This window comes from Staurois parvus, unplaced genomic scaffold, assembly GCF_062004578.1.
Source record: "Staurois parvus isolate SC_StPar_1 unplaced genomic scaffold, SC_StPar_1.0 ptg000788l, whole genome shotgun sequence".
In the NCBI taxonomy this organism is placed as follows: Eukaryota; Metazoa; Chordata; class Amphibia; order Anura; family Ranidae; genus Staurois; species Staurois parvus.
In genome coordinates this window covers 1-72,089 of record NW_028318584.1, presented here as the reverse complement: position 1 = coordinate 72,089, position 72,089 = coordinate 1, and the positions used below count along the sequence as shown (strand labels likewise).

Genomic DNA, 72,089 nt, shown 5'->3' with positions numbered 1-72,089 from the left:
TTTTCACATAATGCTAATTTCCCTAACATTTCAGATTCATAACAATTCAACACTAAATATGGTGTGGTAGGATAGATAGCAACATAAATATCAGTGTTTCGTCTGTGGAGAATAGATTGATTAGAAAATGCTTATGCACCTGACATCATGCATTTAGATTGACAACATTACATAGCACTATCTAGCTTTTTCAAATGGTTATTCTAGCATAGGGAAAAACTATTCAGTCTCAGGCCACTTAAGAAGACATGTGGCCACTCAATGATGTTGGACGAGAAGCAGTTTAATCTTAGACTGTGTATGGGGTTCTTTACGGTTAGAGTGACAAGGATGTGGAAGTCCCTTCCACAGTTGGTGGTGTCAGGGAGGAGTGTCAATAATTTAAAAAAAACTTTCAGATGGGCATCTTAACAAACACAATATACAGAGATAGGGGACATGGTAGCGACATAATTGCATACACACACCCACACCAACACAGATTGAACTGTGTCAACTTTACCAACTATGTAACATATGGGAAACCCACTAGGCGTTCCAGCAAGTAACTGCTGGAGGTTGACAGCTCCCGCAGCTAATCGCAGCTACTCGCAGCTACTCACAGCTACTCGCATGTAACTGCTCATAGACGCTGTCTGCGTCCAAGGCCAGTCATTTGCAAGTATTCGCTCCATGAGTGATTACATGCAAAAGGTCGTGATTATCTGTGTAAGCTGTCAGCCTCCCATTGTTTTCAATTGGGCTGCCTCCCACAGCTAATTGGTGGGAACCCCCACTAGGTTTCCAGCATGTTACCACTAATGGCCCCATTCATAAGGAAAAAACAAAATTGAAAGAAAAACTGAAACTAGAATTCCCATTCAAATATTTGCTGACCACCTAAAAACATTGTCTCAGCTCTGTGTGTAAAACAGGTACTCTTTAATGCTAGGGAAAAAAAATAATTCCCAAAAAATATTTCTTTACCAAGATATCTCACAGACTGTCTAGCGCAAATATTTTCGCTCCCAATTTACATTTTGAAAAAGACATGAAATAAAGATGATTTCTGCTTTCGGCCACGGGGACAAGTTCCGATGCCCATGTGCTAAGCCATTTGTTAAAGCCTCATAAACGGCATGTTGGTTTTTTAATTAAACACATGGTAAACCAAAGGCTGGATTCAATTTCATTTCTTTTTTTTTTTTCCAATATCACTGTACACAGGGAGACTAAACAGGGGAATCTGAAAAATGTAGTCCTACTAGTTTACTTCACAGCACAAATTAGAACCTTTTTCTGTGTGTTTCTTTTGTAGCTAAAATGAAAATAATGTGCTAAGAAGGAAGGGTTAGGCCTTGCTTAAACTTGTAATTGGGGGGTGGGAAATGCGCAGCTGAATTGCATTTTGCGGCAGTGAGAGGGGGGGCGGCGGTGAGAGGGGGGCCCCCTTCAGCACCCTGTAGAAGTGATAGGGTGGCTGTAGAGCTGCTCAGATCACTTCTACAGGAAAGGCCATCACTGGCTGCAAATTTTGATACCTGGGTCATGGCTGCAGCCATAATCCTGGTATCACCGCTCCCATCTTAGGAAGTATATATACATACAGCAAATGGGTTAATACAAAACTCCCCTTGGGACTAGGAAAAAAAAGAGACATTCAGGATAAGGCAGGCCATAGATGGAGGGAATTTGCTCAATTCCCTCATCAACACAGTCAGTGTTGATAGGGGATTCCCTCCCACCAAGCCATTGTGTTCTCCTGGTGGGGGAAGGGCAGGGGAGCGGGAGATTTGAATTACATTTAAAATCTGGCAGGCTAGCTGTACCCAGGTTATTATTATTATTATACAGGATTTATAAATCACCACCAGTTTGCTCAGCGCTTTACAATATAAAGGGAGACAATACAGCAACAGTACAGTTCAATACAAGAGGGTTAGGAGGTAATAACTGTAGGGGATGGACTGATGGGAGAAATACAAGATATGGTTATTAGCTGAAGGTAGGATAGAGTAGGTGACAGTCGGACAGTCTGAGGTCTCCAGAGAGTAGGGGAGGCTCTGGAGAAGTCCTGGAGACAAGCATGAGAGGAGTAGACAATCCCTTGCTAGAGAGCAGGAGGTCTTTGGAGGAGTGGAGAGGATAGTTTGGGTGATATTTGGAGACAAGATTGGTGATGTAATTTGGGGCAGAGCTGTAAATGACTTTATATGTTATTGTTAATGTTTTGAATTTTATTTTTCTGCAATTGGAAGCCAGTGGATGGATTGGCAGAGAGGGGTGGCAGATATGGAATGGTTGGTAAAGTGTATGAGTCTGGCAGCAGCATTCATGATAGACTGAAGAGGGGATAGCCTGTGATTAGGTAGGCCATTGAGGAGGGAGTTAATAGTCAAAGTGAGAGATAACCAGGGAGTGAATACATTGCTTAGTGGCTTCAATGGTTAAAAAGAGGCATATTTTGGAGATGTTACAGAGGTGAAGTCTACAAGATTTGGACAGTGATTGGATTTGGGGCTGAAAGGACAGATGGGAGTCCAGGATCACACCTAGTACCCTGGCATGAGGGAAGGGACTGATGGTTGTATTATTGATCTTGATGGAGAAGTCAGGGGAGGGGGCATTGGCTGAAGAGAATATTATCAGCTCAGTTTTAGAAATATTGAGTTTGAGGAAGTGGTGTGACATCCATGTTGATATATCAGCTAATAAGTTAGTAATGCAAGAGGAGACTGAAGGGGTGAGGTGAGGAGTAGAGAGATAGATTTCTGTGTCATCAGCATAGAGATGGAACTTGAAGCCACGGAAGTTATTCAAGCGACCAAGGAAGGAGGTATAGATGGAGAAGAGAAGGGGTCCAAGGACAGAACCTTGAGGGACCCTTACAGCAAGAGTAAGTGGAGAGGAGGAGACAGAGTTATAGGTAATACTGAAGGAGCGCTATGATAGGTAGGAGGAGAGCCAGGAGAGAGCAGAGTCTCGAAGGCCAAGAGAGTGGAGTTTTTTGAGGAAGAGGGGATGGTCAACAGTATCAAAATCCGCAGAGAGGTCTAGTAGTAAGAGTATGGAGTAGTGGCCATTGGTTTTAGCAGTTAGTAAATAATTAGTGAGTTTTAGTGTTTTAGAGTGCTGCAAGCGAAAGCTAGACTGTAAGGGGCCAAGTAAGTAAGTAAGACTGTAAGGTGGTTGTCAGTGAGGTAGGAGCTCAAGCCATTGTAGACTAAGCGTTCTAAGAGTTTACATGTTAACGGGAGCAGCAAGATGGGTCTTAAGTTGTTCAGGTTGAAAGGGTCGTCCAGTGAGGGCTTTTTAAGTATGGGAGTGATGTGTGCTTGCTTTAGAGGGGAGGGTAGGGGAAGGTGCCAGTAAAGAGGGAGAGATTGAAGATGTGAAAGAGGGAACATGATTCAGTGGATAGGTGGTAAGACGGGCTTCTGAGAAACCTTTAGTGACCTCTTTGGTAGTAGCAAGGTCAAATAAGGAAAGTGTTGAGGATATTTTTGTATAGGGTATGCTAAGTGGGATAGATATCTGTGCAGTGCAGATGCCCCACAAATTGCATCAACCTTGCTTTTTACATGATTGGCAATCTTGTGTGCAGTGAATGAGTTACTGGGTGGAAGTGGTGGTGAAAAGAGAGAGTTAAAAGTAGAGAAGAGACGACAAGGACCGGTTGACAAGGTAATAATAAAAGTGACAAAGTAGACTTGTTTGGCAGCATGAGTACAACAGGATTAGATAGATCAGTTCATAGTCATACAGTATAGTCAGTATAGTACAGATCTTAGGATTTTTAGTACAGTAAGAGTAGACTTAGGTCGATTACATGTGATTATCAAGGAAATGTATTTTAAGGAGGCAGATTTATATAGGGTAAATGTTTGCTGGGATTTGGTTTAATGCCACAATCACTCCAGTGCATGGATATATCTCTTAAGATTTCTGGTGTTGCCAGTCTACCAGGGTTGTTTGAGCGAACTTGAACTTAGGTACATTCAGCCTGCCCATACATGGTTAAAATCTTGGCCAGTTCTCGTTCGGTTCTATGGCTAGCCTAACACAGCTGTGTTATCTCAAAGAGGCTATCTTGCCCTCCCAGTTCTTATCATGAACTACAGAACAATTAGCCTTTATGATGTAGAGAAGAACGGGAATAGTTGAGTAATTTAGCAAAAGACATCAGGCAGGGCTGACACCAACCAGTCCAACAAAAATGCTGTATTTTGTCAGGTCTTAGGAACTGAGTGCAATTCTGACAGATCAACAGGTTCTTTTTTCTGTACTTCCATTGTCTTTAAAGGAATAAAGCATGGGAAAATGTGCCTGTATTTTTTTTTTTGCCTCTACATACACTTTAACACTATGGGGTCTACTTCTGCTGTCTAAACAGCTGCCTGACCCAACAATAGTGCCTAAAGAAAAGAGAAGTGTATCTGTTACCTACAGCCTCTGATAAGCTCTCATTTATCCAGGGAGATTTGGAAAAGGAAAGCAAACAAGGGATTGTTAAGAACTACACTGCTAATTTGACTTTGCTGTGCTTCATAAAGACCGCTCGGCGCACAAAAACATCAGATGTAGCAGTTTCCCAAGAAGCGTCCATTATATCTGTTAATTATGACTGGTGTCTTATTACTCCACTCTTCTTCCACTTAACCTAAGTAGCAGCGAAGAACAGGAGGACAGGATACACAGAATTGTGGTAGGCGTTTACGTAGGTCGAATGGGTCTCTGGCTGACAGAAGCTATTCTTAAGGACACGTGCTGGATGCATCTTGGCAGGAGATTTACAAAGCTTTTCTGAGAGCTGTTAACTCCTCAGAGAACACACATTCCAGCAAATATCAATATTACTCAGCCACGAAGAATTGCTTGCCCAATTAATAAATCAAACTAAGGCTGGCCATACACGGATCAAATTCCTGCTGAATCCGCTGAAATCTGTTCCATGGATGGTCCTGTTAGAATCACCCCACTTGACAAAAGCCAACTGAAAATAAGGAGTCGGGTGCAATATCCTTGGAAAACAGTGCCTGAGTCCAATCAAAAATTGTCAAGCAACACATGTTCCGGCACTGTATGGGTATCTTGAGAGATGCACCCTGCAGGTGCAGGGTGTCAGAATACAATAGTCAGCACCAGGGGCGGACTGACAACTCATGGGGCCCCCAGGGAAATAGGGGATCATGGGGCCACTGTGTCCTTGCCCACACTCAAAGCACACCCAAAAAAGCCTATAAAAGGTACCAGGGGCATTTCATGGGGCCCCCTACTGACCCCGGGCCCTCGGGCAGTGCCCGAGTGCTCGAATGGTCAGTCCGCCCCTGGTCAGCCCTGTAGGTTCATCCATCCATGGATGGGAAAATCAAGTGATTTCTCCCCAGCCTAAAGCTGATCTCCAGCTTTACCTTCAGTTTAACTAATTCGTTTGGAACAAGCTGGCCCAAGCAAACTATTTTCTTCACTAACAGGTGAGCGCTGTATAAACCGTATGTATAAACTTCCTATCCACCGCCAGAAATGGAGTCGGGTTGAGAGCTGCTCAATCATTTGAAGGAATCTTTGCAATCTATAAATTAATACAAATCCTCCTTCTGATTGGATGAGACAAAGACACAGATGAATGACTTCACAATCTCCACTGCAGCCAGTCAGAGGAAGCTTTGTCTTCATTCAGAGAATACAAAGCTACCTTTAAATGGCTAGACAGTGCTCTGGCTGACTGAATTTTGATCCACACACGGCAGGGGAAGTTCACGTCCAACAGCCCGAATGCAGTGCAGTATACTGTACGTAGCTGAGGCCACATACAGTTTATAAAGCAGGTGTGTTGGTGGATGGCAGGCTGCTTCTCATGTGGCATAAGCGAGTAGCAGAGCTGACTCCCAATGTAGAACTGACCTTCTGGGCAATACAGGACCTTGGCCGACGACTCTCCCTGATGTGTGGGTGGTGGGTGGAGACCGACCCCTGATCCACCCTTGTGGCTGTGTGCTTCACCTCCTCATTTCCATGGGTTCCAGACACTCGGGCATCTTTTTCAGGCCAACAGCCAGTAGAACTCATGCTCACACTCTTTAGAGGAGCATTCTTAACAAATAAGTACCGTGAGGCTGGATGTGATTAATGTTCATTTACCGAAAGCCTCAATCAATCTTGGCTCCAATAGAACACAGTTCAATCATGTAACGTACTCTTGGTCCCAGGCCCTGCCAGTGGCTGCTCTTGTCTCTGCAGTTTGATGGGCCCATGTTCTTCCTGACCCAGGATTGGGGAAATGGAGGGGTAAACCAACTCCATGGCTCTCACTTCTTTCTCCTTGACTAAGATGAGGAACACCAATCCACCCTGCCCTCCCTCAGTAAAGGGGAGAGCAGGAGGAAAGAAGATAGACGTTGCTGCTTTCTTTTCCTTAGAAATCTGACCCACCTCTCCCCTTGGCCCTGACTAGACTCACAGTCTTCTTCCAGGGGAAGGAGGCACCTTAAAGGGGACCTGTTCTACCACCTGAATACAGGTAAACCTCTTAGTGTAGGGAATAGCACGTTTAAGCCTGCTTGGCCCAAACTAGTTAGAGTGAAAATAAAGCTGGTGACCGGCTTTAAAGCAGACCTTCACCCCCCGAGTGACTTTCAGTCCCTGCACTGCTCTCTCCCTCCAAAATATTAAGTTTTTTTTTAGTATTGCTTACTTTTTTTATCTCTCCCCAACTCCCCAATTATCACCATATCTTTTCTCCTACAACCTCCCTGGATATCCCCATCACATATCCCAGGAGGCGGCAGGAGTAGGGGCACAGAGCAGCCTTGGGCAGAGCAGCTTGCTCATGATCACTGAGGAGGACCAAGCTAGTGGCACTGGACCCAAGCTGTGTTACCCGGACTGCAGAAATACAACCATGGATATATTGGCCAAGTTAAAAACAAGCCAAAGGGCTGGGGGGGGTGGGGGGGTGACGTTACTCTCTAAGTCTTGGTTTAGGCCCCGTTCAAATAATGGCAATTTGAAATCGCAGGCAGAATTGCCACAATTCTGCCTAAGAGTCCAAATCATGGCAAAACATGCGACTCACTGTGGGTGCTTTTCATCTTGAATGGCACCCCAAACGCAGTGCAAGTTTGCTGAGATTGTCAAGCAACACATGTTCGGTCACATGCCTGATGAAGGGGTCCTGCGAGACTCTGAAACGGTGCCTTGCTGCAACTATGTGATCGTTCATTAAAACGTTTGGGCCCTATTGGTGATCCTCGGTGTGCTGGTGACATTCTCCCTTGTCAAGCAACAAAGTGCACGGGAATTACAGCAAAACGCAAATTCAAACTTGTTCCTGGGCTCAGGCCAAAATTTAGTCCCTGAGCTTCTTTGGAGCAATAATCCCAACCAGGGCAGCCCATTCAAGTGAATCGGCTGCCCTATGCATTACACGTGTTTCTGCGTGAGGATCACGCTAACATAATCATGACGCATAGTGTGAAAGAGGTATTAGGGTCTGGATTAGGGTCCGGCCTATTGAGCATTGCAACATTTATGGGACATCTATAGGACTTTATCTTCTAAAGCAGTGGTTCTCAAGCTTCCTAATGCCGTGACCCTTTAATACAGTTCCTCTTGTTGTGGTGACCCCCAACCATAAAATTATTTACCCAGTAATTATAATTCATGAGTGTCGTTTTACCTCCAATACTGCTGCTTTCAGCACAGTAGCTGCTTTTAACAGAGTAGCTGCTTTCAACACAGCAGCTGCTTTCTACACAGTAGCTGCTCTTTACACATCAGAAATATGCGTTTTCCAATGGTCTTAGGCGACCCCTGTGAAAGGGTCGTTCGACCCCCAAAGGGTTCGCAACCCCCAGGTTGAGAACCACTGTTCTAAAGCATCTAAATAATTACATTTCTTAGTGTGATGACCCAAAGCAACCAATCAGATTTCACCTTTTAGAGGTTGCTGGAAGCAAATTAGCATAGCAGGTTTAAGATCATTCTGCATTGGGAAGCTTTGACAAATGAGACCCCAAGGTTCTAGAGGCAGATTGTGCCAATTCTTCAACCAAACTAAGTCCCCTGGTTTAGTACTCATGCGTTGCCACATCATATGCGGCATTTTCAGGGCATCTAGAAAGCTTTCGCCGTAAAGAAGGACAGGCCTTATCTTCAAAAGACTCTGAATTAATAAATCGCTTACTGTGATGCCCCAAAGCAGCCAATCAGATTTCACCTTTTAGTAGTCGCCTGAGCAATTTAGCATAGTGTGTTTAAGATAATTCTGCCCTCGGAAGCGAAGACAAATGAGACATCAAGGTTCTAAAGGCAGATTGTGACAATGCTTAATAGAGTCTAATGAAATTGATGCAGCTTTATTTCAATGCCTAACAGAAGTCACCTTTTTATCACTTTATTAGTTCTGTATTCCTGCATATTGTGATTTGTAACCAATTTTTGCTTGGAATGCCTTAAAATACTAATAAAAATGTATTTTTCACCACCCTCACACTACACTGCCCTATGCTGGCGGAGTTGAGTAACCAGTTCTGTTACTGAGTGCCGGTTACTGAATATGCAATGACTTCTGAAGGTTACAGAAGCTGCTTTCTGCTTATCCTGGACCAGTTCTTGTGCCCAAAACAGCCTCTTAAGGCTACGTTCACGCTAGCTTTGTCAGCAGGCATCAGACAGGCATTTGGGAAGCATTTTTAATGTTTCTCAAACACCTATGGAAACAATTGAGTACTGTCCGTGATACTTTTTTTATTTGCACTAACATACAATTTTGAGGACAAGCTTTTGGGGAATGTCCCCTTCTTCAAGGTCTAAGCAGTACTCTACTGAGTACTGCTTAGACCTTGAAGAAGGGGACATTCCCCAAAAGCTTGTCCTCAAAATTGTATGTTAGTGCAAATAAAAAAAGTATCACGGACAGTACTCAATTGTTTCTGTCGCAAATGCACTAATACGGCTACAATCAACTCATACAAACACCTATGAAAATTCTGCACATGGCAGCACACATTGCTGTTCACACTGAAGCGTTAGCGTCACGTAAAACTGACGCCTCGTATCGAGTCAGGAGTTGAAGCCTCCCATTCAAGTCTATGGTGCCGCTCCGCAAACGCCTGCCAGGCATTTGTGGTGCGGTTGTGACATGGTTGCGGAGCGTTAATACCATTTAACATCATTATAGGCATTTGTGGTGACATTTTAACGCTTGGCAAACGCCTATCAACCGCCTCAAATCCGCGCGTGGAGTGTTTGGGGAGCATTTGGGAAGTGTTTGAGGAGCATTAAAAACGCTTCCCAAACACCTAACGCCTGTCAAACACTATAGGGGCGTTTGGCAAGAGTTAGAAATAAAGTCAAGTGTGAACGAGCCCTTAGACTTGATTCACACTGCTGCGACCAGGGGTGGACTGACCATTTGGAAACTCTGGCACTGCCCGAGGGCCCGGGATCAGTAGGGGGCCCCATGAGATGCCCCTGGTACCTTTTTCATAGGCTTTTTTGAGTTTGGCTAAGAACACAGGGGCCCCTTGAACCCCTATTGCCCGGGGGCCCCATGAGTTGTCAGTCCGCCCCTGGCTGCGACCCAAACATTCTGTGACTTCCAGTGCGCCTTTGTATTGCGACTTACTTGCAGCTTCATGCAACTTTGATGTTTATGCGACTTTGACTTTGGTCAATCAACACAATACATAGTGTGACACAGCATAAAATGGACTGGGAGTGGATTATAGGGTTAAAAAAAACCCCTCTGAAGTCGAATCATGTCACAGCCAAAGTTGCATAAATAAGACAAAGATAGGACTCCTTGTGACTTGTGCGATTTTAACATTGCAGTTTATGACACGTAAGTCATACCAGAGACACAAAAAAGTAGTGCAGGAAAAGTGATAGCACCCATTGAAATAAATGTGTTGTGACTTGTCATGCGACTTTCTGTGTCAAAAGCAGCAGTAAATTGCATGACAAGTCACAGCAGTATTGACCAAGGCTAAGAGGGGAAAAAACACAAATACAAAGAACACAAAGTGAAAAACTAAGTCACCCAAGGACACCTAAAAACCCTTCATATAAGGAAAAACGTAGGGTTTTTTGGTTTGTTTTATAAACAAATTTTAACTCCATGGCTCCATATGTGAAGGTAAAGTGTTACTAAGGTGTCCGTTTATGACACAGAGATGATTCTGAGGATCGCAGCTATTCTCTGATCATTCACAGTTTATGACACTCAGGAGATCAGTAGAGAACATGTTCAGCTCTTCACTGGAGATCTGTGTTCTCCCTCCAGATTCTCCAGCCCAGAGCTGGAGAATCGGAGGAACCGCAAACTAAGCAGAGATATTTTACCTCTGCTTAGTAAACTGATTTTTTACTGTAATCTCGCGTTTTCCAGCGTTTGTAGACCATTCTCCCTACGTTCGGAGAACTGATCTACACCCCTTCATAAAAGGCATTCACAGGAGAACTGTGTTCTCTGAGAATTTACGGAGAACTGAGCAGCGATCATTTACCGCTGGTCCATAAACGGACACCTAAACCCACAACAGTAAAATCAGTCTGTATATGCAGTAAAGCATGCTTGTTATACTCACAGTGGAACCTAAAGGGTTAATCCTCTGCAATGTGAAAAAAAGCTATTTGATCCTGACTTCTCTGCTCTTCCTCTTGTTCAAATGTCCACGTCTTATCTCCTGATAAGACAGACTGAACCGTAGCCATTCTGCACATGCGCAGTTTAGTGCGTATTGCTAGAGAGGTTTTTTTTTTTTCTTGGGAGGTCAGGGGTTTTGCATCCTCCTAGAGCAGAAAGAAAACCTCTACAAGCTTTAACATGTGCTCTGCTGGACACTGATAGAAGTCACAAGACTGCTATATACTACTGATGAGAAAAGGTATTTAGCAGTTTATATTTACTAAAATAATTGCATTTCCATGTTCTGTGTACTGTGGGAAACCGGATATATTGAATGCAGGGTCCGGGGAGACCAAATATAGTGAATGCAGGGTCCGGGGAGACCAGATATAGTGAATGCAGGGTCCTGGGAGACCGGATATAGCGAATGCAGGGTCCGGGGAGACCGGATATAGTGAATGCAGGGTCCTGGAAGACCAAATATAGTGAACGCAGGGTTCGGGGAGACCAGATATAGTGAATGCAGGGTCCGGGGAGACCAAATATAGTGAACGCAGGGTGCTGGGAGACCAGATATAGTGAATGCAGGGTCCGGGGAGACCAAATATAGTGAACACAGGGTCCGGGGAGACCAGATATAGTGAATGCAGGGTCCAGGGAGACCAGATATAGTGAACGTAGGGTCCGGGGAGACCAGATATAGTGAATGCAAGGTCCGGGGACACCAGATATAGTGAATGCAGGGTCCGGGGAGACCAAATATAGTGAATGCAGGGTTCTGAGTTTAGTAACACTTTTAGAGTTCCTGCTTCAGGGAGATTAATCAATTTACTGCAAAATTAATTTCACTGAATTCATCCCACTCAATATGGGTGAACCTTTGTTTCACATACCTTTTTTTTCACTGGTGTCTTTTCCGAAAGCAAATAATGTGTTACATTTTATAATGTATAAATTGTATACTTTATTTTGCAAGATACAATTTTTTTATTGCCTATATCCTCTAACTGCCCTTTCTTACAGGTGATGCAAATATTAGTGACTCTGCATATTATACATGCGGACAGCAATCCTGCAGTTGTACATTTCAGACTGTTCTAATGCGGATTTTGTCTGAGCAGATACATAGTCTGGGCCGGAATAATTCCCCGCGATGGCTCTCTGTGCCAGTTTGTGTACTTTTACACAGAAACATTTATGAATTCATAAGACAGCTGACACTAGCTGGCAAAAGAAGACACTTCTCCGATGTGATAAAATGAAAATTCAATTAAAGATGTGTTGAACTGCGTGTCCAATGTTGGCACTGCGCTGATAGAAACACACCCTCTGTGCCACTCTGATGCCGTATGGAAGAATCCGTCCAGTCGCTTGTTTTCACTTTAAAAGGCCTTTCTTACCACTAACACAAAGCAGCACGATTGAGGTTGAGAGCAAATTAAACCTGAAAACAAGATTATTCTTACATGGCTACCCATAAAGGCAGAATACAGTATGTATAGATCGGTGGTGACACTATCATGCACAGAAGGGCATTTGAAGGACTACATCTGTCCTCATGATATAGTGTTGTGTGGGTAGGAAATTGTACATGGATGGAAGGAGAGAGGGAGGGAAGGAAGGATAGGAGGTGGAGAAATGGATGGATGGAGGGATGGAAGAAGAGAGGGAGGGAAGGAAGGATAGGAGGTGGAGAAATGGATGGATGGAGGGATGGAAGGAGAGAGGGAGGGAAGGAAGGATAGGAGGTGGAGAAATGGATGGATGGAAAGAAGGAGGGAGGGAAGGAAAGATAGGAGGTGGAGAAATGGAGGGATGGATGGATGGATGGATGGAAGGAGAGAGGGAGGGAAGGAAGGATAGAAGGTGGAGAAATGGATGGATGGAGGGATGGAAGGAGAGAGGGAGGGAGGGAAGGAAGGATAGGAGGTGGAGAAATGGATGGATGGATGGATGGAGGGATGGAAGGAGAGAGGGAGGGAAGGAAGGATAGGAGGTGGAGAAATGGATGGATGGATGGATGGATGGATGGAGGGATGGAAGGAGAGAGGGAGGGAAGGAAGGATAGGAGGTGGAGAAATGGATGGATGGAAAGAAGGAGGTAGGGAGAGAAAGGATAGGAGGTGGAGAAATGGATGGATGGATGGATGGATGGATGGAAGGAGGGAGGGAGGGAAGGAAGGATAGGAGGTGGAGAAATGGATGGAAGGATGGAAGGAGGGAGGGAAGGAAGGATAGGAGGTGGAGAAATGGATGGATGGAGGGATGGAAGGAGGGAGGGAGGGAAGGATGGATGGAAAGAAGGAGGGAGGGAGAGAAAGGATAGGAGGTGGAGAAATGGATGGATGGAGGGATGGAAGGAGGGAGGGAGGGAAGGAAGGATAGGATTTGGAGAAATGGATGGAGGGATGGAAGGAGAGAGGGAGGGAAGGAAGAATGGGAGGTGGAGAAAGGGATGGAGGGATGGATGGAGGGAAGGAAGGAGGGAGGGAGGGAAGGAAGGATAGGAAGGATAGGAGGTAGAGAAATGGATGGATGGATGGATGGATAGAGGGATGGAAGGAAGAAAGGATAGATGAGTGGATGGATGGTTGGAGGGAGGAAAGGAAGAATAGATGGACGGATGGATGGATGGTTGGAGGGAGGAAAGGAAGAATAGATGGACGGATGGATGGTTGGAGGGAGGAAAGGAAGAATAGATGGACGGATGGATGGATGGTTGGATGGAGGAAAGTAAGAATAGATGGATGGATGAATGTATGGTTGGAGGGAGGGAAAGAAGGATAGATGATGGGAGGGAGGAAGGAAGGAAGGAAGGAAGGAAGGAAGGAAGGAAGGAAGGGAGGGAGGAAGGAAGGAAGGAAGGATAGACTTTGTATTGTAGTGCTGTGCAAACTGTTAGCGCTACATAATCCTGTTTAACCCCTTAGTGACTAAGGGTAGAACAAATCTTAATGCCTGAACATAGTTTTGGAAAATGAACGTGTTTGTAAAAGCGTACATATCATCACAACTACTTTGTGCATCCAAGTGGATTATACCTTGTATTTTCAGGACTTGGGCTATCTTTTGGTGGTAAATGGTAGCAGATATCTCCTGATTTTTTTTTTATTATCAAAGGAAACTGGTCCAAAATAGTAAAACAAATATATATTTTTTTCATTTAGATGTATATTTCTTGCTACTACCATAACCTACTAACAAATAACAACCCAAAATAAATTCTCCTGTTCCTGATAATCACAGTGATACCACATATGTGTATGTTATTTGTTGTTTGTACCCGTAGTAAGGCTCAGAAACAATAGTGCGCATTTTGGGGTTTTTTAACCTACATAAGGCATACTGATACTGACACTGATAGAAAATAATAATAATTTTAAAAATGCTTTTTGAAAGAAAAAACCATGTCCAATATTTACTGACCTTGACCTTTGATTTGACCCTAACATGGACCTAGATATAACCTTGATCTAAGTATTTTTTTCTTTATTTCTTCTTTTATTTTATTATTATTTTTTTGTTTATTTTCTCTCTGCAATGAGAGAGAGACACACACACATTATATCTCTCTCCCAGAAAGAAAAAAAACACAGGGTCGGGGTGCACAGTGGCTGATCACTGTGATAGCCTATAAGAGGTGATCATATCGATCAGATAACCCAGGACTGGGAGTCTCGGGTCCCAATCATTAGTATGGGATCCAGGGCTCCCGGTGACAGCTCGATCTTTGTGCTGGGAGTGCACTATGCGGCACGCTCCCAGCACACAGATAGGTACGCATACATGTGACCCCACGGAAAAAGGCCCAGATCTGTGAGGCTGCATATATGCATATGGTCAGCGGGAAGGGGTTAATAATAATAATGGATGGCTGGATAGATGAATGGATGGAAAGCTGTTGTTTAAATATGATTTCAGTATCTGTGATTGATGTCCTATCGCCATAAGGCATCTGAATTTTGAAGTTCAGCTTAAAATGGACCTTCAATCTCTCAATCAACGTTGACTATTTTTAAGCCTTATGCTAGCCTTGGTAAATAGATAGGAAAGTATATTCATTTTTTTAACATTTCTGCAGTTACTTCCTGGTTTCATGCCTAGTCAAAATATGTCATACATCCCTAGAGTCTTCAGGAGGGGAGGAGGGATTTTCTCATCTAAGCACACCTTCCTGCCTGTGTGCCTGAGCTAAGGGCAGATGGATTCCAGGAAGTGGAATGCTACATGAATGATCTGCCCTTACTCAAGATGGCTAGACAATGCTATAGGGGTGTTTTTCAGTCATTTCTCAGCAAAACAAAGCATGAAGAAATGGGTGAGTTTGCTTTGAATATCAAAAATGAAATAAATAGCGTTTTTGGTTTGTGGTGCTCGGATACAGTGTTCTGCTTTAAAGAATATGTAAACCAAACACTGAAATCTCATATAAGTATGTTAAATGTTAAGGTCCTGTTATAGGTGACAATGCTCTTTTCTGTATCTCAGTTGCTAATGTTCCACATACGCATTTGCTGGACACTACAAGTGGCCTTTTAACCACTTTACTACCACGCTATAGCCGAATGACGGCTGCAGCGCACTAGTCCAGTTCTGGAAGAGTGTCATATGATGTCCTCCCAGAACCCCCCCCCCCCAGCACCCCCAGAGGCACGCATTTGGAGCTGTCTGTGATCACTGTATCCTTTGACACAGCTGAACACATGACATGGTGAAAGGCCAGTGACAGTGGCCTTTTGCCGCGTGATCAGCTGTGTCCAATCACAGCCCACCACTATGTAAATACAGTTGCCGGTTATCGGAAGTACTTTCGTCATGCTGTCACAGAGTGAGGAAAGTACTGCCAGTAACCAGCAACTGACAAAGCAGACATTTGCACTGATAATCAGTGCCCTGATTATCAGTGCAGCCCCAAAAGTGCCCAACAGTGCTGCCCATCAGTGCCCAACAGTGCTGCCATCAGTGCTGCCCATCAGTGCCTAAAAATGCTGCTCAATAGTGCTGCCCATCAGTGCCCAACAGTGCTGCCCAGCAGTACCGCCAATCTATGCTCATCAGTGCTGCCACGTCAGTGCCCTTCAGTGCTACGTATTAGTGCCTTTCAGAGCCGCCTATCAGTGCAACATCATCAGTGCCTCCTCCTCAATGACCACCAGCGCTGCCTCATCAGTGCAGCCTCTCAGTGCTCATCAGTGCTGCCTATCAGTGACCATTAGTGCTCCCTATCATTGCCCATCATTGCTGCCTATCAGTGCCTCCTCATCAATGCCCACCAGTGCCGCCTCATCAGTGATACCTCATCAGTGCTGCTTATAAGTGCAGCCTCATCAGCGGAAATCAGTGAAGGAGAAAAAGTACCTGTTTAAAAAATTGTATAATAGAAACAAAGAAAAACAATTTTTTTTCAACATTTGTGCTCTTTTTTCGTTTATAGCGCAAAAAATAAAACACCCCAGTGGTGATTAAATACCACCATAAGAAAGCGCTATTTGTGTGAAAAAAATTTCATACGGGTACAGAGTAGCATGACCGCGCAATTGTCATTTAAAGTGTGAGAGCGTTGAAAGCTGAAAATTGGCCTGGGCAGGAAGGGGGTGAAAATGCCCGGTAGGCAAGGGGTTAACACACATAACATAGACATGGCCTACTGTTGTCACCATCAAGAAAACCACCCTAAAGAAATGCCATGCAGCCACTACTGGAGTGCTGAGTGTTCTTTACGATATGCAGTGTAAATGTCTCATTTCTGTACATTAATATTTTAAGCCCTTTCCTAATTTCACACTGTGTAATCGTACATTGATACAGCCTTCTTTACTCATTACTATTACATACTTTGCTTTAGCTTGATTCCTGCGGAGAATTTGTTTTTAGTTTGGACAGAATCTGAAAGGGTTAAAGCGACACTAAATTCTGGTTTAAATAAATTCTATGTGCGTATTCATAACTCAGAAGAAAAATTCCTTCTATTGTTCTCAGCCCCCTTCAAATCTTTGAATTCCTTTTTATGTTATCCGACTTCCTGTTATGTGGTGTCTATGTTTGTTCTCCATGATCCCACTGCAGGGGCGGACCATTAGGGAACTCGGACACTGCCCAGAGGGCTGGGGTCAGTAGGGGGCCCGGGGGCCTCATGAGTTGTCAGTCCGCCACTGTGTGTAGGAATGTAGCCATCCTCCCTTGCTCATTACCAAAATGGACTATGGGATTTGTAGTGTGCAGAGTAGTACACATGACCTCTCTGTGTGTATGTGAATGTTGTACCTGCTTGTGTCTGTGTAAGATCTAATTTATGTATAGCTAGCACCAGCAGCAGGCAGAAAGACCCAGGGATTGTGGGATATGTAGTTTCTTCAAAGGAAGTATCAGGTCTCATAGTACAGACAGAGGTCATGCATTAACCATGACACCAAGGAACTATGCATGTCTTATGCAAGTGAAGCGCACAAGATGCAGGTAGTAATGAATATAATACCTTTAAAGAAGTGTGCCTAATGCAACCTCCTGTATATAAGCTCTGCTCTCTTGTTCCACATTGCATTTTTTACAATGCTCTGACCAGCCATAGCTTTATGACCACCCACTTTATATTGAGTAGGTCCCCCTTCTGTTTCCAAAATAGCCCTGACCCATCAAGGCATGGACTCCACAATAGACCTCTGAAGATATGCTGTGGTATCTGGTAACAAGCTGTCAGTAGCAGATTCTTTAAGTCCTGTAAGTTGTGAGGTGGGGCCTCCATGGATCGGTCTTGTTTTTCCAGCACATCACACAGACGCTCAATTGGATTGAGATCTGGAGAATTAGGAGGCCAAGTCAACAGCTTGAACTTGTTGCTGTGCTCCTGAAATCATTCTTACATTGTGGCAGGATGCATTATCCTGCTGAAAGTGGCCATTGACAACAGGGAATGCCGTTTTCATGAAGGGGTATTCTTCTCTCAAGTTTCACCTCTGCACAACATTATGACCACTGACAGGTTAAACGGAGCTCCACTCAAAAGGGGAAGTTCCGCTTTAAGGACTGCTCCCCCGCTCCCCATTAAGGATTGGCACCTTTGGGGTGGGGGGGGGGAGGTGTCCTCCCTCCCTGTAGTCTTTTGGGACACGTGACAGGTCCCAGAAGACTAAAGGACCATTCATGAAGAGCAGCGCTACTCGCACATGCTCAGTGGGTACCTGGCTGTGAAGCCACAAGCTGCACAGCTGGGTGCCCACACTGAAGATGCCGGCCTCCTGGAATACAGGATGGCTGGTGAAACGAGCTGCGGGGGGACACACCACGGGACCGAGGGACAGGTGAATGGCTGTTTTTTTAAGTCAGCAGCTACAGTTTTTGTAGCTGCTGACTTTTATTTTTTGACAGGGTGAGTGGAACACTGCTTTAATTGAATAACATTGATTATATCATTACAATGGCATCTGAAAGTCAGTTGGTCAGCAACAATGTTTAGGTAGGTGGTACGTGTAAATTAACACGCACATGAATGGCAGGATTCAAGGTTCCCCAACAGAACATTGCCCAAAGTATCACACTATCTCCTCCAGCTTGCCTTCTTCCCTTACTGCATCCTGGTGCCATCTCTTCGCCAGGTAAGCAATGCAAACGCTTCCGGCCAGCCACATGATGTAAAAGAAAACCTGGTTCTTCAGACTAGGGCACCTTCTTCCACTGCTTCGTTGTTCAGTTCTGATGATCACTTGCCCATTGTACGTGCTTTTGGCTGTAGTCACGGGTCAGCAATGGCACCCTGACCAGTCTGCTGCTACACAACCATATATACAACAAACTGCAATGCCCATTTGTTCTGCTTTCAACACATCAACTTCATGGACAACATGTTTACTTGCTGCCTAATATATCTCACCCACTTTCAGATTGTAATGAGAGAATCAATGTTAATCACTTAACCTGTCAGTGGTCATAAAGTTGATGATCGGTGTACATGTCTCATTATGCGGAGGTGAATCTTGGGGGAAGAATACAATTTTGTCACAACTGCTGATTACTCATATAAAGAATGATTAACCTTTACTTAGTCTTTTCTTTCATATTGTTAAGGAGAGACTTTACGCCTGAACTGCCTGTGCTTGCTGTTAAAAGTGACTATATTGGAGCTGGAAAGGTTCAACCTAAATGTATTCATATATTGCCATTGAGTAGAAGAATAATCTCTTAAAGGAACAGTGTTGCTTTGTTCTCTTAGCACCTCTAACCAAGGCGAGTATAAAGGGGTCAGAAGTTAGGCTTTAAAAAGATCTGCCACTTTGCCTGAATGGACTCATAAGCACACCCTGAGCAGCAGCTTGATATATGGCCCACTCTATAGTACTTCCCGCCACCGATGCATATTTTGCAGGGGATACAGAGGTGGAGTAATTAGCACTTCAGCAGTGCAATTAAAGTGTTACGAAACCCACAAACAGTAAGATCAGTCCGTATATGCAGTAAAGCATGCTTGATATATTCACTATGGAACCTAAGGGGTTAATCTTCTGCATTGAATGTTTTTCACTCATAAGAACAGAGTGAATCTGTCAGGAGCATGTAGTGCTCCTGCTCCATCACAGCTGCTGGTCTCATTCCAGCATCCTAGTTTCGGTTGTGATACATTCTCCCTGTCTTTCCACTTGCAAGACGATTGATGGGGCGAGTCTCTGGGTGGAGATCAAACCTGATTTAAGCCAGCCAAGCCTACAGTCTCATGCTTGTGATATTACGTTTGTATCACGTACCTCCAGCTTCCTGTTTGTCTGCCCTGTTCCTGCTACCTTGTTGATGACCTCGGATCAGACAGACTACGCTCAAAACTCAAACTGCCCTGAACCAGGACCATCACTAACCATTCCACTTGTCTGCCATCTGCAAGTACCAGTTTACTTTGCTCAGTACGCTCCTCCCCCGGCATACTATAGTGTTTCGTATAAGACCAAGTACCAATAGGCCTGCTTGCCTTATAGGAAAGAGGAAGAACACAAGCTAGATATAGTGCCTGACCACTTGCATGAGGGGTAAGCATGACAGAATCAGGAAGATACCATTTTATAGTCACTAGAGGGAGCTGACAATCATGATAAATATTTATTGTAATCATCAGCTGTATCTAGTGGTCAAATTGTAATATTTTCTTGATTCACTCTATTCTTATGAATGAAAACTATCTGGTCTAGAGAGAAAATAGCCTAAAACAATTTAATTTACCCTCATTCGCACAGACCAAATGTACATGCTGCTTCATAGGACCAATTGTTATTTACATTTTTTAATAAATACACCACTAAGGGTTTGGGTTTAGATACACTTTAATGCATCCAAACAACACTAATAATATGGCACAAGTTTACTTTGAAACTTACAGGCAGAACATTTTTGAAAGTGGAGAAAAAAATGTAGCACTGCCAAAATTTTACAAATTGGCAAAAACATAGCAAGATATTAATGAAGAGCTTACTGTTACATAACTTGGGTCATGACCCAAAGGTTAAGCATCTGTACTCTCTAATAATTGAACTATATTTACATACATATTGACAGTGATGTATGATAAGTGAGTACAGACACAGCGCTGCAGTTCTGATTGGCCTTCCATATAACAGGAAGCCCGTGGTTTCTGGCACACCTTGATGATGTGCCTGTGTGTGCACCGCTATGTATTACAAGCTCAACCCAGCAAGATCACTACAGGAACAGAAGGTGCCTCAGATGGTTTTGGTAATAATTTTGATCCATCAGAGTGGAAGGGGTAAATAAGAAAAAAAAAAAAATGTCATTCAGTTTAGGGGCCTTTAAAAATCTGTCAAACAGCAGCATGACTAAACACGCCAGTCATTTGCAGTGTCCTTTACTCGCATTATGAAAGCACATCAGCCCATAGCCAAATTATTTAGCCGCAAGGCTGATTCTTCATGACAGCCCAAACAAGAGTGATCCAAAATAAAAATCACACAAGTTTGGAAATGGCTGTTTTATGCTCACGAGAGACTGGTGGGGCATGGATTTAAAAGCGCAACCCTCAACATAAGCCTGTTTGTTCTTTGTTTTTTGTTTTTTTAACGGTCATGTCTACAAACCACGTTAATGGAATTAGAGAGAGGACTTGGCTAAAATGTTGTTTCAATTGGCTATTAAAACTTAAGTGCCAAGTTGGATAGCTAATTACAAAAACATCTCTAGCAATAGTGCTAAGCGGCATTAGCTAAAGCAAATGGCAGTCAGTCTGGTCACATTCCCAAAGGAATACAAGATAAGTGAATAAGACCGTATGTAGAGAAACCTCATTGTGCAACTGCTAGTTAGGGCTTCCCAATTCAAGCTGTTCAGTGGGACGATTCAGAATTAAAAGATCAGTAAACGTAGCATACGTTGGTTTATATAAAATAGGTTTTAAAAGGATTAAACAATAAACATGCAAGTATTTCAAAGGGTTATGGGAACCAAAGAGAAGTGAAATACTGGTGGTCCTGTGGGGAAGATAATGTTCTACTGCTGGGCTCTCCAAACTACGGCCCGCTACAAGATTTTATCTGGCCTGCAGTGAGGGTTTGTGGCAGATCCTCAATATACACTGAATGAGGATTAAACTCAACAGATACAGCCTATGGTCTCCACTTCTTATATAGGAGGGATTCTGTAGGGCACCCTGATATAAGAGAGGACTCGGATGGGCAGCTTGATGTAAGGAGACACTAATAGGAATTATATATATATATATATATATATAATATAATGGGGGAAAAGCATACATCCGCATAACACCATAGATCTTCACAATAGCATCCAAAAAAGTATTAAAACAATCAAATCACAGTAAATTGCAATATTTTAGGGCCCCACAGGACCCCTTCAATAGGTATGTAAAGGGGTCCAGTGTGACCCGAAGCATCCAAATTTACTGCTGTGATGAGATTATTAATATAATACAGTATTTATATAACGCCAAAAAGTTTGCTCAGCACTGTACATTATAGTGGGAGACAGTACATGAGACAATACAGTAACGATACAATACACAAGGGGTTCAAGGGCCCTGCTCCTTGGAGCTTACAACCTAGGAGGGAGCGGATAGTGGTACAGGAGGAAATAGCTGTGGGGGATGGAGTGGAGGAGATCGGCTGTTAGGTGAGGGCGGGGTAGGCTTTCTTGAAGAGATGGGTTTTCAGGGTGCGCCTAAAGGTGAGGAGGGTAGGTGACAGTCTGATGGATTGGGGTAGTGAGTTCCAGAGGATGGTGGAAGACCTGGAGAAGTCCTGGAGTCCGGCATGGGAGGAGGAGACCAGGGAGCTAGAGAGTAGGAGGTCTTGTGAGGAGTGAAGGGTACGTGTTGAATGGGATCACTTTGGATGCTATACTTGGTGTGCTAGTGATATATGCTTTGACGTGTTATTACTGGTTTCCACTTGCTTCAAGCCATCCCCAGGTACGTGTCCATTGAGAATATTTTACATAGTTACATAGTCCATCCAGTCCAACCATTAAAAAAAAAAAGTTATAATCCCATAACCACAGTTGATTCAGAGGAAGGCAAGAAAACCCAGCAAAGCATGATACAATTTGCTCCTGTAGGGAAAAAAAATTCCTTCCTGATCCCCGAGAGGCAATCAGATATTCCCTGAATCAACTTTACCTATAAATGTTAGTATCCAGTTATAATCTATGTATCTAAGAAAGAATCCAGGCTTTTTTTTTAAAGGAACAGGAAACTTTTACGTGGATCCTGAAATAAGGGAGGATGCTAATGGGAACCTTGATGTAAGGGGGACTTTGATAGGGACCCTGATGTAAGGTGAGCTCTGATGTAGAGCTTCTACTGAAAAGTTTGGAGACCTCTGTTGTACCACATGTCTAAGCTAATGTCCAGTAACTTCAAAGGAGGAATACTACCAAATGGATGCATGATAAGTGAAGTATGGGACACAGCACTGCAGTTCTAATTCAACTCCCATGTAACAGGAAACCCGTGGTTTCTGGCACACCTCGATAATGTGCTTGCGTGTGCACTGCTCTATATTACAAGCTCAACCCAGCAAGATCACTACAGGACCAGATGGCTTGGTAATAATTTTGATACATCAGAGTGGACAGGGTGTAAAAAAAAATAAATAATAATATGTCATTCGGTTGCTGATGGGAACCTGAAAGGGACCCTGATGTAAGGTAGGCTCTGAAGTGGCCTTTCTACTGAAAAGTTTGGAGACCTCTGTTCTACCGCATTTGTCTAAGCCAGTGGTCGGCAAGCCGCGGCTCTTTACACACTTTAATGCGGCTCTTGTGTGCCGGGCGCCCGCTCCCCTCCCTCCTCTCGGGCGGCAGGGACTCTGCAGCGTGATCCAAAAAAAAAACAGCCAGGGCAGCGCGCTCAAATGCAATGATTGGCCAGTCTCGCTGCCACTCACATCCTGATAGCCAGTGATTGGCTGTCAGGATGTGTGTAGGAGGGGCAGCGTGACGAACGTGAGAGGAGCTAGGCTCCTCTCAGTCCGCCCTGAAGACCGGAACGGCGCGGGAACACGGCGAGAGGAACGCGCGGAGCAAAGGTAAGTGAATTGACACAGGGGGGACTTGGCTTATTACTTGTTACTTACTTACTACTACTATACAGTATGAGGGATGAATTAATATGGGGGATGAATTACTATATGGGGGATGAATTACTATGGGGGATGAATTACTATAGGGGGGATGAATTACTATAGGGGGGATGAATTACTATAGGGGGGATGAATTACTATGGGGGACGAATTACTATATGGGGGATGAATTACTATATGGGGGATGAATTACTATGGGGGATGAATTACTATAAAAACTTATTGAAACTAAAAACAGTGTACCATCCTATGTATTTTCAGTTTTAAAAATGTGGCTCTCAAAATAAATTTCAATCGTGGTTTTGGCGAGATTTGGCCCAGTTGAAAAAAAAGGTTGCCCACCACTGGTCTAAGCTAATGTCCAGTAGCTTCAAATGAGGAATACTGTACTATCAATGGCTGTGGTTACAAAGACTAGGCTACACTGCAAATTTAAAGAATACAAGTATTTCTAAAAAGAATATTAGAGCTTTAGAATTCACCATATTTCCAAATGTTTTTGGAACATCCTATTCCAAAACCATGGAGTTGACAGGATTGGTCTATTCCTTGTGGCTATACTAGTCTTCACTCTTCTGGGAAGTCTTTTACCAAGATTCTGAAGTGTGACTGTGGTAATATGTGCTCATTCCGAGCATTTATGAGATCAGGTAATGATCCTGGACAAGAAGAACCTGGCTTGCAATTGGTATTCTAATTCATCCCAAAGGTACTCAAGGTCTAGCCTCGGGCACAAGACTCATCAAACCATGTATTTATGGAGCTGGCTTTGTCTACCGGTATAAGGTGGCTGTATGTATTGTGTAGCTTTAACAGAACTTTTCATTGGAAACACCTGAACTCAATCATTTGGAGGAGTGTTCACATACCTTTGATCTTACAGAATATAGCAGCAAGCACCATTGCAAATACAATCTCTATCTTACTTTTCTTGTCCCCACCTTGAACACATTTCATAGCCCTGTGCCAGTGTAAATGTTTTTTTTATTAATTATTTATTTTACAGCCCATTTGCACTGCACAATGTATGGAATAGTATGTCTGCCTGCAGAATTGTTAGAAAGGAAAGCATGTTTTCCATGTTAGTCTGCAAACAAGTTGTTCTCACCACTGTTCAGTGCAGACGCACCATTTACACAGATTTTGGATTGCGATTATAGATAAAATAGGGAAGCAGAACAGAAAAACTGGTCACTAAGTGCCCACTTCGCATATTATGTTGTGTTAACAAAATGGTGTGAACATGCATTCTAACCACTTGACCCCCTTCATAACCAGACCTTTTTGCTATTCAGCACTATGCTACTTTAAAGTGTAACTCCGCCCAAGAGCTCCTGGTAAAGAAATGCGAGCTTTTGGGGAGCAGGGACCCGATTTTGCCAGATACCCCCTCCCACCGCCTAGGCAATTGGAGGCTAAAGTTCTCTTCCCCACAGTCTTCTGGGACACGTGACAGGTCCCAAAAGACTGCGAAAAACAAATTAGGGTTTGCACGGGCCCCAAGGGCCACACAAAAAATGCTAAAGGGCCGCAGGTTAAGGGCTCATGTACACGGGGCATTTGGAAAACTCTTCTGAACGAAGGAAACTGACTGCTGGAAAACATAGGTAAAAAAGAGTTAGTTTAGCCACGTTTGCATACCCCGCTTAGAAGCGTTTTTTAAAAGATAACCTCAGGAGACCTTCCCAAATGCCCAGAATGCACTGAAAAATAGTAAAAAAAAAAAAAAAAAAAATAATAACTATTTCAGACATTTTGAGAGAAATAGAGAGAGCAGAAGCAGAGAGAGCGGTATGTGTGGAGATGACCTGTCTTTTCTGGTTGTATTCACTATGGATCTCATCATGAGCATAATGCGGCACGTTCTGCCATTTTTTCCATCAAATAAAACCTGAAACTAACTGCGCTGGTGTACCGGGTCCATTTAAGTACATGGAAAACGCTTTGCATGCATTTCTGATGAAAAAAGGACAGCATCTGGACATGGAACAGTTAAAAACCGCTTATAAACGCAGTTAACCACATTTACAAGCATTTGAAATGCCGGTAAAATCTACTCCTGAAGGAAAGTTTGGTGTGTTCAAAAAACCGACTATAAACTCAACTGCCTGTAAATGACGATGTGTACATGGAAACATAGGAAAACATTAGGGAGAGTTCAGGGGCTCCTGAAAAAACTGCAAAAAAGCTCCTGAACATCCGTTTATCAGCTGCAGTGTATAAGAGCCCTAAGCGCCAAGGATCTAAGGTCTCTACCTCACATGCATACACACATAAAAGTGCCTATTTAGCCAGGATCTGATTAACCAACATGTCTGTAGAACATGGGGGAAAATCTAAGTACCCGGGGGAAAATCACACCAGCACACAGAGAACATGCAATCTCCATGCAGGCCGTGTTCAAACCAAGGACCCCAGTACTGCAAGGTATAAGTGCTAACTACTAAACCACCATGCTTATATTATATTTACATTGAACACATCAGAACCTTCATTGGTGACGACCTTGTTTGAAAAATATTTGTTTCCCGCTTGTCATGCTGATCCAATAGCTTCAGCGCTCTCTAGGTAACTGAATGGGAACACGTATGCAGATTAGCAGCTCCAAGTCCATGTTTTCTTGATCTGCATGTTTGTTCTAGGTAAGCATTAAAGTCAGACAGCCTTTTTGAAAACGAGGTCATCAACGGCAGACATTGAATTTCTCTTTATAGAGGTTTTGTTTTAAGTACAGCAGACCTTTAAATGCACATTTAGTAGACACTAACATGTTTTCTTCTGTAACCCTGAATCACAACAAAGCAGGCTGACCTAAGAGCAGATGTAAAAGAATATTTTATACTTACCTTTACAGGGAATGGTCAATGAAATTATCATTTTTCTAGAACTACCAACCCGAATAAACCACAGCGCTCAGCAGGGAGCACACTATCCAACTTACCAGGGACAGACTCCAATAAAAAACCCAAAGTGCTAACACTTTGCTACTTTAAAGAGGTATAATCTCCATTTTGCCAAAAATTTGAAAATACACCCAATTTAATAAAATAAAAAAATGTGCATTTTATTATGTTTTTGTATTCAATCCTGCAGAGTATTGCAACGTGGATGTAATGCACAGGCTTCTGCATGGTTTACATCCCTGTCCCCGCTCCATACAGAGGTAAGGACCTTCTGCTATGAGGCTGTTGGAAGCAATATATAGGTGATAAGTGTGGTGATGTCACAGCACAATCTGAAAATACCTTTGCCACTGTTGCATTTGGGATTTCTAATCTTCCTAGTCATAGACTTTTGTAAATGGAGGACACCACTGTGCAGGTGAAGCCATGCAAAGCCACACTAAATTAAAAGAAAAAAAAAGAAAAAAAAAAGACTTCAGGATTAAGTCCAAGTTCACACCTATGTATTTCTGCTGCGTTTTGAAGAAAAGCACTACACAGTCATGCCATTAGTACAGTGTCAGTGCTTTTTATTAGCACTGATCACTGCATTGGTGTCACTGGTATGTCAGTGACACTAAGTCAGTTCCCCCCCAGTGTCAGAATGCCCGCCGCAGTCCCATAGTCTCACTATAAGTCGCTGATCTCCCCCAATTACTAGAAAAAAACAAACCCCAGTATGTATACCGCCATTTGTAAACGCTATAACATTCACAGTAAACCAATTAATTTACATGAATTGGGATTTTTTTTCTTAGCAAAGACATGGAGCAGAATACATTTTGGCCTAAATTTAGACGAAATTTGATTTAATTTTTGTACTGGACATGTTTAATAGCAAAAAGTCATAAATAGTTTGTTTTTTCTTAAAACTGTCAGTCTTTTTTTTATAGAGCAAAAAAAAAAAAAACCGCACAGGCGATCGTAAATTTTATTGGGTGCAGCATTGCATGACCGCGCAATTGTCATGTAAAGTAATTCAGAGCCATGATGCAAATAATGGCCTGGTCAGGAAGGGGGGGGGAATCCTCTGGAGGGCAAGTGGTTAAATCCTATGGAACTTGTCACACTGGTCAGTTTTGGGTCCACTGTGATTTTCAAAGTCCTGCAATCTGCATTTTGGTGAAAACACCCTTCCCCATTGAAATCAATGGAAAACACATCAAAGAACATGGAAAAAACAGAACTGTGGTTGTGTTTTGGTGTGTTTGTTACGTCTTTTTTCACAGGTGCAAAATGCAGAAAAAACTGCAGTAAAAATGGAGCAAAAAACACATAAGCATTTTACCAATTTTGCAGTGTGAAAGTAGCCTTACTGGTCAGATGACCAGATGAAAATAGAAGTCTAAAAAAGAAAATGAATGCAGCCATCACATCTAAGAATTGATAAGCTGCAATAAAATACAGTTGCAAGAAAGTATGTGAACCCCTTGGGATTACGTTGCGTTTTGCATGAATTGGGCATAAAATGTGCTCTGAACGTCATCTAAGTCACAACAATAGAAGAACACAGTCTGCTGAACATAATACTACACAAACATTAGATGTTGCCATGGTTTAATTGCACATAACATGTAAACATTCACAGTGCAGGGAGGAAAAAGTATGTGAGGCCCTAGCTTAATGACTTCTCCCAGAGCTAATTGGAGCCAGGAGTGAGCCAACCTTGACTCCAATCAGTGTGATGATATTGGATGTGTTGCTGACAGCTGTCCTGCCCTTAAAAAACACACACCTGTTTTGGGTTTACTGGTTTCAAGAAGCACTGTCTGATGTGAACCATGCCTTGCAGAAAAGAGCTCTCAGAAGACCTACGATCAAGAATTGTTGACTTGCATGAAGCTGGAAAGGGTTACAAAAGTATCTCCAAAAGCCTTGATGTTCATGTGTCCACGGTAAGACAGACTGTCTACAAATGGAGAAAGTTTAGCACTGTTGCTACTCTCCCTAGGCGCGGTCGTCCTGTAAAAATGACTGCAAGAACACAGCGCAGAATGCTGCATGAGGTAAAGAAGAATCCCAGAGTGTCAGCTAAAGACCTACAGAAATCTCTGGCACATGCTAACATTTTTGTTGACACATCTACAATAAGGAAAACATTAAACAAGAATGGAGTACATGGGAGGACACCACGGAGGAAGCCATTGCTGTCCAAAAAGAATATTGCAGCACGTTTGAAGTTTGCAAAAGAGAACCTGGATGTTCCACAGCACTACTGGCACACCAACATCAAAACCTCATCCCCACTGTAAAACATGGCGGAGGGAGCATCATGGTTTGGGGCTGCTTTGCTGCCTCAGGGCCTGGACAGATTGTTGTCATTGATGGGAAAATGAATTCCAGAGTTTATCAAGACATTTTGCAGGAAAACGTACGACCATCTGTCCGCCAACTGAAGCTCCGCAGAGGATAGGTGATGCAACAGGACAATGACCCAAAGCACACAAGTAATTCAACAAAACAATGGCTGCAACAGCACAGAATACGCCTTCTGGAGTGGCCCAGTCAGAGTCCTGACCTCAACCCAATTGAAATGCTGTGGCATGACCTTAAGAGAGCGATTCACACCAGACAACCCAAGAATATTGCTACACTGAAACAGTTTTGTGAGGAGGAATGGTCCAAAATGACTCCAGATCGTTGTGCAGGTCTGATCTGCAACTACAGGAAATGTTTGGTTGAGGCTATTGCTGCCAAAAGAGGGTCAACCAGTTATTAAGTCCAAAGGTTCACATACTTTTTCCTCCCTGCACTGTGAATGTTTACATGTTATGTGCAATTAAACCATGGCAACATCTAATGTTTGTGTAGTATTATGTTCAGCAGACTGTGTTATTCTATTGTTGTGACTTAGATGACGTTCAGAGCACATTTTATGCCCAATTCATGCAAAACGCAACGTAATCCCAAGGGGTTCACATACTTTTTCTTGCAACTGTAAATGTCTGTTTTCGGGTTTAATACCTGTTTAACGATTTTTTCCTATTCTGTCCCTGTTGGAAAGGCGTGAGGTTGGAATCTTCCCAATGGGAATGCTGATCAATAAAAATTTAAGAGGCTGTAATGCCTCCCCACTTGAAGTAAACTTTAAGTGTCACATTCTTCACAGGTACCCATGCACTTGCAAAAGCTATATTGAGCTTGTTCTGCAAAAGTAACATTGTCAAAAAATATAGTATGTGCTGAAACCTTTCACTCTATGTACCCTTCATGCCTAAAATTCAGATCCATTATGCTATTAATTTACGCTGCTTAAGTGGAATCAGCAATGTCAAAGGATATTTCAACCTAGAAGATGTCTCTGCCTCCACCTTTGCTGCTCATATGAAAATGGAATGCAAAGTTGGAATTTCAGTTTTCATCAGGACACTAAAGACCCATGATGTATGTTTTTATACAGGACACAGCATTGCAGTTCTCATTGCTCAGGTTTAATATGTATCTATCCTGTAAGGCTGGCCATACACTATACAATTTTCTGTCCAATTTCCTTTAGATTTACCTTCAACTATGTAGTGCAAGGGCCTGCCTATTGGGATACAATTAAAAGTGTTGTTTAACCCCTTCACGCTGGATCGTCCCGGCGTGAAGAGGAGTTCCTGCGCCGGGAGGTGGGTGGGACGGAGCGGGGCTTAGTGTCATGTGGCCGCCGTGGTCACGGCCTGGCCGGTCACATGATCGGGAAAGGTCCTGATCGAAAGAGCAGACTGGGACCTTTCCGTGAGTACTGCACATGTGTGCTGGGAGTGCACACAGCACGTGCTCTCAGCGCGTTTTTTGTTACATGAACGCAAATGTGCGGCTGCTCGGCGTCTAGGACCAGACGCTGGACATTTGCGTGTGGCCGGCGTGAAGGGGTTAAGCTTGACCTCAAATTATATGGTTTTTGGTAAATCTAAAGCAAAATTCTCAAGAAAATTGTATAATGTATGGCCAGCCTTAGGCTAGGATCACATCTGTGCAGGTGGTTTGGGACCGCACCCACAGCCACCCTCAGAAAAAAAGCACAATGCTGCTTAGGAGATGCATGAGAATGCCAATAATCCCAATGCCCCCCCCCCCCCCCTCCACACACACGCACTGGGAATCGCACTGCACTATGAGGTTTCCCTGCAGCCATGTTTTCTGAAAAGGAGCAGAGACCCTTTCCCTGTTTTCAGTGGGTACAGCAGCCTGTTTTGGTGGAGCAAAGCCAATCTTAGTAAAAGCATACTGTGTATATATACATATATAAATCTTTTTTTGAAAACTGGAGTACCATTGTAATACCCAAAGCAGACAAATACGGTCTAGAAGTTTAATTATCGATCAGCCGAACATTAGAACAGAGAAGACTTGATCCTAGCTGCTTGTACAGTGCAGTGTTGATTACAGCATCCCAGATACTGCAGACATGATGACATTTTCACATATTACTCTCTCTAGGGTTTACAGAGTATGTCGGAAACATGAAGGCATCATCCTGGCAAAACTGCTGAAATAAAACCAATTGCACATAGAGAGAGTTTGATTTAATTCTAAATGAACTGATTCACTCATGTAGAGAAAACAGTAATGATGTCTGATTGCTGCGCAGAACTACTTACATAATAAGCAGATAGAGATGTAGTTACAAGAGATAAATACACAGTGAAGGAAATAAGTATTTGATCTCTTACTGATTTTGAATGTTTGCCCACTCACAAAGAAACGATCAGTCTAAAAATCGAATGGTAGGTGTACTGTAACACTGAGAGACAGAATAGCAACACAAAATTCAAAAGAAATGCATGTCTAACAAATGATGACTGATTTGCATGTTCATGAGGGAAATAAGTATTTGATGCCCTTCACAAAACATGACTTAGTACTTGGTGGCAAATCCCTTGTTGGCAATCACCAAGGTCGGATGTTTCCTGTAGTTGGCCACCAGGTTTGCACACATCTCAGGAGGGATTTTGGCCCACTCCTCTTGGCAGATCCTCTCCAAGTCATTAAGGTTTGGTGACTGACGTTTGGCAACTTGAACTTTCAGCTCCTCCACAGGTTTTCAATCGGATTAAGGTCTGAAGACTGGCTTGGCCACTCCAGGACCTTAATGTGCTTCTTCTTGAGCCACTCCTTTGTTGCCTCGGCCGTGTGTTTTGGGTCACTGTCATGCTGGAACACCCATCCACGACCAATTTTCAATGCCCTGGTTGAGGGAAGAAGATTCTCACCCAAGATTTGATGGTACATTGCCCCGTCTATCGTCCCTTTGATGAGGTGCAGTTGACCTGTCCCCTTAGCAGAAAAACACCCCCAAAGCAGAATGTTTCCACCACGTTTGATAGTTGGGATGGTGTTCTCGGGGTCACAGGCAGCATTCCTCCTCCTCCAAACACGGCGAGTTGAGGCCAAAGAGCTCAATTTTGGTCTCATCTGACCACAACACTTTCAACCAGTCCTCCTCTGCATCATTCAGATGTTCAGTGGCAAACTTCAGACGGGCCTGGACATGTGATTTCTGGAGCAGAGGGACCTTGCGGGCACTGCAAGATTTCAGTCCTTGTCGGCGTAGTGTGTTACCAATTGTTTTCTTGGTGACTGTGGTCCCAGCTGCCTGGAGATCATTGACAAGATCCTCACGTGTAGTTCTGGGATGATTCCTCACTGTTCTCATGATCATTGACACTCCACGAGGTGAGATCTTGCATGGTGCACCAGACCTAGGGAGACTGACAGTTGTTTTGTGCTTCTTCCATTTGCAAATGATTGCACCAACTGTTGTCACCTTCTCACCAAGCTGCTTGCCGATCGTTTGGTAGCCCAGTCCAGCCTTTGTAGATCTACAATCTTGTCCCTGACATCCTTGGACAGCTGTTTGGCCTTTGCCATGGTGGAGAGTTTGGAATCTGATTGTTTGATTGCTCCTGTGGACAGGTGTCTTTTATACAGGTAACAAAATGAGATTAGCAGCACTCCCTTTAAGAGACTGCTTCTAATCTCAGCTTGTTACCTGTATGAGAGACACCTGGTAGCCAGAAATCCTGCCGAATGATAGGGGATCAAATACTTATTTCCCTCATGAACATGCAAATCCGTGTATAATTTGTTAGACACGCATTTCTTTTCAATTTTTTGTTGCTATTCTGTCTCTCAGTGTTACAATACACCGAACATTCAATGTTTAGACTGAGCATTTCTTTGTGAGTGGGCAAACATTCAAAATCAGCAGGGGATCAAATACTTATTTCCTTCACTGTGTGTATGTACAGAGTGTATGTATGTGTATATATATATATATATATATATATATATATATATATATATATATATATATATATATATATTTTTTTTTTTTTTTTTTAAATGTTTACTATGCAATAGAGGTACATAGAGAGAGAAAAATTTATAAAAACTGCAGATGTTACAGTTAAAACTAATGCATATGCACGCGAAAAAAAAATTGTATCGTCTTTCCTAGAAGAATGGAAGACTTGTTAAGGGATTTCCAATTAGTCCTAAGCAGGGACATAAGAAGCACACATTTCACTTTCCTAAACGTACATCGTATGAGAGGTTGTGTGGGAGTATGGGGACTCGGCTTCATTATCGATATCCTCATTAAGCGATCAGAGGAAGCGCAGACTAGTCCCCCTGTGAAGATTTATCATATACAGTGGCCACTTTGAAACGCAGGTAGTAGAATCTTTAACATTCCCTAGTCAAGTATCTCCCTGCTGTGCCTGTAAATGTCAGTCCAGTTTTTTCACGGCTGTGCGCACTGATTAGAAACAGCAGGGGATCTTGGGAGTATGACTACAATACCAGTAAGGACACTCGTCTTTGCAGCACTACTCAAGTGATTCTTGGAATGTATTACCCTGCTGTTTTCTAATATTTACACACAACTGGAGTCATCAAGAGCTGTAAATGCAGTCTAAAGGCAGCTCTCCTGCAATGTGCCAAGAATGGGCACAGGAATACCGGGATGGTCTACAGGAAATGCACGAATGTGCACTCCTTCCGGGCTCTCAGAAATTACATTACATAAAATCTGCGCATTTTCATTTTGGGAGACTCTACAGATGGTAATGTAGTGAACAAGCTACATTACAACATAGTGGCTTTGTATTTTTCTATGTCCCGTAATCATTTATTTTATTTACATAAATATACTGAATATATATTTCAATTTTGCTTGTGGCCAGCAGGTGGCAAAGTTGCAAATTTTGCTTAGAGGCTTTTTTTTTCTCCTTTTAGGGTTCATGTACACTGCAGCTGATAAACTGACGTTTAGGAGCTTTTCTGCGTTTTTTTTTTTTCAGCAGCCCCTGATCTCTCCTTAATGTTTTCCTATGTGTCCATGTACACTGTCGTTTACAGGCAGTTGATTAACAATCTTTTTTTGAATGCACCAAACTTGCGTTCAGTAGATTTTATCAACGTTTCAAACACCAAACGCTTGTAAATGCGGCTAACCGCATTTATAAGCGTTTGCGTTTAGAAGAGTTTTTAACCGTTTCATATCTAGATGCTGTCCAGAGCCTTTTTTCCCCTCATCAGAAATGCATGGAAAGCGTTTTCCATGTACTCTGGATAGAGACAAATACACCCTATAGAGGGATATGCTTTGTTCACATTTCATGTCTGAGGTTTACAACCACTTTAAATATATAATGTCCATGAAAACAGTTTCCCTTTACAGGAGACTTATGTCTTCTACCAAGTTTTAAAATGACCGCATAATAGGTATGGTTACCTAAACGAAGGTATGATTTGATATCATAAATTTCATACCAAAAAGCAGTATTTGTAGTTCTCTGCAGCCCTGAATTTATCCACAGCTTACCTACGATGTGAAGTTCTGAAAGTCAACATGACCCCCTAGTAATCATTTTTTGTGTGTAAGATGACACCGCTATCTAAGACACCAGCTGATGACCACTTTGAGATCAATATAGAAAACAAGGTGCTTTTCATGACCTGTCTGCCCACCAGCATGAAAGACAGTAAGTAAAAAGCAAGTTGTGTTTATCAGCCGGAAACCAATTAATTTTTTTTTTTTTTTTTTTTTTTAGGATAAATCAAGTCTTATCTTTTACAGAGAAGGGTAATAATTAATTTTGGAAAGTATGGAAACCCCAATTGATGGTTTTTATCCATCTATGTTGTCATTTGCATTTGTCTTGCTGGCCACTGTCACCAGGGTGGAAAGTGATAGGAAATCCAAAATTCTACTGCTAACACCAGAATAGCAATAAAGGGGAAATCTTCAATGGTGACACTTGTTCTGATGATTAGTGTAGAAGAGGATTTCCACTAACTTTGGAGATATTTCCTCCCACTTCCTGTATTTTCCAAGACAGGAGGTAAAGCAAAATCTCCCTACAGAGACAAAGACCAATAGCAAATTTCAAGTTTTGGCTTTATACTTTTGGTAGGCAGCAGCTGTGCAGACATCCAAAAAACAAAATGTTGGCAATAAGGTGTAACAAAAATGTATTTTCTTTTATTATATGTAGAGTAAAATATTCCAGAGCAACCAATACTAACGCGTTTCAGTCAAGAAAATACCTTATTCATAGCCGTTGTGCAGAGAGGTCATCAGACAACACATATCATCCTTGGTTCACACATGGGTTTACAAGCATACAGTGGATATAAAAAGTCTACACACCCCTGTTAAAATGTCAAGTTTCTGTGATGTAAAAAAATGGGACACAGATAAATCATTTCAAAACGTTTTCCACCTTAAATCTGACCTATAAACTGTACAACTCAGTTGAACAAACTGAAATCTTTTAGGTGGAGGGAAATAAACTAAAATAATATGGTTGCATAAGCATGCACACCCTTAAACTAATACTTTGTTGGAGCGCCTTTTGGTTTGATTTCAGCACTCAGACTTTGTGGGGATGAGTCGATCAGCATGGCACATCCTGACTTGCCAATATTTGCCCACTCTTCCTTGCAAAAACACTCCAAATCTGTCAGACTGCGAGGGCATCTCCTGTGCACAGCCCTCTTCAGATAACGCCACAGATTTTCAATCGGATTCAGGGCTGGGCCATTCCAAAACTTTAATCTTCTGCTGGTGAAGCCATTCCTTTGATGATCGGGGTGTATGCTTTGGGTCGTTGTCATGCTGAAAGATGAAGTTCCTCTTCATGTTCAGCTTTCTAGCAGAAGCCTGAAGGTTTTGTACCAATATTGACTGGTATTTGGAACTGTTCATAATTCCCTCTACCTTGACTAAGGCCCCAGTTCCAGCTGAAGAAAAGCCCCAAAGCATTATGCTGCCACCACCATGCTTCACTGTGGATATGGTGTTCTTCTAGTGATGTACAGTGTTGTTTTTGCGTCAAAACATATCTTTTGGAATTATGGCCAAAAGGTTCAACCTTGGTTTCATCAGACCAGAACACATTTTCCCACATGCTTTTGGTAGACTTCAGATGTGTTTTGTAAAATTTAGCCAGGCTTGGATGCTTTTCTTCGTAAGAAAAGGCTTCCGTCTTGCCACTCTACCCCATAGCCCAGACATATGAAGAATACGGGAGATTGTTGTCACATGGACCACACAGCCAGTACTTGCCAGATATTCCTGCAGCTCCTTTAATGTTGCTGTAGGCTTCTTGGCAGCCTCCCAGTTCATGTTTTCTTCCCATCTTTTCATGAATTTTGGAGGGACGTCCTGTTCTTGGTGACACTCTTGCGCCATATTTTCTCCACTTGATGACGGTCTTCACTGGGTTCCATGATATATCGAATGCCTTGGAAATTCTTTTGTACCCTTCTCCTGATTGATACCTTTTAACAATGAGATCCCTCTGATGCTTTTAAAAGCTTTCTGCGGACAATGGCTTTTGCTGTACGATGCGACTAAGAAAATGTCAGGAAAGACCTAATAGAACAGCCGAAGTTTATGTGGGGTTAATCAGAGGCACTTTAAAGGTCAGGTGTGTACTATTTAACATGATTTTGAATGTGATTGCTTAATTCTGAACGCAGCTATATCCCCAGTTATAAGAGGGTGTGCACACTTATGCAACCGCATTTTAGTGTTTATGTTTACTTCCCCCCCAAAAAAAGATGTTTGTTTTTCAATTGAGTTGTACAGTTTATAGGTCACATTAAAAAGGTGGAAAAAGTTCTGAAATTATTTATCTTTGTCTCTTTTTTTACATCACAGAAACCAGACATTTTAACAGGGGTGTGTAGACTTTTTACATCCACTGTATATTCAGTCAAAAGTTGCATCTCATCAACCTCTATCCAAAAACAGAGATGTCAATGAATGATATATTTGATTACTTCATTTAATACAAAAAACACAAAGTATTCATTAAAATGTTTATTCTGAAAAGATATTAAATCAATACTTTCTCCATACAAACATAAAAAACATGTAAAAAAACACAATACTATTTCTTTTGACCTCGTCCCCGTCCCTTTGCGGGTGGTTCTGAAGGATTTGCAACAGCCTTTGCAGGGCGACCTGTTCAAAATACATACATTTCATAAGATAATTTAGGGACAAAATTGAAAAACAAGAATTTCAGAAGCCTAGATGAGAAACTAATGTAAGATCAGCTCTTCCCCAAGTTTACCTACACATATTGCATACATTGGCCTTCCCTACTGAAGTGCAACATTATAAGACAAAGTTCACCTTTTTAGGAGATCAGCCTATGCAGAGAAAAGTCCCTCCATGTAGGTTAAAAAACACACAGGGGTTTATGATCATCTTCCAGTTTTTTGCTGTCAAAGCTTAATTGAAGAAGCTGAAGTTAGAGGCTGATTGGCTGCCATGCACAGCTGCATTAGGATTTGCACTCTCCAGTTTTAGTAAATAAACCCCACTGCGCGGTTTGGTAAAATGTTGTTTAAGCCCCGGTTCACACCGGTGCAACTTGTCATGTGGTTTGACAGTTTCAAATCGCATGACAAGTCGCACCTTATTATGAACAATGGAGCCATTCAAATTGGTGTGACTCCAATGCGGTCGCACCAATTTTGAAAATAGTTCCTGCACTATTTTTGGCGATTTCAGGTGCGCCTTGCATTGACATCTGTGCATGAAGTCGCACAGATGTCAGGCATGCCACATACTAAATTGCACAGGGTCCGTGGCTTTCAAGTGAAGTACCACAATATCAATGTTGCGTTTGGTGTGAACCGGGGCTATGTGCAGACTAGGGGGAGAGGCAGGGTGATGCTATCATGATCTTCAAAACAGAGAATTCCTTGTATTTACTGAACAAAATACAAAAGGGGGAAATTAACTAAAATGGGTGCACTCAGAATTTGGTGCAGCTGTGCATATTATCCAATCAGCTTCTAACTTCAGCTTGTTTAGGCTTTGAAAAGAAAAAAAAAAAAAACCTGGAAGCGGATTGGTTTCTATGCACAGCTGCACCAGATTTTGCATCATGCAGCTTTGGTAAATAACCCCCTAGGCATTCTGAGAATGGCGGAAGTGCTTAGTGAGCGAATTTCTGTGATTATTATGCACAAGGGAAGATGCCTGGCACAGAAACCAGAAGATCATTGCTATCACTGTAGCTGGCACAGACTACTACAAAGATTTGCAACTTCCACAGTGACTGCTTAGGTATCCAAGGTGTAACACCTTACTAAATAAGCAGCTCCAGCAACCCCCTCCCTCCTCCGAGCCCCTGCTGTGACAGTGGGCTGGGGATCTTCTCCCTGTTTCCACTATTGCAATTTTCAGAAACGTGGCCGCATCATTCATTCACAGAGTTGTGTTGTTTAAAGAACTACCATCAGCCATTGCGACCGACGGTTTGTAGTTCTCAATGAATTACCAGGGCACTGGTGAGCGCTCTAGTAGTTCATAGATTATTCCTATAATTCAGTAACTGCCAGCTAGCACGAGGTACTGGCAGACACTTACACTGACCGTTTACAGGCTCCCGATAATAAAAATAATAAATGCACATTATTATTTTTTTTTTTAAAGGTGAACTTATCCTTTAACCCACTGTAAGCTCTAAACACAGCCATCTTGGTGCTTACAATGGGTAATCCCCCTCTTTGCTACCACAGGTGACCAAGGGAGTAAATGGAGGTGTTAAACAGTGTGGGATTGAGGCATTAAGGTAAATATCTATGCTTTTCTCGGGCACAATACAGGCTCACTTTAATCCCTCTAAACTCTTTACTATACTAGGTACCCAAAGAACGTATATGTATACATAAAGAGAAAACCTTATGAAACTATCCCACCACACCAAGTATAAGAATTATGATGACTATTGAAATTACCAACATTGTCTGAAACCCATCCTTTCTTGCAATGTATAGAAGATTTATTGTTGCCAAAAAAATTACCTCTGGGCTTTTTCTTCTGCACCTCTACCAGTGAATTCTCCTCTTCTTCATCCTCTTCAGATGGCTTGGCTAACTTTCTCTGCTAAAGAGAAAACTCTCCTCTAGTAAGCTGCTATAAACAGAATTAAGGTCTTACAATTCTATTGCGTTCACATCAAACATAGGGGTGGGAGGCTCAAAAGGAACAAAAACAAAAAAACAAAAACAAAAACAAAAAAAACAAAAAAAAAAAAACGTAAAACATTATAGGAAAAAGGATTTTAACTGAACCCTTTTAACATGAGCTAAGCATTTGTTTAGGATCCCTGTTGAACGATTTCCAAAAATATTTCTTATGAATGAGAAAACAAAATTATAACATAAAATGCTTGCATTGCCTACCAGGTCAACCACCCTATTAGACACAGGGACTGAATAAAACAGGATTTTTTCCTCCTTATAAAAGCCTTTTCTTGGGATTCCATTGGAGGGGCACAAGAAGTCATTCACCTTTGGGTTATATTACTGTCTAAAGAAGAATGGACAGCTGTAGGCCAGTACAGGATAATCTCTTCTTACTCTAGAATACCTCAGTTTTGTAGAAAAGCAGTACCAAAAACATGAGATCCCCTACACAAAAATCTAAAACTTGAGAGACCAATTGTTTCTGAAACAGAATGGAAAGAGCTGAAACTTGACCTTTGATGGTGCTGAGAGCCAAACACTATACACCTCTGGTGTACAGAACACTATCCTGAGAGTTAATATAGTTGATTAAGGAAATCTGCCTGCCAATAGTCCAAGCCTGTAATGTCAATGGCTGACAAGACGAAAATGTGATATTCTGCTGTGCCTCTCATGCAGCATCAAGACTTCTGGTTCCTTCCTGATGGTTGATGTAAACCACCACTGTGGTGTTAGCCATCTGAATCCAGACTGGATGGCCCCCCATGATGAAGGGAGAGATGAATCCCAATGTTTATTTGAAGATGCGATTCCTCCAAAAATAATCCCATGTACCAGCAAGGTGCCCCAGACTCCCATCCACCTTCCTCTCAGCAAGCTTCCCCGATGAAAGAAGGCAATGACAGATGTGGTGGATTCCATTTAGAATGTGAACCCAAAACTTAAACATTCAAGGGTTCCAGGACCAAGATTGGGAGGGGGTTATTATGCACTTTGGGTTTTAGAACCGTGAACAGGTTGGAAGTAAAACCACCGGGATTTTTTTAGGGTGGTCTCAATAGTGAAGCTGGTGGAGCGGAGAAACAGAGGGAAAATTCTTGTCAGCGAGAGAGAGAAATGACTTCAGTTTGCTCCATAGACTTTTTCCTTATGAAGTAACATCCTTGAAGACACCATCAAGCACTGGCATTGTCCATCGAAGGGCATGTGGATCACTTTACCAGTCCATTCCACGATCCAGTACTTTAGCCAAAGTGCCCTACACATATGCATTGCCAGGAGACTTGCGGATTCCAGTAGGCCATCACAGCTGAAATTCAACACCACAGCCATCGGCTCCGTGTATTCCACAAGCAGAAAAGGTAGGTTTCCTAAGGAATTTCACCCAGTGATAAATGGTCTGGCAAAGTAAAGTCACAACCAGAAGTGGGTACAAAGCAGGATCTGGAAGAGAACAGTTATCGAAAGCACCTCCAACTGCTTATCAGTGGAGTCCTTAAAAGCAGGTGTATACTATATCAGAATCAAAGTTGCCTTGTTAAGGTGAGATACAGCTGGGTCCACATAAGGCAGCCTACTTTTCAATAAAATCTGCAACAAACGGATAGAAGGCTGGAAAGCATTTAGGGGGGAGTGCACAGCCTGCAATATGTTTCCAATCTCTGTATAAAGACAGCTGTAAAAGCCTTAGGGGCCTATCTGGCCCAAGGCTGGAAGAAGCACTGGAAAAATGGGCTGATCTTCTGGTTTCAAAGTGGCACGCACTGCATTAAAAAGAACTGAAATGTTTTTCTTTAACTTGGAAGTAATAGCAGTAGACTACAACTTCTCAGGGTTAAGCTCACAGGGATTTAAGCTATGCAGAATCAGACAGTTTCTGCAGCTGGTTTAGAAGCCGCCCAGGTTGCAGGTAAATCAAATCTGCAGAAGAGGAAGCTCGCTTATGGTTTCTGCAATCAGAGTTAGCAAATTACTTAAGATCCTACATGACTATGAAAAAACAACCCTCAAGAGGGCAGAGGACCCAGCCTCACAACAGGACTTCTAAGACAGAATCAACAGCAAAGGACAACATGATCCCAGGCTGCAGCCACCAGAAGCACAGGGGGTATGCTGGAAGCAGTTGTTGATCCTTTAGCAGGAAGTGAGCTGGAAGTATCCAATACAGCAGGACTGACTTCTTTCTTCCCATGTCTGGAATATGATAGGTTGTGACCACAAAGCAGATACACAATCTCAAGGGGAAGGTCTCGAGTACTCACAAACTTCAACAACTCCTAGCAGGTGAGGGTTAAGGACCAGAAGTTTGAGTGGCCGGAGGGGACCAAAGTCACTGTAGGTGGGACATAAGAAGAGGCCAAGTGCCCTGAGGCTTTTTGCAACAGGAGCAGCAGCAGGGAGATGCTTCACTATGTCAGGAAAGTGCACAAATCCCCACACATTTCACCTATGTCAACACTCAGTCCCAAGTCAACACTCAGTCCCAAATCCCCACACATTTCACCACCAAGTGCTCTTTCCATGGCAGAGGTAATGCCAGGTACTCTGGAACACATTCTCCAGCTTCTGGCAGATTCTCGAAAGCGCCCCAATGGGAACCCAGTGCCAGAAGGTCAGTTCCAGGCTAGCCCTGCAATGTCCAGTCCTGCAGGGTTCAGCTACAGTGCAAAAGTCAGGCTGAGGATAATTTGCTACTTACTGTAATGGAAACATTCAGTAGCAATGTGGATAACAGTTCTGATTGAAGAAAAAAAAAAAACCACCACAAACAGCAGCACTGATAAAAAGACATCCATCATCCTAGGACACAAGAAAAATAGCAAAGGTATACCTGGCAGTAGGAGAGGTTATCCTGGGCTGGCCCACCAATTTTGTTTGCCAGCATCCATTCTGCCTCTAGGCACTAGGAAGCACTATAACCCCCAAAGGTAAAAACTTCCTGTGTCCCTCAATGAACAAGAAAGAAAACGGATCATTCCACATAATAGGAAGTTGCTTTCATAATACGTATAAAGGATAAACATATTTGTGAACGAATCCCAAAATACTACAATCAATATTTACGAATATCCTTGCACGTAATCTTATCCCATGAACAAAAGCAAGGTTTCTTTCAACCAAATCTCTAGACATCTTAACATTTAAGTAGGTAGAAAATTCAAATATTCCTTCAAACCCACCTCTCCGACTGCCTATCCACGGTGTTCTTTACCCCATTCATCATCTATTATATCTATTGTTTTCACATCAATTTTCCTGAAAGCTCATTAAGGCAAGACCCTTTTCCTATTCTGTGTCACATTTCTGTACATGTTTTGTTTGGTGTTCCTAACCTTCACCCCATTATTTGATGTACACAGCGGCATAATAGGCATTTTATAGAAAAATATAATAAGATATGGTCTTTTTAATTTCCTTTTTTATATTTTTAGTGAGAGCTCTAGTGTACATTAATTGCAGGCACAATCAATAATTAGCATGCACATAATTCAGAGTTCATACCCCCCCAGGTATATTTACAGGTCTGCTCTTCCTTGACAATGCTCTTGTCGGACAATTATATGAAATTACAATTGTACTTCCCTACGGTCTGGAGCTTTGATGCTAAGAATGCAGCTGTATGGCTACAATGCTGATGGGGATAAAAGGTGAGGGGGTGGATAGTGCAATCCATTTCTCATTGAAGGAGCACCGCTTTCAGATTACCATCTAAACCCTGCTGGGCTGAACAGATTGGTTTGATAATTACATACAATAACGGCAATGGGCAGGTAACCCTCAGCTGGCACAGAACAGCTCCCCCGTGGGAACTCCCATATGCAAACTGCATTGATGGAGTGCATTAGGTACATCTTCTCTGCCGCTGCACAGGCCTGATTATCGCCAGCTAGGACTTCAAGGTTAGCATGTCAGCAGATTTGTGATGCATTAGGCAGGAATACACACAGACACTTTTCATTCGGACTAGAAATACAGACAGCAGATCTCATTACTGGACTGCTTATGCTGCCGTTATGCACAGGCAGAATGGAAACCTAGAAATTATAATGTTTTTAGGCTATTTCGACAAGATTTTATAGAATGCTTAAAATGAAAGGTTTATTTCTGCGTTACTCATTACAATTTCAAGACAATCATAGGATAACTGATGCAGTAAAACTGAGAAATTCGAAAAGCTCATGCAAATCTACTCAAAAAGCAATGACTACTTTCAATAAAAAGTTTTAGGCATGTGATAAAAACTTCATATAAATATAGTATATACATTTGTAACTGTCATGGTACAATGAGGGATGGTGGGGTGTGGACTACGCAAAGGATATCACAGGTAATGATGATACATAAGCAAAAGTGCCTATTTCTACTTCACGCAATAGCCAGGAAGGCATTTTCCCAATAAGGTGAAAGATCTGGCAACCCAGCAGCCAACAGTATAAAAATCTGGCCATAGGGGATTCCTTTTTTTTTTCTTTTTTTTTTTTTTTTTTATCAGTCTGCGGAAAAAAAAAAAAAGAAAAAAAAAAAAAGAAGAAGATTCCTCCACCCACACAAGCAAAGTGGATGGAAGAATCCTTCCAAGTAGTACTCTCCACTGTCAGAATACACAGATCAGAGGCTGTAGCTGGCTGAGCAATAAAAATATCCCAACGAGCCCATCTGGCTTCTGTTAAACAGGCACATCCATATGAAACAAAATTTGTCCGGTCCCTGCTGACTCGGCCAAATTTGGATCCATCTATGGTCAGCTCAACTCCTATTACCACCATGACTCAGTTTTGTAGCACAGCAGTACAGAGAGCATGATTATAGACATAAGAGTGGAACCAAGAAAATAAGTTTAAAAAAAAAAAAAAAATCCTATCAGTTAACCTAACCCCCATACCACCGACCATATGCAAATATGCAGCCTTACTGAAAAGGGCTTTTTTTCTGTGGGGCCACATGTGAGTATCTGTCTTTGTGCTGGGACCGTGCCGTACAGCCCACTCCCAGCACAGAGACCAGGCTCTCACTGGGAGTCCCGGGTTCCATTCTAATGACCAGTTCCAAATCCTGAGATTGCTGTGATAGCCTCTGATTAGTTATCATGGTGATCAGTCACTGTGCAGACTGCCCCTGCGTTTTCTCTCTGCAAGGGGAAAGAGATGCAATGTAGCTTTCCCTCCATTCAATCTCTCCTTGCAGGGAGAAAGAGGTAATCAAAAAAGTGTGTGGGCGTCATTCTGGTACCGTTTTTTTCAGCTGGCGGGCGGATTTCATGTAAAAGCAATCCTAGTGGCCAATTAGCTGCTGAATTGCTTTTAGGAGCAGTGGGAAGTTACATTTTTACCCCCCCTACTGACTTCCACAGTTTTCTTGGGCTCTCCTGTCCCACAGGGAAATCCGAGAATGCAACCAGCTGAGCCGCTGGCTATCCATAGAGCTGTTCAGAGACCAGAATGGCTCAAATCATCTCTATAGTGTAAGAGACCAGAAGCTATGAGCATTTCATCACTTCAGTTTTGCAGAATATAAACAGCGCCATTTGTAAATTGGGAAAGTATCTGATCACACCAATCTTGATGAGATTAGATAATGTAAGGCCAGAGGAGATAGACCCCAGATTTCTCAAAAAAGAAAATATGACAATTCCCATTGAAGTTATAGGGGATATTTGCATTCCCTGTGATAGCATTAAAAGTGATAAAAAAAAAAAATAATATGAAAGGGATAGTGTAAAAATAATTAAAAATATCAAAATAACTTAAAAAAATAAGCACCCGCGCACAAGCATTGTCCCCATGCACGTATGTAAACAGTGGTTGCACCATGCACGTGCGGTATCGCCACGAAAGTCAGATCCTGTGTAAATATAAACTGGTGTCCTGTAAAAGCTTTAAAAAGCATTGCCTATCGATAATAAAAATGTATGTACTTTGTTGCCATTGCACGGGCATGCGTAATTTTAAAGCATGTCATGTTTGGTATCCATTTACTCAGCGTAACATCATCTTTTATATTTTATCACACAATTGAGCAATACATTGTGTTTTTTGCATTAAAATTCTAAAAAGTGTACTTTTCCCCAAAAGATTTGCGTTTGAAAAATCACTGCGCAAATACTGTATGACGTAAAAAATTTCAACAGCCCGTTTTATGCTCTATGGCCTCTGCGTTAAAAAATATATAATGTTTGGGGGTTCAAAGTAATTTTCTAGCAAAAAAGCACAGTTTTTTCATGTGAACAAAAAGGGTCAGAAAAGACGGTCTTCAAGAGTGGGTGATGTGTGTCATAAGCTTCTATTGATGGCTCTGAAATGCCAGGATAGTATAAGCCCCCCCCCCCCCCTCAAATTACCCCTTTTTGAAAAGTAGACACTCCAAGATATTTGCTAAGAGGCATGGTGACTGTTTTGCAGATCTTATTTGTTGCCATATTTTTGGAAAAACAAAGAAAAAACAAAAAAGTATTCTTTTTTTTTTTTTCAAAACCCTGTAACAAAACTGATATCTGTAAGATACTCACCATGCCTCTTATCAATTCCTTGGGGTCTATGTTCCAAAAAGGGGTAATTTAAGGGGTTTGTACTATCCTGGCATTTTAGAGCCTCCAAAACTGATGAGTAGCGGGGAAGCGATGAGGATATTTGCCATTTGAAAGCCTGGAGTTGGTCAGTGGATTTTGGGCTCCTGTATGTAATTAGGCTGCCAAAAAGTCTCTCACATGTGGTATCCCCATACTCGGAAGAAGTAGGAGAATGTGTTTTGGGGTGTTATTCCACAAATACCCATGGCATGCATGAGCAATATATCATTAAATAACAACTATGTGTAAGAAAAATTAAAAAAAAAAAAAGTCATTCAAAAAATGTGTAGCAAAAAATAAAATGTTCCATGGACTCAACATGCCTCTACAAAACCCTTTGGGTGTCTACTTTCCAAAAAGTGGTCATGGGGGGGGGGGGATTTGGATTGCCCTGGCATTTTAGCACCTCAAGAAATGGGATAGGCAATCAGAAAGCAAATGCTACGTAAATTCCAATATATGCCTCTAAGGCTGTCTACTTTCAGAATAGCGGTCATTTGGGGGATATTTGTACTGTCCTGGCTGTTTGGGGCCTCAAATGAGATCAGCCGTCAGTACATCAGGATTTATCGATTTTTAGATATATACCATAGTTTGTAGACACTATAACTTTCACACAAACCAATTAATATACATGTATTGAGATTTTTTTTTTTTTTTACCAAAGTCGTGTAGCAGAATACATTTTAGCCTAAATTTATGACTGAGTTTATTGGATAATTTTTTATAACCAAAAGTGAAAAATATTTTTTTTTTCCCCAAACTTTGGAGGTAATTTTGTTTATAGAGCAAAAATTAAATACCACCAAAAGAAAGCTCTGATTGTGTGAAAAAAAGGACATCAATTTCTTTTGGGTAAAGCATTGCAAGACCGCGATAACCAGCTGAAATAGCGCAGTACCGAACAGCAAAAAATGGCCTGGTCAGGAAGGGGAGTAAATCCTCTGGAGGGCAAGTGGTTAAAATATTAGTGTGTTTTAGGTAGGATAAAAGAAGTAAATGCGCACTGTTGTTTCTGGGCTGTACTACGGGTACATACAAATTACATAAACGTGGTATCACTGCAATTGTCAGAAGCAGAATTTTTTTTGGGTTGTTCTTTGGTAGTAGGTTATGACAGTAGCAAAAAATATACAGCGAAATTTAAAAAATATTTTTTTTTTTACTATTTTGGGCCAGTTTTTCTTTGAGAATAAAAAAAATAATATCCAGAGAGATCGGTTACTATTTATCACCAAAAAAGGTCCAATTTGTCCTTATAAAAAACAAGGTATTATCCACTTTGATGCAGAAAGTAGTTGCAATGATATGTACAGTTTTATAGACACGTCAAAGTTGCAAAATTGTGTTCAGGCATCAACATTTGTTTTACCCCAGTCATTTAGGGGTTAAAAATCTGTCTTGGAGTACAGTACAAGATTCTTTAGTCTTTGATTTTACTGTTGTGGGTTTAGTAACACTTTAGTCTGTATATGCAGTAAAGCATGCTTGTTATACTCACTGTGGACCCTAAGGGGTTAATCCTCTGCATTGTGTAAAAAGGCAGCTTAATCCTTACTTCTTTCAGTGCTCCGCTCTCATCTCCTGATAAGACATATCATGTGGAGACACTCTGCACATGCTAAGTTTGGTGTGTATTGCTAGAGAAGTTTTTTTTTTTTTCTTGGGAGAGTGCAGGTGATCAGCACAGGGTCAGACAGAGGTCAGGGGTTCTGCATCCTCCTAGAGCAAAAAGAAAACCCCTCCTACAAGCTTTAACCAGTGCTCTGCTGAACACTGATAGAAGTCACAAGACTAAACTAATTGCTGATAAGAAAAGGTATTTAGCAGTTTATATTTACTAAAATAATTGTATTTCCATATTCTGTGTGCTGTGGGAGACCAGATATAGTGAAAGCAGGGTCCTGGGTTTATTAACACTTTAAATATGGGATGTATGCAGCCAATTTCAGGTGATGGGACACTGTCAAAAAAAAAAAAAAAAGAAAGCTGGAGGAACATCCTTCTATATAATACTTACCACTCCCAGCTAGCCTTCACTTTTCAGCAAACAATAGGGAGATCATAGGAACAGAGGGGGAGGGGCAAGTGTGCTGTACGCTAAGAAACGGATTTTACCACCAAATCAAAATTGTAATTTTAGTAGTGCTACCCTTGCCCTTGGGTCTATTCTAAATATGTGATTACATGAGGGTCTTGGGACTGATTTTAGACTCCTTTGAGGCAAGGAAGCCCGCCTTATTTCACTCCAGACTTATGCAACTCAACATTCTGGCAGTATGGGACAAACAGACTCAAAATTCAGTACACCCCATGCATCTGACCTGCAAGACCAGACTCTCCCTGGAGTGGTGGATTTCCAGTCTGGCACTGAAGTCACAGAAACCCTTACTCCCAAAAATGTGCTACGTTCTCACACAAGAGTGATCAAGGCAAGCACCTTGGTAAAAACGGGGGGGGGGGGGGGGCAAAATGCTGACAGCACTAATAAGGAGAAAAGATCTGGACATAAGCATTGCAAATGTCTATTGAAGCCAGAAAATCCTCCAGAGGGAGGAAGGCAATGACCAACCTGGCTGATTTCATGTAGAACTTTCAAACCCAAAGAAACAGGTTGGGAGTCTTCAGATCTAGAAAGGACCACACTATTTTTTTTTTTATTAAGCCAGGAACTGAACAGATTTGAGTAGAAACCATGAAAATTGTCCTTTCTTTGGACTGGGGCACAGATCTTCTGCAAAAAGGAGCTGCTAGGCAGCAGCATGAATATCCACCAGTCTCTGTGGCGAGTGGAAAATTTGTAAGCATCAAGTGGGGAGGTGGCAAAGCCAGACTCTAGAAATGACACTCTGGACTCGCATCAGATTTACAGGAACAAGAACTCCAACAAATGTGTCCCCATTCTGACAAGAAGGGACACCCCTTCATTGGCTTGGAGCAAGACAGAGAATCACATCTTTGGATGAAAGTGTGTGCTTCTGTTTGGAGCTGGAAGCTTGTAACATGTTACACCCTGAATATGGATGTAACATGTTACAAAAAGGTGAACTTATCCTTTAAACCGTTTTATTTTTGCTGGAAATGCTGATATAACCAAGTTTTAGACCACTGCCTCCTGTTTGTATATACTCTGCATACGGTTTGCAAAGAAGTAGTGTAAAATACCTTTTATTTTTACTTTTTTTTGGAGTGGTCATGTGATCTCATAGCTTGGACTCCTCTCTGAGAAGAAGTGGTTGCTTCAGCTAGTGGGAGGGATTTCCAACAGGGGCGCAATGAAGCAAGCAGGTGATGTCACGGGTCTGTGAATTTAGACCCATCGTGCAGCCCCTCATGGACACAGGAGAGCCCAGAGCTTAGTGATCTTGTGACTATTGAGGGAAAAAAAAACAAGCTATGTGTATGAGCAAGGTGAGGCAATGTATTACACACTAAGATGCTGCTAATGTCACTGGAAATTGACCAAATATGAAGTCCATCCATATTTTTGTTTTTTTCCTTTTAATAAAAAAGGGAAAAAAAGGAAAGCTATCATCCGTGAAAAACATTTCATGGCAGGATAAATTGAGTCATTTTAGTGAACAAATGAATAAAAGGGTTTATAAACTAGTGTAAAATTGGTGGGGATTGGGGTGTAATCAATCAGAATGATAAATCTTTAGATTTTAGCTTACAAAAAAAAAAAGAAAAAATCTTGAGATGATCAGATAAAAACAGAGCAACATCAAAACAAACAACAAAAAAAAGCCAAAAAAGCAGGTACGTATTTATTCTTCCCTCCAAAAAAGTGAGGTTCCTGAAATTTGCAATCAGTTTACAAACAGGAACCACCACCCACAGTAACAAACATTTCTTATTTGATTAATGATCAGCTGAGCACGCTTAAAAGACTTGAGGAATTCTGAGGGGCCAGAGATGGCAATGCATGAAGGAACCTCAGTCGCAACCGAACAATCACATGCTGCTATTGCTGGCACAAATCCAATCATGTGGCACACTGAGAGATGGGAATGTCTGCATTGTTTCAAGAACCTACATGTAAGTGCATTGTAAATTGCAGAAGCGGGTTTTCATTGGTGACACCCACTGCCCCAAATACAATACACTGTACAACATACGACATAAATGGAATCATAACATGGCCTTGCTAATGTTCTAGGAAGAAAAACATCTACAACAAATCTAAAATTGAGGTCTTGTGATTTTCAGCCTTTAATTTCAACGTCATTCAGCATGTTTTCATATTTTTTGCATTTGCAAAAAGGAGAAGGATCTGTGTGACCTCCAGTCAATTGTAGTTCACTGTTGAAGGAGGTAAACAACACAGTAAATTTCGCTTAGTACAAGCTACTTTGTATATCAGACCTTGATCATGACAAAGGAATAAAATGGGATCAGGGTATACAGGAAGGTAAAAAAAGGACCTGGGGGGCCTCTTTATCAAACTAGGGAAGCTCACAGTTTCTAAACAGTCCCTACACTTCCCAACTAGCCACCAAATGAGATGGACAACCTAACTGATCAACAGGAAAGCACAAGGGACAGGAGGAACCAGGCCAGAGCATTAGTATGCAAGCTCCATATTTCATCATAGAACCCTGGATTTTACATATCTTGCGGCATGCCAATATTATTCTAGAATGCCTGGAGGCCGTTCTGAGGACCTGGGGCCACAAATAAAGTGAGCCTAAATTTTTTCACATATTGCCTTTAACCCCTTCATGGTCAGGGTTAAAACAGACCTTGAAAAGATACCAAAAGGTTCTTTTTTTGTAAAACAACAAACATGTCTATACTTACCTGCTGTGTGTAGTGGTTTTGCACAGAGTAGCCTGGATCCTCTTCTCGGGTCCCCCGCAGGTTCTCCTGGCTCCTCCTCTGTCAGGTGCCCCCACAACAAGCGGCTTGCTATGGGGGCACCTGCTGCTCCGTGTGTCCATTCACACGCGGAGCCACGGCTTGACCCCCCCTCCCCACTGGCGGACCGGCTGGGATTGACAGCAGCGGGAACCAATGGCTCTCGCTTGCTGTCTCAGCCAATGAGGAGGCAAAGACCTGGAACAGTCGAGGCTGTCATTTACATCGCTGATTCGCGATGAACCACAAGTATTGAGGGGGTTAGGGGAGCTGCTGCACACAGGTTTTTTTATCTTCATGCATAGAATGCATGAAGGAGAAAAAAAAAAAAAAACCTTCAACCTTTACAACCACTTTAACATCCAAACCAAATTCTGAAACTTTGACATGTGTATAGTTAGTATAACTGTACATAACATCGCAACTTAGTGTATCCAGGTGAATACCGTGTTCTTTCTGGACAGTTGGGCTTTTATTTGGTGGATATCTCCTAATTTTTATTATCAAAGGAAAACTGGCCCAAAGTAGTTAAAAAAAAAAACAAAAAAAAAACAACCTTTTAAAAATGTAGCCGTATATATTTTACTGGCGCTTTTTATTTGATAGTTATTTTAGAAGTGTATTACAAACATTTTACAGCTTCAGGCGGTTTGTTTAGCCAATAGAAAGCACTAGGGGAAGGAGAGGGGAAGAAAATAAGGGTGGAGAGCCGCTGTTTGAGCAGAAAACACGAGACAAAACGCTCAATAGAAACACCTAAAAATGTGTGACTTGAAGTCTATGAGGCCACAAATGCTTGTAATCTGCCAAAAAAAAAAAAAAGCTCATGTACATTTTTGAGCAACGGTCATTTTGCTTCAGGCGACAGAATACTCTTATGTGAACGGGGCCATTGAAATTAATGGGATTTGGCTAATTGAGCATTTTTAGAGCTGTAAGCTTCAAGCAGAAAATCGCTCAGGTGGGAATGCAGCCTAAAGGAAATCTGGGTAGGAAACCACTGATGAAATATAATTTAAGATTTGTTTGTGAGTTCCCTGGGAGTGCAGGAATCTCTGAGATGGGCTATTTTTTACAATAATTGGGCATAGCTTTTTAAGTTGAGCTTTGCTATCCTCATAGGTTCTTTTGAAGGAGGAGTTTTCTTTCTGCTCTAGGAGCATGCAGAACCCCTGACCTCTGGACAATGCTGATTGGCCCTGTGCTGCTCACATGCACTCTACCCAAAAAAAAAAAAAAAACCCTTCTCTAGCAATACACACCAAACTGAACATGTGCAGAGTGTCTATACATGATATGTCTTAACAGGAGATAAGAGGGGGCCACTGGAAGAAGGGAGGATCAGAGAAGTCAGGATCAAATAGCTTTTTTGCACAATGCAGAGGATTACCCCTTAGGCTCCACAGTGAGTATAACAAGCATCCTTTACTGCATATACAGACTTATTTTACTGTTGAGGCTTTAGTAACACTAAGTAAGGGGGAAAAAACAGCTGCAGAAAAGATGTCCATCCTCTTAGGACACTAGAAAAAAACTGAGGCATGCTTGCTAGTAGTAGAAGTGGTTATCCTGGGCTGCCCAAAAGCTTTTAATTGCCAGTGTCCAACCCTTCTGTAGGTAGCAGTACAACCCAAAGGTTGAAGACTGAGTCCCTCAATGGCCAAAAAAAAAAAAAATACTGGTTTGCATATATATGTAGAGCTATGCCAATTATGACATCCTATATTATCTGTACACATTCAATAGACATACCTTTCGATCCTTTGCAGGGACATGTCCATTCTGGGTACCAGGGAAGTCCAGCTTCCCATCATCCTTGCTACCCAATGCCTTTAGGCCTTGTGAAAGAATGTCTCTTAACTTCTGATATGGAGGTTTAGAGTCATAGCCCAGATGAGCAATTTCCATCATGTACTTTGATATTTCACCTATTGAAAGCAAGAAGAGTACAGTAAGTAATACACTTCTATTTGAATTGTTTTGTGCGGGAGTACAGTTTTCTGCTGCTGTCATCTCCTATGAGAATGGAGCGGAGGTTTGGCTTACCGACGCTGTGCATCTAAGGAAGCACACAGTCTAGCTTGGCAGTGCACTGATGCCCCCATAGCACATGGCTTACTAAGGAGGCACCCGGAAAAAGAAGCAGCCAGCAGCAGACTGCCAAAGAAAAGGTAGGGGACCACTGTGCATCGCACAAAACAAGCCTTTAATATCATTTTAAAGAGATTCCATTTCTAGAAACATAGTAAAAATATGCTGCTTGTATAAACTGTGGGCGTCTAGAGGTGACTGCACATACTTGGCAGCAGCTTTAAAAAATCTCCCAGATAAGGCCAAATACTGGGCCACTCTGATAGGCAAAGCTTTGAATGCAGGGTATTCTGAGAGCTTGTGGGCAAGTCCAGCCGCCTCACATTCCTTTTGGCTCATCACCATATGATGGGCTTTCCCACTGGCTAGAAGAGGCTGGCAAATGTAGCTTTTAGAAAGAAGTGTTGATGCTTTGCTTGTCAGACCAGTCTGACATTTGCCTAGATTTAAGCATGTTGAAGTATCTTGGGGGGAAAAAAAAGAAATGAAGTGCTTTCACTCAGCATTTAGTGTAAAGCAAAGAAGCCCGCGATCATACAGCCCATACCCATCTAACACAAGATATTTCAATTTAAGATTCCGTATGTTAATTGTGATTCAACCTGGTTTCTTTTTCCCAGGGAAGCAGGTGTCCATAAGTGTTGGGATTTCATCAGAATACCTGAAAAAAGAAAAAGAAAAAAAAAAAGTTAATATTTGTGTTTGCACTTTTAAAATGACAGACATTCTTCAAAAGAACCTATGAGGATAGCAAAGCTCAACTTAAAAAGCTATGCCCAATTATTGTAAAAAAAAGTAGCCCATCTCAGAGATTCCTGAGCTCCCAGGGAACTCACAAACAAATCTTAAATTATATTCCATCAGTGGTTTCCTACCCAGATTTCCTTTAGGCTGCATTCACACCTGAGCGATTTTCTGCTTGAAGCTTACAGCTTTAAAAATGCTCAATTAGCCAAATCCCATTAATTTCAATGGGCCCCGTTCACATATGAGTATTCTGTCGCCTGAAGCAAAATGACCGTTGCTCAAAAATGTACATGAGCTTTTTTTTTTGGCAGATTACAAGCATTTTTTTGCCCCATAGACTTCCAAGTCACACATTTTTAGGCGTTTCTATTGAGCGTTTTGTCTTGTGTTTTCTGCTCAAACAGCAGCTCTCCACCCCTATTTTCTTCCCCTCTCCTTCCCCTAGTGCTTTCTATTGGCTAAACAAACCGCCTGAAGCTGTAAAACGTTTGTAACACACTTCTAAAAAACTCTCAAATAAAAAACACCAGTAAATCTCTATGCTCTGGTGTGAATGCAGCCTTATTAATTTTACATGCCTGGTGACTGCTAAGGTGTCTTAGTAGAAACAAAGTCCAGAGATGCAGGTATTCTACCACAAACATATAGAGATGGTTCACTCAGAAATATTGAGGGAACAATTTTAGGTTTCAAACTTTTCTTTTGATGCATATGTGCAAAACAGTCCAAGGAAAATGTATTTACACTTATTAAATATCAGACATCTAAGCCTGGCCAAAGACCCATTATCTCCTGCGCTCAAAGACTCAGATCAAACGGGCGTTAGTAACAAGCAGCGTGTTGTGTGTTCATCCGCTGGTGATCAGAGGTTGTGCAGCTCTATCATGAAGCTGGGGAAGCTTGATAAAACTGTAGAAGATGAAAGAAAGAGCGCACAAACCTTGCGCATTACCTCAATAAATAGTGACTAATTTTATTATTAAGGAAATATACTCAAAGTGATGGTATAACAGGCATAAGTAACCATAATCCAAACAGGATTACAGGTAAATCCAAAGGGGGGGGGGGTGAAGGTTAACGCGTTTCGAAGGGTGCTCCCTCCTTCATCAGAGCTGGGTTGAGCAGATAGAGACTTCAGTATGGCAGAGTTCCCATGGCAAGGAGATTCTCAGCCACTGAGTGTCAGTATTACAGCAGTTCACTACTGACACTCAGTGGCTGAAAATCTCCTTGCCATGGGAACTCTGCCATACTGACGTCTCCATCTGCTCAACCCAGCTCTGATGAAGGAGGGAGCACCCTTCAAAACGCATTAGCCTTCATCCCCCCTCCCTTTTGGATTTACCTGTAACCCTCTTTGGATTATTGTTACTTATGCCTGTTATACCATCACTTTGTGAGTATATTTCCTTAATAAAATTAGTTACTATTTATTGAGGTAATGTGCAAGGTTTGTGCGCTCTCTCTTTCATCTTCTTCTACAATCTAAGCCTGGCCTCCTTACAAAAAAAAAAAAACCACCCACACCCACCCACACACACCCACCCACACACACACACACACACACACACACACACACACACACACACACACACACACACACACACACACACACACACACACACACACACACACACACACACACACCTCTAAAGGTAGTAGGTCCTAAGTGAAAAACCACTGTGAGATACCTCTGAAAGAAGTCACCTTCTAAATTGCAAACCCCCCCCCCCCCCCCCTCCCGATGCACACTAGCTGAAGAACAGTCACATTTACAGTATATAGGTTTATATTCATAAACAGCTCAGAAGCCAAGAGAATGGCAGCATGCAGTGGTAGCTTTTCACAGAGATTTTTTTCCTTTTCACAGATACCCTTTAAGTTTTTTCATGGAGTTCAGCTTTGTTGGTTTGGGTTAAAGTTTCCCCTGTAGTGGGGATCCCCCAAGCATGACAAGGGTTAAATTCCTGGCCTTTTCTCAATCTAGGTGATCATATAAAAACAGTTTTACTTACCTTATCACTCTTTCCTGCAGGCAACGACTGGTCCCCTGAAGCCACTTTTCTGCGCCACTCTGTTGGTCGCAAGCACTCTGACATCACATACAATGCAAGATAACCAGTCCTGCATTGTAACGGTCCTCCCACAACATTAAAGTAGAACTATAGGCAACATCCCCCCCCCCCCATTTTGGATAGAGCAAAGGAGAGTTATAACCTCTTCTAGACTTTTTTACCATTTGTGTCCCATTGCAGAGATTTCCCTTCGCTTCCTGCCCCATAGCCAAACCACGGAGTGAGAAGAAATCTCCGCAAATTAAAAGGGAATTCTTTGGGGACCAGGTCACGAGAACTAGTGGGTCCCATTGGAAGATTTCCCCTTTATTATGTTTCTGGGGACAACTCAAAATTTGGGATTTTCTTTTACTTTCAATGATAATGGTAAACAGGGCAAATAAACAGGGCAAATCCTTGACGAGGGCACAGACAGCAATAAAAACCTCACAGGTATTCTAATCCCTCTCAACTCCATCCACAAAAAAAAAAAAAAAAGTTTTTAATTATGCTTTAAAGTGTTTGAGAGAAGAGGAGAGCACTGGCTGCCAGTGGGAGTGAGGGATAAAGTGAGTAGACAAAAATGACCACTTAACCCTGGCAGTGCAGGGAGCACAACTGCAAGGGTCACTTTACATTTTTATCAGTTCGGTATTAAAAGGACAAGCTCACTTTAAAAATAAATACATTCACATTTTTTTGCAGGTAAAAAAAAAAGTGCATTTACCATCATATTTTCAGGAGCCTGGAAAGCATTGCACCTGCAATCAGCAAGACTCCTACATACTGTCAGTTTAAGCTGTCTGTCCATACATTGTACAGACAGGCAGTTACACAATGACAGGAAAAATCAATGAACTACCAGAGCGCTCAACAGCACTGTGGTAGTTCATTGAGAACTACAAGGTGATGACAGCCGCAAAGGATGTAGGTACTTGTAGTTTTCCCATTCACAGAACTTGGTGAATGCACTGCGTGGGCAGGGTGCTGCACAGACAAAGTTTTTTTCTAAATTGTGACAAATGGAGATGGGGAGGGGGTTGGGGATGGCAGGGGTCGGTGCTACAGCAACAGGTTACATCCTCAATAAGGGTATAACATGTAACGAAAGGTGAACTTGTTCTTTAACCAGGTTTTACACTTGCAACAAACAATATAGACAGGCATACCTTATTTTTGAGCTGGTAACATAATTTGGGTCCTTTAAGTTGTCTTCCCAAGGCAGCTTGCCACAGAGCCACTGAATCATACAATAACCCAAAATTTCTAAATCGCCTCTTCTTGAAGGACCTGTTGAAATATTTAACATGGCTCTCAAAAAGGAAACTAGAATGTTTTAAAGATGTTTAGATCAATAGAAGATCAATGTAGTAGGTCCCCTTCACACTATTCATTGTGTTCACACACATTTGTTAATGCAATGCATCATACATTAATGCAACTAATTAATTTGGAAAGAGCTGGCAGTGCACCTTAGTGGGCACAAAAATGGACCTGCTGGTTTTTTAATTCAATGCAGCACATGGCATGTGTGATTAAGCGTGGGTGTGTTTCCTGGTAATGTAATAAGGCGTTGTGGAGCCGTTACAATCCACCACAGATCAAGTGTTAAAAAAGGGAATTTTGACTTACAAGTGAATTCCATATCTTGGCAGAATATTCATACACCATAGGTTATAGGCGTGTACCTTCAGGTGATTGGACATCTACAGTGGGCATTAACCACTGGTTAATAGAATCCTTTCCAACTGGGAACCAATTAAGTGAGCATTCAGGGGGGAGTCCAGGATCCATCAGGGTGCTTCCAATTCCCATACAGCAATACCTTTAAAAGAGCAGGTGTAATAGGAAGGTCTCTGTAACTGTAGGAGCTCTGAAAGACCCAAGACTAGAGATAGCAGGTTGATCCTTCAGATGCAGAGTAGTATGTACCCCATCAATAAGGGCCAAAACAGTCTAAAAAATCTGGGACAATATAGCAGCAGGATGCAATTCATCAAAGATAGTCTACTCAGGAAGAGATTGTGCTGACCCAGAATCAAATTCAGTAATGGTCACTACAATTGGTGTCCTGGTTTCCTGAGGCTGTGGGCTGATCAACAAAAGAGACTGCAGAGAAAGAAAAGGGTGCACACTTAAAACCAACAAGGAAATGAGCGAGTGCGGCACAATTTCATGTCCAACTGCGGTAGAGACCCCAGTTGATAAGTCAAGAGGACTCGACCCCCAGCCAGCATAATTAAAGGGTAACAAATCCAGATGTCGGTAGCTTCAGAAGTATAGAACAAATGCCCCAGGAACCATTAGAGGATTGTGAGCCATGGTCACCTGTTGCAGAACTGTCCCCTAGATGTATAGTTACAGATTTGTTGCAACCCCGTCATTAAGGCAACTAAGATCAAGGTACGAGGCCAGGTCTCAGGTACCCACAAAACCCAGATAACAGTCAGCCAGGAAATGTTGGATGACCAGAGGTGACTAAAATCACTGTAGATGGGCAGTAGGAACAGGCAGAAGTTCAGAGTTTCACATGGCTCTTTGCAAAGCACGGAGGTGGTAGGAAAGTGCATGGAGGATATGCCACCCCACCTAGCAGATGACGTCAGTGCTCAGTCCCTCAGCGTTATCCCCTTCTGCAATAGAAACTGGCTGAGAACAGAAATTTTAAAAAGGCACCTAGCTTTTCCAACAAGCGGCCTCTTCATAGACATGGCAAGCACTGAGGCAATGCCAACAGTGTGGACCTGAAAATCGCTCAGTGGCTAACCTGTTACCAGAACAGGGTCTGGAAAGTGTTCTATGCGGAACAGAGTTCCTGAAGGTCATTTTCAGACTAGCCCCACCACATCTAATCCAGCGGGGTCTGGTCATGTCACACCAAAAGCTAGACTAAGGGTAGGCAATCATATATGAGGAATTAGCTGGGATTGGTCCAAACTCAGAAGAAAGCGGTCAGTGTTGGCCTAATCAGCTGCAGCTGGGAGACATTGCTCGCCCCGCAGCTGCTAGTGCACAAAAGGGGAAAAGATGCTTCTGACATCATTGATCTACTAGTTACATGGCGATATTAGGTCACTGATGTCACAAGCATCCTCTCCTGATTGTGTAGTTGCAGCTCTGGTCAGGGAATGTCCTGGCTGAAGCTGACTGAGCCAGCACCGGCAGCTTCCTTCCATGTTCAGACAAAACCCAAGCCCACCCCTACAAGTGATGTAGAAAAATGACACTAGCTAAAAGCTGTATACAGTATTGGTGGGTGTACCTTCATATGTGCCACATCCCTTGAATACAACCCTTTAAGAATACAAAATTGAAATGGGATCATTATTGCATTATATTACACATATATAAGGTAGAGATTTTTCTTAAAAAAATAAACATCTTTATTGCACAATATTAGCATAAAAGAGCAAACGCCTTGTACCCCAATTTTACACAGCAAGTACAATGCTCTCAATGATAAAGACAGACTTGTAACGTAGCTCCATTCACCCGACGCGTTTCAGAGATAAAACACTTTCCTCAGATATACAGATAAATAATCTCTAGAACATAATAAGCATCTTTAACAATGGTCCAAAACATTGCATATTTATACAAAGTCTGAACAACTTACTATTCAGAGAGCATTTTAACCACTAGCCTACAAGGCACTTACACCCCCTTCCTGCCCAGGCCAATTTCCAGCTTTCAGCGCGGTCACACTTTGAATGACAATTTTCATACTTTTGGCTCTGTATGCCACCAGAATAAATTAAAACAAAACAACCCAAATGAATTGAAGTGCAGACTTTCAGCTTTAATTCAAGGGGTTGAACATAAATATCAAGTACAAATTTTAGGAACGGCAACCATTTTTATACACAGTCCCTCCATTTTCAGGGGCTCAAATGTAACTGGACAAATGAATATAATTGGGCTTTGAAAAATCTGTATGTAAATGGATAGAAAACTGGCTCAAAGATGGTATTCAGAGAGTAGTGGTTAATGATTCATACTCTGAATGGTCTAGGGTTGTCAGTGGTGTACCCCAAGGTTCAGTGTTGGGACCCTTACTTTTTAATATATTTATAAACGATATAGGGTCTGGGATTATAAATACCATTTCAGTCTTTGCAGATGACACCAAGCTGTGCAGTGGAATAACGTCCTTACAGGATGTCTCCAATTTACAAGCCGCCCTCAATGCAAGCTTAATAATGGCATGCAATGCCAAGCACCAGCTTCTAAAGCGAGCAAAATCCTGTCTTGTATTAAAAGAGGTATAGACTCCAGAGAGAGAGAGATCATTCCCCCGGTACAAATCATTAGTAAGACCTCATCTGGAATATGCAGTTCAGTTTTGGGCACCAATTCACAAAAAGAACATTGGGGAACTGGAGAAAGTACAGAGAAGGGCAACCAAACCGATAAGAGGCATGGAGGAGATCAGCTATGAGGAACGACTAGAGGAACTGAATTTATTCTCTCTTGAGAAAAGAAGATTAAGGGGGGATATGACCTCCATGTATAATACATAAGGGGGGGATATGACCTCCATGTATAATACATAAGGGGGGGATATGATCACCATGTATAATACATAAGGGGGGGATATGATCACCATGTATAATACATAAGGGGGGATATGACCTCCATGTATAATACATAAGGGGGGGGATATGATCACCATGTATAATACATAAGGGGGGGGGATATGATCACCATGTATAATACATAAGGGGGGGGGATATGATCACCATGTATAATACATAAGGGGGGGGGATATGATCACCATGTATAATACATAAGGGGGGGGGATATGATCACCATGTATAATACATAAGGGGGGGGGATATGATCACCATGTATAATACATAAGGGGGGGATATGATCTCCATGTATAATACATAAGGGGGGATATGATCTCCATGTATAATACATAAGGGGGGATATGATCTCCATGTATAATACATAAGGGGGGATATGATCTCCATGTATAATACATAAGGGGGGATATGATCTCCATGTATAATACATAAGGGGGGATATGATCACCATGTATAATACATAAGGGGGGATATGATCTCCATGTATAATACATAAGGGGGACATGATCACCATGTATAATACATAAGGGGGGATATGATCTCCATGTATAATACATAAGGGACGGTATGATCTCCATGTATAATACATAAGGGGGGATATGATCACCATGTATAATACATAAGGGGGGATATGATCACCATGTATAATACATAAGGGGGGATATGATCACCATGTATAATACATAAGGGGGGATATGATCACCATGTATAATACATAAGGGGGGATATGATCACCATGTATAATACATAAGGGGGGATATGATCTCCATGTATAAATACATCAGTGGTTCATATAGTGAACTCGGTGTAGAGTTATTCACCCTGAGGTCATCACAGAGGACAAAGGGGCACTCTTTACGTCTGGAGGAAAAGAAATTTAATCTCAAAAACATGGAAAGGTTTCTTCACAGTGAAAGCTGTGAAAATGTGGAATAGACTCCCTCAAGAGTTGGTTCTGCCCAGCACAGTGGATTGCTTTAAAAAAGGCCTGGATTCATTCTCAGATACACAGAATATAACTGGTTACTTTTTATAGGTAAAGTTGATCCAGGGAATATCCGAATGTCTCTCGGGGGATCACGAAGGAATTGTTTTCCCTGCAGGAGCAAATGGGATCATACTTTGCTGGATTTTTTGCCTTCCTCTGGATCAACTGTGGGTATAGAATTATAACTTTTTGAAGTCTGGAACCCATGGACATTACCAAAGTCTGAGTTTTCTCCTTTCTGGTGCTTTGCCAGGTTCTAACTGCAGCTGTCTTCGGTTTTTCTTTGTTTGTGGGTCTTTCTGCCTTTAGTTTTGCCTTCAGCAAGTGAAATGCATGCTCAATTGGGTTGAGATCAGGTGACTGACTCGGCCATTGCAGAATATTCCACTTCTTTCCCTTCAAAAGATCCTGGGTTGCTTTTGCAGTGTGTTTTGGTTCATTGTCCATCTGTACTGTGAAGTGCCGTCCAATCAACTTTGCTGCATTTGGCTGAATCGGAGCTGACCGTATATCTCTAAACACTGCAGGATTCATCCGGCTGCTTTTGTCACATCATTAATAAACACCAATGACCCAGTGCCACTGGAAGCCATGCATGTCCATGCCATCACGCTGCCTCCACCATGTTTTACAGATGACGTTGTGTGCTTTGGATCATGAGCTGTTCCAAGCCTTCTCACTTTTTTCTTCCTGTCATTCTGGTACAGATTAATCTTAGTTTCATCAGTCCAAAGAAAGCTTTTCCAGAACTAGTCTGGCTTCTTTAGATGTTTTTTTTTTTTTTTTTTTTTTTTACAAAGTCTAATGTGGCTTTTCTATTCTTCAGCCTTATGAATGGTTTGCACCTTGTGGTGAACCCTCTGTATTTGCTCTTGTGAAGTCTTCTTGATTGTAGACTTTGACAATGATACGCCCACCTCCTAGAGAGTGTCCTTCACTTGTCTGGATGTTGTGAATGGGTTTTTCTTTACCATAGAGAAGATCCTGCGATCATCCACTACTGTTGTCTTCTGTAGATCTCCATGACTTTTTATGTTGCTGAGTTCACCAGTGCAATCTTCTTTCCTCAGAATGTACCAAACTTTTGATTTGGCCACTCCTAACGTTTCTGTAATCTCTCTGATGGATTGGTTTCATTTTTGAAGCCTTACAATGGCCTGTTTCACTTGCATGGACAGCTCCTTTGAACGCATGATGTAGGTTCGCAGCAATACATTACAAATGCAAATACCACACTTAGAATCAACTCCAGACCTGCTTAATTGATGAAGAAATAACTAAGGCATACCCCACATCTTGCCATGAGCAGCTTTTGATTCAATTGTCCAATTACTTTTGGTCCTTTGAAAAAGGGGGGATTGGCTACTCTTAGGAGCTCTAACTCCTAAACCCTTCTTCCAATTTGGATGTACATATCCTCAAATTAAACCCAAGAGTGTGCACTTTCAGCCCATATCCATTACATAACTAAAGCTTGAATATGTTTTGGTACATACCTGAAAAAAACTAAAATTGTTCCTGTGCCCAAATATATATGGACCTAACTGTAATGTATAGGTTTGGTGTCAGTGGTAGAGCTACAGAAACACAGGCTTCTAAAGAAAGGGAAAAGAGATGCGGCAATAATAAAAAACAACAGCAAAAAAAAAAAAAAAAAAAAAACTATATAAAAAAAACAACATGTTGCAGATTACTCAATGTAGCAAAAATAATCAACATATTGAGTCAGTTGGCAAAACAAGAGATTAAGCCCCCCGATTGTTATTTTGGGTTATTTTTCCATACCTCCTGACACAAAACCTTAAGACCTGGAGGTTGTGTAGCTTTAGAAGGTGGATCCATTTTAGTTCCCTTTGTAAATGTTTGTTCTTGAATTAGGGTGAATTTGATCAAGAATCAAAAATTTGACTTTTGGAAATATACCACCATGGACGGTAGTCACATGACGTCCAAGGGCAGGTCAGCGTTACATATCTACATACATCTGATGTATCTGTATGCACATTTCCAAAATTTCAATTTTGTTTTGCTGACAAAAAACCCCCCACATAGTAACATACACCGCCAAATGTCCTACAGTTCGCATAATGTTTTGATTGAAAGCGTAGGCACCATATTTGCAATAATTGCATAACCCACATATAAAAAGGTATCCTTCTATTTGCAAGGAACCCCACATGCCTCTCCCTTATACACACTCTGAAATATATAATCCCTAATGGAGGTAGCATGCCTAAATGTAAACAATGGGTTGGCAGGAACAGATTTGTCCACCATGGGATCCATGCTGAGCATGTGCCAATGCTTTTTAACAATTTTTTGGACTTGTTGGTTCAAGAATTGTTATAAAATTCTTAATGGGTCTCTGTCTCCTTTACTTTTGTTATTATATAAGAGTTGGTTTCTGTTTTGCATCATTACTAGTTTATATGTTTTTTTTCAAAGCAGTGCGAGAATAACCCCTCTCTAGCAGTCTCTGTTGGAGTTTTTTAGCTTCCATCACAAAGGTAACATCATCAGAGCAATTTCGCTTTACTCTAAGATATTGCCCATATGGGATCGATTGTATTAAAGCCTTCGGGTAGAAGCTTGAAGCATGACATTCCCAGCAGTGGGTTTGCGATATAGACTGCTGCAGAGGGCTCCACATTTCCCCTTATAAATCTCAGCATCAAAAAAATGTGACTGATTTGCTATGTGTCATGGTGAATGTAAGACTTAAATCGCAAATTAAATTTTTTTTGCTGTGGTGTATGTTGTGGTTTTTGCTATTTCCGCATCTCTTCTCTTTCCCCCTTCTTTAGAAGCCTGTGTTGCTTTCCTCCAGGTTATGGGTTGCGCTAGTTGGCTGCCCTGCACGCGCAGGCCCCCGGAATGTGTCTGCCTCAGGGGCCAATGAGTGTCTGGAGCTTAGAAGGTCCAACTGGCAGCTGGCCCAGACAACAACTGATCTAGGTGCAGGAAATTAGGATAACTTCTGCCCCTACTTAATTTGATGATCTACAGCCCTTGTGCACTTCTTTTTGAATATTTACCTGCCAGTATGGATTGCGGACATCTTCTGTATGGGGTGAGTGACAGGGGAACCTATATGGGGTATAGTACATTTAGGAGCTCATTCTTTTGTTCATTGATGGAGTTAGTAGTCCTTGTAGGACTGGTCACATTATTACAATGTATTAGCAACGATTGTGGCTCTACCACTGACACCGAACAAAACACATATTATACAACTTGGCTTACCTCCATATTAATTTTCTTACATTATCTCCAGGTTTCGTCATGTTTTGGAAATTTGTACTATCAACCTAAATGCATGGGCGGGTACGACTAGGATTATACAATTAGAAACATTTACTTCACTTGAATATACATCTTCAAGCCATTTATAACGAATACAAATATTTTCTGTCAGTCTCTATTTATTATATTGTATTGGCAGGGGTCGACTACTATAGGCCTCAGTGGCCACCAGGGCACCCCACAGCAGCTCCCTTTGGGAGTTTTTGTAAAGGGATCTTCAGGGCTAGGAACGACCAGCTGTTTTGTTTTTATCTCAATGGCTTCTACTTGGTTTAAAATGCTCTCTGAATAGTAAGTGGTTTACAGAGTTTGTATATTATGTTAATTTGTATATATACACAATGTTTTGGACCAATGTTAAATGATACTTATGTTATAGAGATTATATATCTGTTTACCTGAGGAAAGAGTGTTTTATCTCTGAACCGCGTTGCATGAATGGAGCTACGTTACAAGTCTATCATTGAGAGCATTGGATTTGCTGTAAAAAGAGATGTTAATTTTCTTCAAGAAAAACCTCTACTTTATATATGTGTAATATAGTGCTGATAAAAATCCCATTTGGGGTTTTGTATTCTTAACTAGCTAAAAGCTGAGGCATGGTGGCAGCAGGAGTCGTCATCCTGGACTGGCCTACATTTTTTTTTGTTTGTCAGTGTCCAATCATTCTGTAGGTGGCAATATAACCCAAAAAGGTAAGACATCCTGTGTCCCTCAATGAAAGGTATCTTCCCACATCAATCATTCTAGCATTGACTGTATACTGCAGAACTAAACCACATTTACAGAAAATTACTAATCACGTGAACGGTTTAGACTGTTTTTCTTCAGTCAATTAATGCCATGAAAAATAAAACTATTTTCTTCATCTGTCTGGAGACTCATTTCTACGAATTTTAGGGATGTCACATTCATGAACGGTGCCAGGGAAATTTGCATACTGTATGTAGGAGGCCTAACAAGTTGTTTGGACAGAAATACAAATTACTTCGGCAATAACAGCACCCCCTTAGTACAGTAAATGAACAGCTGAGCCAAACACTTCAATATGATGTTTGTGAAGAACTACTTATCCATGCTTCTGAAGTTATAAAGGGAAAGAGTCACACTTACTCAATATTTGTAGTCTCCTTTACATTTTTGTATGTACCATTCTAAGCTAATAATAAAAACGTGGGCATTGCCTTGTTCTAGGTGCAAGCTGTGAGAATTTAGCTGAGACTGTATTTATCTGTACGGCACATATACATGGATACACACTTATGCATTACACGCGTATATGCAGAAAATATATGCGCATCTACTTGTACAATCAAAGAAAAACAAGCCATAGTTTGGCACAGATGATCGCATAGGTTTGGCTAGCTAAAGGAAACAAGATGGAGAAATCCATCAGCCCAAAACGTATATGTATATAACAACTACTGAGTAAAATACTGGATTATAACTGCTATATTGGGTTTTTACAGGTAATCAGCACCTTTATTTTTTTCTCCACAATAAAATGCAGACCAAGCTGTAGAGTAAATATGACAAGAATAGGGACACATCAACACTGGCATGGGGGCTTCAGCAGATGCAGGGACAGCAATTTAAAGTAACCGTGACGTCAAATTTTTTTTTTTTTTTTTAAAAAGCCACTTGGGGGGAGGAATATTATTAGCCCAGGGGGCAGTGACTCCAATCTTTGTTCTCTTGAAGAGCTATACCATCTTTTTTCAATCTTTATTATTCAATACACCTTCGAGGTAAGGTGCCTGTACCCTCTGCTATGCCTGCCATTACAACTGACATACTGGCCAGCGGGTGGACCTCCCAGCACAGAGCAGGGGAGACAAGTATCTGTCCAATGTGGCTTTTCCAGAGAGTGAAGACCAAAGTGACTGCCCACTGGACTGTTAGGTAGGACTTTTAGCACAACTGAATGAAGGCAATATGTAAAATTAAAGATTTATATAAACTATTTTCTATTTCTCAAAGCCGCATGTTTTTCTATAGGTTTACATGCCCAGATAGTTGTCCAGCAAAAAAGTGGGGTTGGGACAAACGAAAGTGTGTATAATGGTCTCTTTTTCTTCACATGGTTTAATTCGTAATAAAAAAAAAAATAAATAAATAAATAAAAAGCAGATGAGCAGTTTTGAGTACTCCTGCATTTTCAGGCTGAGGTCAGCAATAACCTTGCAAGCATTTCTTTCATACCATTTCTTTTATTTTACAGTTACACCAGAGATCAACAGTACATAAAACATACTTACTGACTCCTTTGTGAGCATCAACACTTGTAAATTCTATTGTGCCATTGTGACACTTCCTAGGATCCTCTTTATACTCCTTGTGAACACCATCTGGGCAGTATCTATAGGCAAGGCCATAATCCACCAGGTACACCTACAAAGATCAGGCAAAGTTTTGATTATGTGACATCTGACACTAGAGAGAGGAACAGAGCACACCAAAAGAGTAGGAGTTACAGGCAATTAGTGCTTTTAGAACTGTGATTTATTTATTTTTTTCAGTGCATGTCTCTGATTGCCGTTTTTTTATTTTAACCACTTGCTTACCTGGTACTTTTACCCCTTTTCTGCCCATGCCAATTTTCAGCTTTCAGCGCTGTTGCACTTTAAATGCCAATAGCGCGGTCATGCAACACTACCTATATGAATTTTTTATCATTTTTTTCAGACAAATAGAGATTTCTTTTGGTGGTATTTAATCACACTAGTTTTTTTTAGTTTTTTTATTTTTTGCACTATAAAATGAAAAAAAAAAAACTCCGAAAAAAAAGAAAGTTTTTCGTCTCTTGATATAAAATTTTGCAACTAAATCTTTCTACACAAATTTAGGCCAAAATGTATTTGGTTACATTTCTTTGGTGAAAATAACCCAAATCAGTGTTTATTTAGTTGGTAGGAAAGTTATAGAGTCCACAAACTATGGTATATATCTAAAAATCGATAAATCCTGATGTACTAACGGCTGATCTCATTTGAGGCCCAAAACAGCCAGGACAATATATCCCCCAAATGACCGATATTCTGAAAGTAGTCTTAGAAGCATGGCGAGTTTTTTTGAAGTTGTCATTTTTGGTCATAATTTTGTGGGAAATGAAAAAAAAATTTTTTTTTTTTTTTACATACTGTAACCAATGCAAGACAGTGTCATCATATAACTAGTGAGGCGTTGAACAGGGACACTGACTTGTGACATTATTATTTTTTTTTTAAATACGAATTTTAATTTTTTCTTTTACTCCTGTGACCAGAGTAATACAGTGTTATCTTAAGTGGTTCTAAAGGCTCAAGGTTTTTTCCCTTCATACTGGGCAGAACCAAAAATTCACAAATTTGAGAGCACGTTGATTTGCTTGTGATTTATGTACATTACATTATATGTAACATATAGTTTATGGTATTTTGCTTTGATAGTGACTGCGCTGATTGTCTTCCACATTTCCAAATGTCACTTCCTCGCAGCCACTGTACATTGCAAGGCAAACCCCAATTCCATCAGAACAGAGGGGTGAGGCTGCAATAAAATCTGTTTTTACAGTATCTTTACAATACATATAGCTAAAATGTAGAGGATCTCTTTATTCAGAAACATAAGTTTCACTTTCTAACAGGGAGTGCAATATGACAGAACTGAGAATTTTCTGCAAAGTCATTCTTGATTTCTAGCAGCTCAACACACCAGATATAAAATGCTGCTCTCCTTATAGCTGAAGATCTATTAGTATGCAGTCCCCTGTTGTGCTGATACCTGGCCTCATGCCCTTCACCATCAGGGACCTGTGATTTTATTTGCATTAAAGAAAAAAAACAAAAAACACACAAAATGCTTTTATTTCAGTGAACCCGGCATTGCCGTAACATGACAGATGCAAAGCTGAACCTGGGTTAAACTATTTCCACATGCTGGTAGCAGGTGACAACCTCATGTGATGTCAACAGCTAAGTCTGTCTTTTGCCCTCAGTGAAAAAGATTGTCAATAATGTGGTATTATCATGTGTAAACACTGGCATTAATGGCAGTATCGCACACACTTGTGACAATAATGCTTGGAATACTTTTAATTTTTAAGTTGCTGTAGCTGAAAGCTGAAGTCAAGGCACCAGAACAAACAGTTCATTAGATAAACCAACAGTACAGGAATTAAAAGCTCTGTCATATAAACAAAATTGCTAAATCAGTATGGAAAAAAGTATTATAAAACTAACATTTAAATGGTCTTCCTGCAGCTTATGATGGGGCATGGTTGAAAAGAATCAAGTGGTAATGGCAATGACACTTTACAGAGCAGTCTCTGTAAAACACCAAACAGGTATGACATACGGATGTTTCTTAACCTCTAAAAAGGGACATGTGTCAAACACAAGGCTAGGTAATGTCTTGTGGCCCTTGGACCGCTCTTGCAGCTGCGGCACTGCCCTTGTCTCTGCCCCCACCTGCAGTCGGCAACAGAGAAAACAAACTCCATCACCAGAATCTTCGCTTCTCTGTGTAGCCATGGAGAGGCTTGTCTCTGCTTCCCACCATCTCAACATAACTCGTACTTCCTCCACTTCTCTGTGTACCCGTGGAGAGGCTGATCTCCAGCCCCCCCCCCCCCCCCCCCCCCGCAGTTGGCAGCAGAGAGGATGACGGAACCCCTCCTACAGAACCTGCGCCTCTGTGCTGCACCCCCTTGTCTCCGCCTCCATTGGTCTCAGCATTCCCGCCCTCCTCTGGTCCTCCTCCAGACTCTGCACTGCTTACCAACTCCACCCCCAGCTTCTTCCCAACAGCAGCACAAGGTAATATTGGTAATATTTGTCTGACGATTTAAAATTAAAAAAAATAGTTTTGTTACCAACACTCCTTTTTCAATAAATTGTACAATAGTTGTATACTTAAATATCTGCTTGTCATTTTTCCTTCTACTTGCTTGTCATTTGACTTCTACTTTCAGAGCTAATTATTGCTAAAACCAGTAAGCAAATGCAGAGGCAATTATTTAATATGATAAAGAGCACATACTTTTTTATAATCTTACAGATACAACTGGCCATTTGAGGGCAACCATAATGCTGATGCGGCCCGCAATTAAATGGAGTTTGACACCCCTGATCTAAGAAAAGAGGTATAAAGGTACCATTGTCAATGCAGGATTCCTACTCTAGTGTACAACCTGAGTGGCACCATCCAGTGGAAACACCACTGCCATTTTATTGTGGAGGCAAAACTACATGGACAATGACTGAAACTAATGCTTGCTAGATCAAGAATGATGGATGCAAGGGACAAATGTCTTCTACTTTCATGCATAAGCCACAATTTATTTTAATTCACAAAACATTTGAAGATAAAAGTGAAACATCATGCTACTACAGAAAAATGGCACTTCACTTTTGAGAACAGCTGTCTTTACATACCTGATTTGGATTTTTGTGATGAAGGAGAAGATTGGAAGCTTTGATATCTCCATGTACATATTCATGTTCATGTATATACTCCAGAATGTCAATCTACAAAACATGAAGTTTTAAATAGACTAGACTTGTCTAGACAGCTGTAAGTGTAATCAAACGGTATTAGAGACTAAACACACAGGCAAGAAATAAAATTAGTAACCTACGTTACTATATGCATACATACTGTATATACTTATAGCAAGGTCGGGCAAATTTATGTTCAATTTATTAACAAACTGCTCATCCATTTCTACACAGCTTCCCAAACCTGCAAATTTTCTAGAACTCCAACTGACAGTCAACTTTGTAAGAAGCCAAATCAGGGTTTCCAAAAGAATCCAGCAAACTAAATGTCACGTGGTAATCTTGAGACTATATGGCCTAAGTGTGGATATTGCCTTTTGCAAGTACATAATTTTTTATATCTTTATGTTAAAAGGGGGATGGATGGGATGGGATGGGTGGATACTATTGTAAAATAGAATACCTGGCAGTGATCACAGGAGAGTGAATTTTATCTAAACAGTGGGAATTAACCACTTCAAGTCCGGACACTTTCACTCCCTTCCAGGCCAGGCCAATTTTCAGCTTTCAGTGCTATCACGCTTTGAATGACAATTGCGCGGTCATGCAACACTGTACCCATATGAATTTAGAATTGTTTTGGACAGATAAAACTATTTTGGTGGTATTTATTCACACTGGGATTCTTATTTTTTTGCTATATAAATGAAAAAGTCCAAACATGTTTTAAAAAAGTGTATTTCTTATAAAATTTTGCAAATAATCTTTCTTCATAAATCTTGGCCAAATTTTATTCAATTATCTTTTCAGAAAAAAAAACAAACAAAAACCCAAAATTAGTTTATAACCAAAATTATAATTTTTCTAAATTGTTTTACTTTTTTTTTTAATATGATGTGTTTTTTTTTTTTGCATACTGTGACACTGTACTACTTGGGGGGGGGGGGGGGGGGGGGGGGGGACTATGAAGATTTTTTTTTTTTTTTTACAATGATTGCTTTTACACCCAAAGAGGCTGTAAAAACAATTTCTTCTCTCTGGTTGCATTCTTGCAGCCATTGAGAAATACTGTGAGCTGTGATTGGTCACAGCTTGTCACATGGTTCAAGGCTGTTGTGAATAGCCTTGCACCATGTGATCTCTGTGATCATTCACAGATTTCACACATAGTAAGCAATGATGTCAGAAGTGACATTTTGCTTACTACTCTTCATGTGATCACATGATCGGCCAATCAGTGATCACATGATCGGCCAATCAGTGATCACATGATCAGGAACTCACACAGAGGTCCCGTACAACTATCGGTGTTCCTCCGGACACAGCGGGCACCGGATTGTGGTGCTGCGCACTCCCAGGGAGCGTGCACAAACAGGGAAGCGGAGAGGACGTTTATAAGCGGCCACCACCCCTGCACTGCTCCCGTCCGGCTGTTTATATACATGGGCCGGATGGGAAGTGTTTAAAGAAATTGTGGTCATTCCAATTAAAAGGTAAAGGTTGTTTGTAAACCTCTGTACAAATGACTCAACGGCTGCAGTAATAAGGAAACAATTAAATAACTACCAGTCTTAACCTAGCTGTAATACAGTCTTGTGAGGGAACCGTTTCTCATTATCCTCAAAAATCTTCTGTAAATCCTTCCCAAATCGATCCATCACCATGAACCTGTAGCTGGAAGGGATTAAAATATGCAAATTATTAGTAACCTGTACAGCATTCATTTAAATAACAATGAGGGCTTTGCTTATGAACTCCTTATACCTGTTTCCACTTTTCTCGTGCAGTCCAGAGCCCCCAGTATCTGGGCACACCAAGGTAGTCCAGTTTATGAGAGCTGATCCATTGCTGAACTTAAAAAGAACACACAAACATCAATGGAAAAGTTATACTAGTATCTTTACTCGCTACCCTCACAACACAGAGATACCAACATAGATTACCAGACCTACAGTGCAAGTATGAGTTTGCAGCATTACCTAGTTGGGAGCTACAGATTGCACAGAGCATACATGGAATCTCTGCCCAGTTGTCAAGCAAGGAGAAAAATATGGCGCTGCCTGTGGCTGTCATTTTGCGCCCTAGGAAAAGGGGGGGGCGGGTGTCTCCATCCACCCAAGAAAAGCTTGCCTGTGCACTTTGCAATAATAGGGAATAACCCATTAACAACCTCTTGAAACCTCCAACACAGCCCCCCCTTCCTTTCCCCATCATACCTCCAACGCAGCCCCCCCAACCCCTTCATTTCCCCATCATACCTCCAACACAGCCCCCCCCCCTTCATACCTCCAACACAGCCTCCTCCCTTCCTACCTCCAACACAGCCCCCCCAACCCCTTAATTTCCCTGTCACACCTCCAACACAGCTCCCCCTTATACCTCCAACACAGCCCCCCCTTCCTTTCCCCATCATACCTCCAACACAACCCCCCCCCCCCCAATTCATTTCCCATACCTCCAACATAGGCCCCCCCCCCCCATTCCTTTCCCCATCATAACCCCCCTTTCCCCACCATACATCCAACACAGCCCCCCCCCCCCTTTCCCCACCATACCTTCAACACAGCCCTCCCCCTTTCCTCATCATACCTCCAACACAGCCCCCCAACTTTCCCCACCATACCTCCAACACAGCCCCCCCCCCCCCTTTACCCATGATATCTACAACACAGCTCCCCACCATACCTCCCCTCCAACATAGCCCCCCCTTTCACCATCAAAACTGCCCCCCCTTCCTAGTTTCTAACAATGCAACATTATAAAGCCTGGTTCACGCCTGCGCTCTTTAGTTGCAGCA

The 72,089-nt window shown here is 41.8% G+C and overlaps 1 protein-coding gene across 1 annotated transcript; it reads right to left on the bottom strand.

Moving 5' to 3' along the window:
* Positions 1-36,443: 36,443 nt before the first annotated feature.
* Positions 36,444-71,145, bottom strand: LOC149444321 (serine/threonine-protein kinase VRK1-like; the record flags this gene model as incomplete). Its single annotated transcript, XM_089654671.1, is given in 11 exon segments — positions 36,444-36,600; positions 38,457-38,538; positions 51,796-51,971; positions 52,737-52,795; positions 56,105-56,225; positions 66,074-66,206; positions 69,230-69,322; positions 70,735-70,826; positions 70,869-70,966; positions 71,057-71,088; positions 71,090-71,145. Coding segments are annotated over 11 exon segments (1,016 nt in total), but the record flags the coding sequence as incomplete, so codon positions are not given.
* Between the last annotated feature and the right edge of the window lie 944 nt (positions 71,146-72,089).